The 72089-nt window shown below is 37.7% G+C and overlaps 2 protein-coding genes across 4 annotated transcripts; both read right to left on the reverse strand.

Moving 5' to 3' along the window:
* Positions 1-20972: 20972 nt before the first annotated feature.
* Positions 20973-37368, reverse strand: LOC110940539 (protein argonaute PNH1). Of its 3 annotated transcripts, none has more exons than XM_022182080.2 (23): positions 37172-37368; positions 36313-36376; positions 26338-26674; positions 26018-26226; positions 25429-25575; positions 25216-25349; positions 25025-25134; positions 24696-24941; positions 24499-24615; positions 24299-24406; positions 24129-24200; positions 23522-23644; positions 23275-23434; positions 22974-23095; positions 22739-22876; positions 22505-22647; positions 22335-22397; positions 22185-22248; positions 21973-22108; positions 21824-21897; positions 21631-21725; positions 21510-21541; positions 20973-21294 (listed from the first exon to the last, which is right to left on the reverse strand). In XM_022182080.2, the coding sequence occupies exons 3-23, from the start codon at positions 26659-26661 to the stop codon at positions 21122-21124; spliced, it is 2790 nt and encodes a 929-aa protein (XP_022037772.1). In that variant the 5' UTR covers positions 26662-26674; positions 36313-36376; positions 37172-37368; the 3' UTR covers positions 20973-21121. The 3 variants fall into 3 exon arrangements, with proteins under 3 accessions (XP_022037772.1, XP_022037773.1, XP_022037774.1); XM_022182081.2 differs by lacking the exon at positions 37172-37368 and adding an exon at positions 36613-36762; XM_022182082.2 differs by lacking the exons at positions 36313-36376; positions 37172-37368 and adding an exon at positions 26897-27040.
* A 10107-nt stretch (positions 37369-47475) lies between these two features.
* LOC110943121 (zinc finger BED domain-containing protein RICESLEEPER 1-like) lies at positions 47476-48616 on the reverse strand. Its single transcript, XM_022184877.1, has 3 exons — positions 48460-48616; positions 47598-48382; positions 47476-47511 (listed from the first exon to the last, which is right to left on the reverse strand). Exons 1-3 carry the CDS (start codon positions 48614-48616, stop codon positions 47476-47478), a joined length of 978 nt encoding a protein of 325 aa, XP_022040569.1.
* Positions 48617-72089: the final 23473 nt, after the last annotated feature.

Consider the following 72089-nt stretch of genomic DNA (forward strand, 5'->3'; position numbering starts at 1 on the left):
ATGTACCAAAATGAACTTTTGCTCCTCTCATGATCATTGGGTTTGTAACCAATAGTAGACGTTTAGTGATCATCTCAACAATAACACTTATTCCAATGATCGTTAATAACTTGGGAATCAAATTCACTATTATCAAATAAATATACTAATCTGGATTAATATGCTTGCTATCACATTAGCTAAGCCACAATCACACAAGCTTCAGGTTATGGATTTGATAACCATTTAGACGATGCATCAATTAAAAAAAAAAACTAAATGGTATGTTGGGATATGCATATACTTTAATCGTTTCCAGAATACTTAGGTATACACACCCTCTTTTAGTTTGCAAATATATAATTTCCCTTGAGAGAAAACCTTACATGCTAATTATTATCTTGAAGAATCTTGTAGTTCTTCATTATGTTTCACATCATCATTGACTCGGTGTGGTCTAACCGGTCATGCCAACTAATTAAATAATTATGATCCATAAACTTCTAGTTTATGATCGTATGTGTATTACTTGCTCGTATGTAATACAAAACGTATGATACGAGAGAATATATTATAACTTCAAAGTTAAAAACCAGCACGTTATGCAATCACTCCTTAGTTTGCCACTTTTGGTGGTCTATCTCATTATTAAAATGGTCATCATTACAATTCGTATAATCAATCTCATCATTACAAATGTCTCAATTAGATCCATCATTACATTTACAATGATTAATATATCATCATATTCACTTTTGGGAATGGAGTAGAATCAAAACAAGCTTCATAGCTTTTTATTATTTACTCGGTCACATGAGTATAAAATCATTTCATTTTTTTCATAACTCTTATAATGATATTGCTACTTTAGGATCATATGTCTCAAGTGTGACAAATGAAAAGAATTTAATCGATTTTTCCTTGTAAATAATGTTCTCTTTGCTTACCATCAATTGAGAAGTAGTTGAGTCATATAAGATTTATCAATCTTATATCTTACGACCTTTATAACGATCATTGTATAGTCATCACGTTATTAACGTGGTTGATCTCATTACATAAGCATCATAACAATTTCCTAAATTACCATGATTATGAACTTTACGCCAATTATTATGTGACAACTCGAAATTTAGAACCTTTCGTTGTAACTTGCTTGTACGTTATGTGACTAGTTAAAATGATAACGTGAACCTTTTTATATGATAAGTGCTTTGTTGCGTGTGTATTATATATATATGTGTACGTGTTATATGTGAACCGAGAACCCGACACGAAACAACGGACCCGACTCGAGACCAAGAGGTCTCGAGTGAATAGTGACCGAATAGGCCTTTGGGCCGAGAACCTTGTGGCCGGTTGGGCCATTGGGCCGTGAACCCCCACTCGAAACCCACTAAGGGTGCACACTCTTGGAACTTGACTATATAAACTACCCTTAGTTAGTTTTTGCCATTTGTTGAACAATACAACACACACACTCTCCTACTTTTCTCTCTAAGCCTTAAGCACACAAACCCACCTCCAAGACTCTCGGATCTAATCGGTTAGCACAAGAACTCTCGGGCTTGGAACTTCGGATCGACACACACACACACTTCATTAACCGGTTAGTGCTTTTAATGTTTATGGATTTATGTTAATCATGTTAAATGATAAAATGCATGAGATGATGTTTATTGTTAGTATTTCTTGATGATTATTGATTAGTTTATGTTATGTTTGTGTTTAAATGGATGCATGAATGAGATGAAGTTTTATGTATGTTAACAAGTTATAGTGTTGGAATGTGTTGCTAAAGAACTCATGACATCTTGTGTTAAATAGAGTTAAACTACTAGATCTTGATGATACATGAAATCGGATTTGCATTTCTCATGAAATCGGACATATATAAAAACCGAGTTGTGTGCTATGTTTAGTGTTTTGATGCTTGTTCATAGTTTTGTTTGAATAAAGGATGAATACTTGATGAATATGTGTTTGAACATAGGAAGAACACTTTGAATGATAGTTGAAGATTGAAAACCCTTGTGATTTTGATCCATCTTTGACTAATAACCTGATTAGGAAATATGTTAGTGGAATTCTATTGGTTATTTCCGGATTTGGGCCTGATTATACTGTACCACTAATCTGACTACATCTGCATCAACACGTGAACTTGAAAACGACTGTTACCGACTCGCAATCACCCGTTGCGACTCGCAACCACAGCGTGATGACTCGAGACCATGCTTGCGAGTCCGGTTGCGACTCGAGACCACACTTTGGGCCTAAGTTAGTGGGCCGGACATATGAACTTCTGTGCTACTGTTAACGTGTTATTTGGGCCTGTTATCACAAGCCCAACTGTTTGGGCCTCACACTTGGACTTTGGATTATGTCTGACTGTTAACTGAGAACTGTTACTGATTATACGTGATTTCCATGCGTGTTGAACATTTGTACACTACTTGGTTCGAATCTGATTATACGTGATATCCGTGTTAGGACGTTATTGACTACTTGCGACTTGATTGACTTTCTGTGATTAACTGCCGAGCAAACCGAGGTGAGTTCACACCCTTTACAAAGCATGGGATTCCCTGGGTTGGGAACGGGATTCAGGAACGTGGGTTCCTCGTCTACCTTTGGGTAGGACGTCAGTGGTTCAGGAATGTGATTCCTCGTCCGGATGGACGGATAAACGTACTAGACTAAAACTCTATCACGAAGTCCCTCCTTTTTGTATCGACTAATCGCCGGGCCAATGGCGAGCGGGTCATTAGTTAGATAGCGCTATTTAGGTCTGACAAGCCTCACACCGTGCCGCAGAGGACGGGCGTGAACTAATGGATCTGGGGCACGTCAATGATGATAGACATTGATGTTTTCAGGGCACATAAACATGACTACAGTCAGCAATCGATACGGTAACGAGTCTAGTATACACATGGGGTAGCCCCCACGGCTGGAGAGCCAGATGATGTACATGGGGTAGCCCCCACGGCCGAAATGCCTGATAACTACATGGGGTAGCCCCCACGGCCGGAGTGCCGGAGTAACTGGGAATGAACTGGTCACGTCTTTTTAAACTATGGGGTAACCCCCACGGCAGGATGCCAGATAAAGTAAACTGTTTTCGAAACAACTAAAACGAACGCCCACCCGTGAACTCACTCAACTAGTTGTTGACTCGTTACTACATGCTTTGCAGGACCATAGGTACGCAGTGGGAGCTTGCATGGAGGAGGATCGTTGTGGGACAGGGATTGCTACAAGACTATGTTAAACTTGAAACTTTTGGAACTTATGTTATAACTTTAAACTTATGCTTCCGCTTGCAACTTAAACTTATTTGTTTTGGAACACCAATCGTGATGGTTAAACTTTTATAACTACTTATATGCTTGTTCAGTATGATTGGTGGCTGGATCCTGGTCAGTCACGCCTCCAAGCGGTAGTACTCCGCAGGTGGGATTTTGGGGGTGTGACAGATTGGTATCAGAGCCATTGGTTATAGTGAACTTGGTTTTAATAAAGGAGAAACGTTTTTGTTAAAACCAGACTATAACCGGTTTAGTGCTCAACGGTCCACAACGACACTTCGCTCCTCATGCAAGGCTCGACGTTCTAGGTAATATAATGTATGTATATTGCCTACTTGTTAGTTACGTAGTACATTGCTCATGGTATGCTTGATTAGTATAACTACTGTTGTTTGAACACGTGTGTGCTTACTCTGTCTTACTATCGTACTTTCGCGAACCTCTCTCACACGTATTACTCTTGTTATGAAGAACCATGTCTGGACGCGTTAACATGACACAAGCCCAGTTGACGGCTTTGATCAACGAACGAGTTGCCGCAGCGCTCGCAGCTGCACACGCAGGAGGTATATCCTGCAGTCCGAAATGTTCTAGGATCATTTGGATCCTACTCTCGTGAACCAACCTTTGTGTTAAACTCTGTCTTTTCTTTCACCTACCTTAGGTCAGGCACCGGTGTGCACTTTTAAGACCTTTATGGACTGTCGACCCACAACTTTTAGCGGCACTGAAGGAGCAGTAGGTCTCCTACACTGGTTTGAGAAACTGGAGTCTGTGTTCGAAATGTGTGAATGCCCTGAAGCGCGCAGGGTGAAGTATGCTACTGGTACTCTCGAGGGTTTGGCCCTCACGTGGTGGAATGCTCAAGTGCAGATGTTAGGGTTGGTTGCTGCCAACGCCACCCCATGGGAAAACTTCAAGGAAATGATCAGGGAGGAATACTGCAGTCGTGACGACATTCACAAACTGGAAGATGAGTTCTACAATCTTAAGATGTCGGGATCAGAAATCGAGGCATACACTAAGAGATCGCATGAGCTTGCCTTGTTGTGTCCTACTATGGTGGATCCTCCGTATAAACGAATTGAACTCTATCTCAAGGGCTTGGTGCCAGAGATCCAAAGTCATGTGACTTCAGCGAGGTTGACTACTATCCAGCAGGTTGTACAGTTGGCTCACCGTCTTACTGACCAAGCGGTGGAGCAGAACAAGTTACCGAAGCGTATAGGTGCTGCAACTACTTCTGGTGCTTCTAGTGGAGATAAACGGAAATGGGATGGAACTTCAAGTAGGGGTTCAACTTCGGTGCAAACTCAGTCTCAGCAGAGAAAGACGGACGATCACAAGAGCCCTAGTCAGCAATCGTCCGGTGGTCAAAGTCATGGTGGGTACAAAGGAAATCACCCCAAATGCAATCGTTGCAACCTACACCACAGTGGGCCATGCACCAGGGGCAACTGTCATCGATGCAACAAGCCTGGTCATGTTGCAAAGGATTGCAGAAGCGCATACCCCGTCAATCAGAATCGTCAGCAACCTCAGCAGAACCAGCGACAGCAGCAGGGTAACAACAAAGGATGCTTTCAGTGTGGAGCTGAAGGCCACTTCAAGAAGGATTGTCCCCAACTGAACCAGAACAACAACAACAATCAGGGGAATGGTAACAATGGGAACAACAACAACAACAATGGTGCTAGGGGACGAGTGTTCGTGATTGGTCAAGGAGAAGCAAGGAATGATCCCAACGTGGTGACGGGTAAGTTCCTTCTCGACGACTTTTATGTTACAGTCTTATTTGATTCGGGTGCCGATACTAGCTATGTGTCACTAGAAGTTAGTAAGATGCTTAAGCGTATTCCTACACCCCTGAGCGACAAGCACACCGTAGAGCTAGCTAATGGTAAGAGTTTGGAAGCCTCACACGTAGTCAAGGGTTGCCAGCTTATCCTCGATGACCAGACCTTCTCTATCAATCTTATTCCTATTGTCTTGGGTAGTTTCGACGTTGTCATTGGGATGGATTGGTTATCCCAACACCGAGCAGAGATTCTTTGCAACGAGAAGATCGTTCGTATTCCTGGTTTAGGTGGTGAACCTCTCATGATTCGTGGCGACAAGAGAAGTGCTGTTGAGAACATCATCTCTCTTCTTAAGGCCCAGAAATGCTTACGAAAGGGCCACACTGCGATTTTGGCTTTAGTTACTGATACCACAGAGAAAGAGAAGAAGCTAGAAGATTTTCCGGTTGTACGCGACTATCCTGAGGTATTCCCTGAGGAATTACCTGGTCTTCCGCCCCATCGCCAAGTCGAGTTTCAGATTGATCTAGCTCCTGGAGCCGCGCCTGTAGCCCGTGCACCTTATCGTTTAGCGCCATCAGAGTTGGAAGAACTCTCCACACAACTACAAGAACTCTTGGATAAGGGTTTTATTCGTCCTAGCTCATCGCCTTGGGGAGCTCCAGTGTTATTTGTGAAAAAGAAGGATGGTACCTTCAGGATGTGTATCGACTATCGCGAACTCAACAAAGTAACTGTGAAGAATCGTTATCCTCTACCGCGCATTGACGACTTGTTCGACCAGTTGCAGGGGTCGAGCTACTACTCAAAGATTGATCTGAGATCGGGATATCACCAGTTGAGAGTTCGAGAAGAGGATGTCTCCAAAACGGCCTTTAGGACTCGATATGGGCACTATGAGTTTCTGGTCATGCCGTTTGGGCTGACGAACGCACCGGCAGTTTTTATGGATTTGATGAATCGAGTGTGCAAACCGTATCTGGACAAGTTTGTCATAGTCTTTATCGACGACATCTTGATCTATTCTAAGAGCAAAGAAGAGCACGAACAACATCTACGACTTATTTTGGAACTCCTTCGGAAGGAACAGCTTTACGCGAAATTCTCGAAATGCGACTTCTGGCTTCGTGAAGTCCATTTCCTAGGGCATGTGGTGAACAAGGATGGGATTCACGTTGATCCATCCAAAGTGGAATCTATTAAGAACTGGCCTGCACCCCGTACACCAAAGGAGATTCGCCAATTCTTGGGATTGGCAGGTTACTACAGGAGATTCATTAAGGATTTTTCTAAGATCGCGCAGCCTCTCACCTTGTTAACACAGAAAGGCGTTGTTTATCATTGGGGAAATGCACAAGAATTAGCTTTTCAGCATCTAAAGGATAGACTCTGTAGTGCACCTATCCTTTCACTGCCAGAGGGCACAGAAGATTTTGTGGTTTACTGTGATGCATCAATTCAAGGTCTTGGTTGTGTATTGATGCAACGAGATAAAGTCATAGCTTACGCCTCACGACAACTTAAAGTTCACGAGAAGAACTACACGACACATGATTTAGAGCTGGGAGCTGTTGTTTTCGCACTTAAACTATGGCGGCATTACCTGTACGGAACCAAGTGCGCCATCTACACCGACCACAGAAGTTTAGAACACATATTCAAGCAGAAGGAACTGAATATGCGGCAGCGACGATGGGTCGAACTGCTGAATGATTACGAGTGCTCTATCAGGTATCACCCGGGCAAGGCCAATGTTGTGGCAGACGCCCTCAGTCGAAAGGACACTACGCCTAAGCGCGTAAGAGCTTTACAACTCACGATCCATTCTAGTCTACCTTCGCAAATACGAGCTGCTCAGATAGAGGCACTGAAACCAGAAAACGTTAGAGCAGAAGCTCTACGCGGGTCAAGGCAACGCTTAGAACAGAAGGAAGACGGTGCTTATTATGTAACAGGACGCATTTGGGTCCCACTCTATGGCGACTTACGAGAACTTGTGATGGATGAAGCGCACAAATCTCGCTACTCGGTACACCCTGGTTCGGACAAGATGTACCACGATATTAAAACCACGTATTGGTGGCCTAGCATGAAGGCCCACATAGCAACGTACGTCAGCAAGTGTTTGACTTGTGCGCGAGTCAAGACGGAATATCAGAAACCTTCAGGCCTACTCCAACAACCAGAGATACCACAATGGAAATGGGAGCAAATTTCCATGGATTTCGTTACTGGCTTACCTAGATCACAGCGCGGAAACGATACTATCTGGGTGATCGTGGATCGACTCACAAAATCCGCACACTTTTTGGCAATCAAGGAAACGGATAAGTTCTCCACTCTAGCGGAAATATACCTCAAGGAAGTTGTTTCGAGGCACGGGGTGCCCACTTCTATCATCTCTGATCGAGATGCACGTTTTACTTCGGAACTGTGGCAGGCAATGCACAAGTCTTTTGGCTCACGTTTAGATATGAGCACAGCGTACCACCCGCAGACGGACGGGCAGTCCGAGCGTACTATCCAAACACTAGAAGACATGCTTCGCGCTTGTGTAATCGACTTTGGCAACAGCTGGGAAAAGCATCTGCCACTCGTAGAATTCTCGTACAATAACAGCTACCACACCAGCATTAAAGCTGCTCCGTTTGAGGCATTGTACGGACGTAAATGCCGGTCACCCCTCTGTTGGGCAGAGGTGGGGGATAGTCAAATCACTGGTCCAGAACATGTGGTAGACACTACTGAGCGGATTGCTCAAATACGACAACGCATGGCGGCCGCTCGTGACCGTCAGAAGGCCTACGCCGATAAGGGCAGGAAACCACTTGAGCTCCAGGTTGGGGAGCGGGTATTACTCAAAGTTTCACCCTGGAAGGGTGTGGTTCGTTTTGGTAAACGCGGCAAACTCAACCCACGGTACGTTGGACCTTTTGAAATCCTTGAGAAAATAGGCAAGGTGGCCTACAGACTGAAATTACCAGCAGAACTCGGGGCAGTTCACAACGTTTTCCATGTGTCAAATCTGAAGAAGTGTCTGTCAGATGAGACGCACGTAGTTCCTCTGAAGGAACTCACGATCGACGAACAGTTGAAATTCGTCGAAGAACCTGTCGAAATCACGGACCGGGATGTTAAGGTCCTCAAGAGCTCTAGAATACCTCTTGTACGAGTTCGTTGGAACTCACGTCGCGGCCCAGAGTTTACCTGGGAGCGCGAAGATCGAATGAAACAAAAGTATCCCCAACTGTTTGAGAACAGTACAAACGCTACTGAGGTTGAAGCTACGGAATTTCGGGACGAAATTCCAGATCAACGGGGGGTGGATGTGACACCCCAGGATAACCGGGAAAACCATGCAACTTAACTAGCTTCCTCAGTGAGTGCCATCAAATTTCGGGACGAAATTTCTTTCAACTTGGGGATGATGTGACAACTCGAAATTTAGAACCTTTCGTTGTAACTTGCTTGTACGTTATGTGACTAGTTAAAATGATAACGTGAACCTTTTTATATGATAAGTGCTTTGTTGCGTGTGTATTATATATATATGTGTACGTGTTATATGTGAACCGAGAACCCGACACGAAACAACGGACCCGACTCGAGACCAAGAGGTCTCGAGTGAATAGTGACCGAATAGGCCTTTGGGCCGAGAACCTTGTGGCCGGTTGGGCCATTGGGCCGTGAACCCCCACTCGAAACCCACTAAGGGTGCACACTCTTGGAACTTGACTATATAAACTACCCTTAGTTAGTTTTTGCCATTTGTTGAACAATACAACACACACACTCTCCTACTTTTCTCTCTAAGCCTTAAGCACACAAACCCACCTCCAAGACTCTCGGATCTAATCGGTTAGCACAAGAACTCTCGGGCTTGGAACTTCGGATCGACACACACACACACTTCATTAACCGGTTAGTGCTTTTAATGTTTATGGATTTATGTTAATCATGTTAAATGATAAAATGCATGAGATGATGTTTATTGTTAGTATTTCTTGATGATTATTGATTAGTTTATGTTATGTTTGTGTTTAAATGGATGCATGAATGAGATGAAGTTTTATGTATGTTAACAAGTTATAGTGTTGGAATGTGTTGCTAAAGAACTCATGACATCTTGTGTTAAATAGAGTTAAACTACTAGATCTTGATGATACATGAAATCGGATTTGCATTTCTCATGAAATCGGACATATATAAAAACCGAGTTGTGTGCTATGTTTAGTGTTTTGATGCTTGTTCATAGTTTTGTTTGAATAAAGGATGAATACTTGATGAATATGTGTTTGAACATAGGAAGAACACTTTGAATGATAGTTGAAGATTGAAAACCCTTGTGATTTTGATCCATCTTTGACTAATAACCTGATTAGGAAATATGTTAGTGGAATTCTATTGGTTATTTCCGGATTTGGGCCTGATTATACTGTACCACTAATCTGACTACATCTGCATCAACACGTGAACTTGAAAACGACTGTTACCGACTCGCAATCACCCGTTGCGACTCGCAACCACAGCGTGATGACTCGAGACCATGCTTGCGAGTCCGGTTGCGACTCGAGACCACACTTTGGGCCTAAGTTAGTGGGCCGGACATATGAACTTCTGTGCTACTGTTAACGTGTTATTTGGGCCTGTTATCACAAGCCCAACTGTTTGGGCCTCACACTTGGACTTTGGATTATGTCTGACTGTTAACTGAGAACTGTTACTGATTATACGTGATTTCCATGCGTGTTGAACATTTGTACACTACTTGGTTCGAATCTGATTATACGTGATATCCGTGTTAGGACGTTATTGACTACTTGCGACTTGATTGACTTTCTGTGATTAACTGCCGAGCAAACCGAGGTGAGTTCACACCCTTTACAAAGCATGGGATTCCCTGGGTTGGGAACGGGATTCAGGAACGTGGGTTCCTCGTCTACCTTTGGGTAGGACGTCAGTGGTTCAGGAATGTGATTCCTCGTCCGGATGGACGGATAAACGTACTAGACTAAAACTCTATCACGAAGTCCCTCCTTTTTGTATCGACTAATCGCCGGGCCAATGGCGAGCGGGTCATTAGTTAGATAGCGCTATTTAGGTCTGACAAGCCTCACACCGTGCCGCAGAGGACGGGCGTGAACTAATGGATCTGGGGCACGTCAATGATGATAGACATTGATGTTTTCAGGGCACATAAACATGACTACAGTCAGCAATCGATACGGTAACGAGTCTAGTATACACATGGGGTAGCCCCCACGGCTGGAGAGCCAGATGATGTACATGGGGTAGCCCCCACGGCCGAAATGCCTGATAACTACATGGGGTAGCCCCCACGGCCGGAGTGCCGGAGTAACTGGGAATGAACTGGTCACGTCTTTTTAAACTATGGGGTAACCCCCACGGCAGGATGCCAGATAAAGTAAACTGTTTTCGAAACAACTAAAACGAACGCCCACCCGTGAACTCACTCAACTAGTTGTTGACTCGTTACTACATGCTTTGCAGGACCATAGGTACGCAGTGGGAGCTTGCATGGAGGAGGATCGTTGTGGGACAGGGATTGCTACAAGACTATGTTAAACTTGAAACTTTTGGAACTTATGTTATAACTTTAAACTTATGCTTCCGCTTGCAACTTAAACTTATTTGTTTTGGAACACCAATCGTGATGGTTAAACTTTTATAACTACTTATATGCTTGTTCAGTATGATTGGTGACTGGATCCTGGTCAGTCACGCCTCCAAGCGGTAGTACTCCGCAGGTGGGATTTTGGGGGTGTGACATATTATATCATCACATTCAGTTCAAGGAATGGATTATAACCAAACAACTATCATGGTGACATCATTACAATTTTCTTAGTTGTTATATACATGATCGCGACCTTGCATTGGTCATTATATCATCACATTCACTTCATGAATGGATTAGCATCACACAAATTTCATGTTGGTCGTTTCAAACCTTACATATTCTTTAACAATCTTGCTTCTTCAAGAGCATATTTGAGATTTGACAATGGAACTTGTTTTATTCCACATGTATAACTAATCTTTTCACCACGTAACATCAATTATATGACCGAATCATTAAGATTTATCAGTCCAAAATATTACAAGCATCAATAAATTTACAATAAGCTTTAGTGAGTTTGAAACTTTGAATGTCATATTATAAATGAATCTTGATCACTATTCAATCATGTTTATAACGTGTGATCATATGCACAACTTTAATTTAGCTGCTTCATTGAAGACTGTCTATATACATAAACAATGGCATATTAAATATAATGTACAAAGTCAAATTGTACAATATATAATTGATATAAGATGTCTTCTCATCAAATACAATATAATAAATTACATATAATTAATTTGACTTACTGTCATGATTGAATATTAAAATATATCAAGAACACTATTAAAAAGGTTTATGGTAATATGTAAAGGTGATGATTATACAATGCATCACTTTATATTATGTCACTACGAGAAACGACTTATGACACAACCTTATGATATAACATGCGTTCATCAGTTTTATGATATATGTATTTATTTATGAAATATGAATATTATGTAGTAACTCATCGCGATATAACCAATCACAAATATCCATATACATTGTTTTGTCACTCTAACTTGAAAAATAAACAAATATCTCCATGAATTTATTTTAGGTTATACTTAACATGCGCTCATTTATTACTTGTATATAAGCATGTTGTCTATAATAGTTATGATTTAGATAATAGCACATAATATTCTGTCTTTTCAAGTTTTCCAAATTATACAAAGCATCTTTCATCTCAATTTCCATGCATAAGTTGTGAGGATTTAGAGTATTCATATAATACAATTTCTTTATAAGAAATAAGAATGATAAAGAATTTTCATATAAATATATTCAAATAAGATATACTGATTATATTCATTTAATATATGATACAAAAACGTATTTAGAATTTGAATCGGTGATTTAAATTAAATGCATATATTATTTATCAACTAAGTTAATGTAAAACATGAATAAAGTTTTCATTCATATACAAATGTGTTTATTTTATTTCATTTTTTTATTCACACACTTCATACAACTAATGCAATCACATCCATATTAGCAACTGAGCTAAAGTTCTAACATTTCATGAGATAAAAGGATATACTGATTTTTAGCTAAACAAAATATTTAGAACTTTATAAACAAAAGGATGCAAGTGCTATAATCTACCAAGTAAAAATAAACCTAAACGGCATAAACATAAGAATGCAACTTTATTCGTAAATCACTCAATTTACTTGATATTAACCTATACGATGAGTGCAATGAACATAGTTGAACTGATATTTAAATATCTATCAAAACCAAGAATTTATTTTCCAATAAAACCATAGTATTCCAAATCTTTAGTCTCTAATCAACATGAGGTTTTACCATATATATATATATATATATATATATATATATATACATAAATTAAAGACAATGACTAATAATTCTTAGATGAACCCAAATATATATATATATATATATATATATATATATATATATATATATATATATATTGTTATGAATGAACTTTAACCAAAAAAGTCATTCATTCTAGAAAATAAAACAAAACATAAAAGCTCTTATACTACTAATTATAAATTACCATAAGAAAACAATTTATCACATCACTAAACCATACACATATACATGATTAATATAACAGCTTATATAATATGCGTAAAGATCCCAACCAATCAGTTTTATTTAACATATATGCTTAATCCTAGCCGCCAAAATCACGTTCCATTCCAATATCAATACAAAAATAAAAGCTACCTGATGTTTGCAAATGCGGTTGTTAGCGATACAATAGTGGTTCAAATTGAGAGAAATAGATTGGCGGCTCATTGGACTCGATTTGATTTCTTTAGATCGACCAGCGATTAGTTATGCTTCGAGATTAGTATAACAATGAAGATGGATCATGGTTTTTAGAGAGAGCACTTTCGTGCTGATAACGTGTTATGTAATAACTAGAACCTATTAGCAACGTATAGAAGAGAATGAGAGAATGCGAGAATGGGAGTTGAATTTCTTATTGATGTGTCTCATACAAAATACATGAGCCACTATATATAGGCTATAACATTAATACAAACATAAATGTGACATGGGAGTTAGAAATGTGGCTAGTCACTAATAATGGATGCATTCATAACAAAATATAAGATATTAAATGATTTCTCTATCCGGTTAATTCATATCTCATCCATAAATTACTCTAACGTTTTTTTTTTCATGTGTAAATGGTAAACTACACATGTAAATTCTTTTTTTCTGGGTAAAGGGTTACCGGGTGAATTTTATATAAACCAAAAAATAATACAGGGTGCGCCATGACATTGACACACACTACTAGACCTGGCATACCAAAACTAGGATACAAACCAAACCAAAACCCGAAACAAAACGCAACCCAAAATAAACAACGAGACAAACAAAGCCCTAATCACAGTTAAAACAAAAAGAAAAACACTATTTTCTGCTTTAGCCCGAATCGTTTTCCATGTTCTTCAACGAGATCTGCCATCTATCCAAAATCTTCCTTTGCTTCGGATCTCTACCAATCTAAACCCCATAATCCTAAGCCGCACCGTGCTAATGATAACCTGGGACACGATACTTGCACTCCGGTGGACTTGTGAGAATAATCGGTTGTTCCTTTCATGCCATATAAAGTATGTAGAAGCCGCGACAAGTAGATTGCAAACAATGTGGTTTATGTTTCTTGGACTTGAGTTTTGCTCCATCCACTGCATGATCGAACTCCATGTATCATTTACACTCCCCATATCGACCATCTTCTTTGCAGTGTTCCAAACTTTAGAAGCATAGGAGCATTGAAAGAAAAGATGGTCTCTTGAATCTCGGTCATATCTGCAAAGAGGACAACACATGAGGTTTAAGTTAGCTGTACTTCCTGCTTCCTAAATAGCCATCCGATCTTGCGTCTTCAGCTTGTTCTTAATTACCAACCATAGATGGAATGAATGTCTAGCAATGCACTAGCCGAACCAAACCGTATTGACCCACGCCACCTTATTGTCTCTAATCCGAAGGTTATTCCAAGCCTCCCAAGACCCAAAATAACGGATTTTACCTTCCAGTTCCTTCCAAAGAAGCCGATCATCAGTATCATTAACTAACTAAGGAGTAGCAACATTGATAAGCACCGGATAAAGATCATACCATGCTTGAGGCCACCTCCATTGACCCTTCTCTCCAATAAGCTCGGCAACCGTTGTGTTAAGATTAAACCCAGCATTAGCTATTGTTCTTGGTGTTATAAATGATCGAACAGGGCTGCACGTACACCAATTGTCACTCCAAGCATTTGTTTGGAGCCCACTATTAATGGACTTCCATATGTATGGACGGACCTGAGTTCGAATAGATAGAATCCTCCTCTACCCCCAACTTACGTTACCACGACATTGCACCTCCCAAAAGCTTCTACCTTTTAATTTATAAGAGTGAATCCATTGCACCCACAGGGATTGACGATTATTAATAATGCTCCAAACATGGGATGTCATAAGAGCTTTATTAACATCCATAATACTTCGAATACCCAACCCAGCCTCATCTTTTGGCAAACAAATCTCCTTCCAGGCCACTTTAGATCGGATAGAACCCTGAGATCCACCATTCCATAAAAAATGACGCATTCTTTTTTCCAGATCCTTGATGACACGAGCTGGAAGTATAAAAACAGACGCCCAATATGTGTACATCGCCGCTAGAACCGAATTGAGAAGCTGAAGTCTACCTGCAAACGAAAGGGACTTAGACATCCAGTTATCAACTCGTCTTTCCATATACTCAAAAAGAATTTTGCAATCTCTAAAAGCAAGTCTCGTCGAGATCAACGGGACTCCAAGGTAACGAACTGGTAAGGCACCCTCTTGAAAGGGCACTAAGTTCTGAATCTGATCTTTCGTATTATAAGGAACGCTACTGAAGAAGACTATGCTTTTAGACGAGCTAGGCACCAGGCCCGAAATCTTGGTAAACTTCTCGAGAGCATCCCTTAAAAGCTTGACCGATAAGTTGTTACCATGAACAAACATGAACAAGTCATCGGCAAAGGAGACATTTATGATCTTCTATTTAGAACAATGGGCATGAAACTTAAAGGAGGCGTTCAATACAGCAGCACGTTGAAAAAGAAGAGATAGGACCTCCATGATTAACGTGAACAAATAGGGGGACATTGGATCCCCCTGCCTAAGGCCTCGCTTCCCTGGAAAATATCCATGCAACTCACCATTTATGCTTAAGGAATAAGACACTGTTGTGACACAAGTCATGATCCACTTAACCATTTTTCGATGAAACCCAAACCGATACGAGATAGATTCTAGGAACGACCAGCTGACCGTATCATACGCTTTCTGGATATCGATCTTAAAAGCACATCTTGGAGGACCTCTATTAATATAATAATTGTACATAAGCTCTTGAATGAGAAGAATGTTATCAGAGATCTTTCTACCCGGGACAAACGTCGATTGATTTATGCTAACCAAAACGTCCAAGCTCCCCTTGATCCTTTCTGTGATTATCTTGCTAATACATTTATACAAAACATTACAGCATGAGATCGGTCGGTAATCTAAGACCGAGTTTGGAGTATCCATCTTTGGAACCAAGGCCAGGAGAGTATGGTTGATTTGTTTTAAGATCTTGCCATTATCAAAAAATTCTAAAACAACATTCGTGACTTCATTTCCCACAATATCCCAAGCATGCTTAAAGAAAGCAGACGTGTAACCATCAGGGCCTGGAGCCTTATTCTCACCAATGCTAAACATGGCTTTTTTACCTCTTCTCGGGTCACCTGCCTCACCATATACTCAGCCGTATCATGGTTGAGTACATTAACAAACAAGTCATCATCATCAAGACTTGTAACCAGATCCTCAGTGCCCAAAAAATTAGAATAATGAGCTAGAAGAGCGGCTGGGACACTTATACCCTCAAACTGGTTCCCATGCACATCTTTGACATAGAGAATTTTGTTTCTAGCATTTCTACTTTTCACACAATTATGGAAATAGGAGGTATTAGCATCACCAGCAAATAACCATTCGACCTTATATTTTTGCTTTAAAAAGCACTCCTCGTCATACGCAACAACTTGAAACTCTTGAAGGCACCTGGCTTCAGATTCACGAAGACCAATATCCAACGAGTTAAGGTCAACCAGTTTTTGTATCTGATCTAAATCTTTCCGCAACCTACTCACCCTATCATGAAGATTACCCTGCTGGAAGAGGAGCTTCATAAGGTGCGGCTTCAGGTTTCTGATTTTCTTAACAACAGAGAGTGATTCCTTCTACTCCTTTGGCCCATTCCGTAGCAACATACTGTCTAAACTCCACTTTTGCCGTAATGAAATTAGGAAATTTAAATGGTTTCGTCCTGACACGGTTCGTAGTAGACATCTTCAGAATGCATGGTGTATTACCCAAAACACGAAAGGGTTGAAACATTGCATAAGCATTCGAAAAAAAAAAACTCTAGAAATTTTACATTACCCATAATGCGATCGATTTTCTTAAGAACCCTAACACCCTCTTTAGGTTTCTGGCTCCAGGTATAATGTAATCCATGACTCTTTATATCTAGAAGCTCGGTAACCTGAACACAATCATAGAACTCCCTCATGCCTATAGTGTAATTTGAAGGGCCATATAAACAGTCCTCCATATTTAGTGCAGAGTTGAAATCTCCCATCACCACCCAAGGTTTGTCATGAGCCAGGCTTTTATGTTTACATAAATCTTCCCAAAGAAGTCTTCGATCTTGGTACTTGTTCTTAGCATACACAAAGGAACAAAGAAAAGCCTTTTTATTAGCTTTTAGTTGAACCTGAACGTGAATAACCTGGTCTAATTGAGATAGCACCATGAGATCCACCACATCAACATTCCACCCCAAGATAATTCTAGTACCTCTATCACATAATCCCCCATTCGAAGTCCAGCTCCATTTCTGGAAAACTCCCTTGCACACTTTGACTAGGTTGTTAATATCCACATGAGATTCTAAAATAGCACAAACATTCAAATGATTCTCAGCAACAAGTACCGGAACCTCACTTTGTTTCAGGGGTCGGTTCAAACCCCTTATGTTCCAAGATACTATACTACCCATTTAAAACTGTGTAACCGGGCGTGCTTGCCCCCTCAGATCTTTCAACATTCAGATTACTACTCATGAACTTAGACATCTCAGTTGGATTAGCTTCTTGAACTTCTTCAGTATGATTCATAGAATTATCAATACTTCCTTTAGTGCTTTCCTTGATGTTTTCCAGATTTACCCCCTCCTCTATCTCCTCAGTAGCTAACGCCTCAAATGAGTTCATCACTTTCACCGTGCTTAGCCTACTTTGGAGATGATCATCCCCCTTTGTTCTCGACGTACTTGCACCTGATTTGCTTGTCTTTGTTTTATACATAAACTTAAGCTTTTGCTTCTTTTGAGGGAAAGTATGCTTCGCCATTCTTCGCTTATCCGTTACAAAACCTTCATCATCAACTGTCACATGTTTAGATTTACCATTAGCCACCTTAATACACGTAGCATCATCATGCCCGAATAGACAACATGCAGCACATCGTTGCGGCTTCCACTCGTACTCTACCTTAACCCTTTCAGTGATATATCCCTCCTCATCCATCTTTGGAATAGCTAGCACAATATAATCTTTAAGTTCATTATCCGCATTTACCTCTATCATGGCTCGAGCATAGCTGCTCCTACCCCAATTATTAGCACACATATTCGTCGTGTACGTATCCAACCTCTTCGGAACCCCTATCCTGGACACTAATAACTCAGGCCATCATCAGTGTACACTGCAATCGGCACATTATGAAGTTTTACCTAAACTGGGACTGTTTTAATACCATCCTTTTTAAGGCTCACCGAAGGAGACCAAACATTCAGGAACAATGGGACTTTCCTGATTAACCATGGTCCTCCTTCCAGTACTTTCATCAGACCTTCCTTCGAGTCAAACTTGTAGAAAAAAACCCTTTGAGTTCATCATGAGTCTTGAGAATCCAAATTTCGTCCAAACGTTCTTAGCATAGTATTCCACCACTAGGAACGGTAGTCTGTTTCCCAGGAAGTAACCATATAACACATTATCAAACCTATCCTGAACCTTTTGAACCACTTCCTTAGGAATAACAACATCCGCATCTTCTCTGGTCTCTAAAGGCTCCATAAGTCTGAAGTTTACCTCCCTTTTACTGCTTCTCTAGATTGAACTTTTTCAGTATATGATGCTGAGCAGTCCTTTTGGCTACCCTCAGCATCAAGGTTGGTTCCATGAATCACGTCCAGATCATCTTTGAGTCTTTCGACCAGCACCGGTTTAGTAAATTTTGTTAGCTCATCAATAATGTTGATCATCTTCGGGTCCTGCTGCTGACTTGTTAACACATCACGACGGGGGAGTATTGTTTTCCCATCAATATTAAGTACCCTATTACCAAAACTCTTATTAGGGTTTTGGGATTTGCCCAAGAGATCATGCGACTTAAATGGATCAGTAGTCATAATGCACACATAAGAGAAGCATGCAACGTAAACCAAATCAAACACAAAAACAAAAACCAAGGATGGAAAAACAGCAAAACCCTAACAAAACAAAAACCCTAATCACGATTTCAAAAGATTAGAAACCAGGGTATAATCTAGAATCCTTACCAATAAAGGATTCGACCAACCCTAATACCTAACCAAGATCGATCAAGAAGAGGATTGGAAATCAAAAGGTAGGGTTCTTAATGAGTCGCCAAAATCGCCCAAGATACCAGAGAAAAAGCCATCATAATTGTGGTACAAAAATTATTTTTAATTAGTTTGTACACGAGTTCTTACAGTTCTCAATATATTTTTAATTTATCATATGATCATTTCTCGCCTTAATAAATGTCAATACTTGACCACTTTAAAATATATAACAATTCATTTGTTTCGTTTTAATTTATACAAGCGGTAACATTGTTGTAAGAATGAAGTTCAATTAATAAAACTTATTTGATGATATGGTTTTAAAGATGGAGGTTCACTAGCTCAATGTATATGGCACTTAAGTTTTGAGCTTAAATCTTCATTATCTTATTTAAATAGTTTATATGAGTAGAAGTGGTTCGTCGCGTTTCGCGATGAGATACGCTGATTTTAACGAAATTTAAATGAATATGTACATAAAACAGTAATAAATTAAAAAAACCCAAAAAACACAAAAGAAAAAAAAGAACAGAAAAGAAAACAAACAGTGTTTTAGTTTCTCCAAACCCCAATCGGTTCTAGAAGGTTCAGTTTATTTTTGACCTAACTTGGTTTCTAACCAAAACCGGTTCCAATCCTTTTTAAATAACTTGAACCAGTTTTGAACCCGTACCAATTCGAGAAGAAAAAGTCACGGGTTTTTCATGGTTATAAAAAAAGCATATGAACATATGTTATTATTTATTGCATAACATTATTATTAAAAAAATCATTATCTACTATAATATTTTTCTTATAAGATCTAGTTATATTTCTATTATTTTTGTTTTTAGTATTTATATGAGTGCATTTAGTGTATTTAACTATAAGTTTATTAAATAATATATTACTGTCTTAAACTTAAAAATCAATTACAATAGTGACCTCCTCAAATAAAGTTAAATACCTTGTTGCCCATCTGATATGCATTATATATCTAGTGGATGGTTCAAATGAGAAGAAATTCTTTGTAAGAAGAAAAAAGAAGAAATTTCAACCAATAGGAATGCTTCATTAGACTTCATTTAATATTTGTACTTAATGTAACTATAAGGGTATATTAGTAAACTTACATACATCATTAATTGGTAGTTTCATCTTTAATAACTAACTATATTAAATTTGTAATTTATTTTTAAGATATATATTTTTCACAAAAAATAAAAATAAAAATTCATTTATAGTGTAGGATAAATACAAGGCGTGTAGGATAAATTACGAGTTTTGTAGGATAAATTTCAAAATGTGTAGGATAACTTTTGATGTGTGTAGGAAAAAATATTTAGTGTGGAGGATTATAATCTTAATGACTAATTAATTAGTCAAATATAATAATAAATGAGATGAGGAAAAAACTATTTAATGTTTTACAATTGTACCCTTTTATTTTTTTTCTTCTCAATAAAATTTTCTTCTCAAATGAGCATTCCCCTATATATCTATTATAATATTTTTCTTATGAGATCTAATTATATTTCTATTATTTTCTTTTTTATATTTATATGAGTGTATTTAGCGTATTTAATTAGAAGTTTATTAAATAATGTATTAATGTGTCTTAAACTTAAAAATAAACTACAATAGTGACCTCCTCAAATAAAGTTAAATTACCTTATTGTCGATCTAATATGCATTATATAATAGTATATAGATATAGATATTGATATAGTTATATTAACCTACCAGAATTAAAAGATAATTAAAAGGTTTTCCTAATAAACTTAGAATAAGCCAATGAGCTATATAGCACAATTCACACTATAGGGAAGTGAAAATTTAGTTTTGAAGTAATAGGTCTTAAGTTTGAATTTGATTCTAATTGAGTTTCACCATAGTGGGTCTTTAGGCAGCAAGATTTCCCCGGAATTGGAGATGGCGGACTTGAGCAACCCAGCACAGTAGCGGACATATGTGGTCACCTTTTGCCATCAGGTTACACTAATTGGGTTTTTATTCGTTGGCTATTAAAAAAATTTAGAATAAGACCCTAAAGCAATAAGAATACCATGATACTCAACATGAACAAGAAAATTAAGAGGGAAAAAAACCTATTTGCACTAGAAAATGTATATTTGATCAATATTTTATCCCTGTACAAAACTAGCACAACATATTCATCTACTGCCTACTCTTAACACTATGAAAGTCGGTCTAAAACATGATTATCCTTTTTGATTTGCCTAACAATAGAACATAACATTCTTTACTTTCTCTTTTAGTGCAGGAAGGGGCCGAACGCCCGCACCTTTTACCATGCACATGCTGTGAGCAGATCCATTGTCATGCTGGACTTCAGGTTCCATATAGAAACGAGCTCGGTATGCAGCCAGATGAGCATAGTATGCAGGAGGTACTGCATAACAGATATAAATTTTCTTAGATTCAACGCACCACGCGAATGGTTTAAATTAGAGAAAGAAGAAGACAAACAGGGCCCACAGAACACGCTTTGGTGCAAGCGTGCATACGTTTATCAAGTTTCTTAATAAATGCTACGATGTTTTTCTTACTGTTTTACCAAAACAAGGAACACGAGACAAAATTTGATGGTAAAAGTGAAATCGTTACCTACAGAAACGGATCGAGTGCACCTGGCATAACTGAAACAAGTGTATATTGGTAAGTTATCAAAAAGACATAGGAGTAAATGAGTAACCGAACGTTAGTGTGAAGCCAGTAAGTCTCTTACGTGTAGCAAAGATTATTCGTTAGAGATTGAATTTCATCAGCTGTGAAATTGTTCTCGTCCCAGAGAACATGATAATGAGCAGGCCTGCTAGTTCCCTGTAAAGAAAATAAACACATTTCGTAAGATAACCTCTATATATGTTTCATCGGGCCATCATGTTCAATGAAAGCAAGAAAATGATGTGATTTATTACTTGGATTCCTGCGTGACTACAAAGATAGAAGTCGAACTCGACTGGATGACAAATCTTGGTGTCCACCACAGTACCTACAGTTGACCAAGTCAAACCTTTAAAAACCATCGTTGTAAAGTCAAATCAGTATCTAGAAAAGAGGAAAGTACCAGGTAAAATGTTGCCACTTTTGTCGGTGCTTTTTCGATCGTTATGGTTGCTTGGAAAGAGGCGTGTGTGATGGCGTTTTTGGACGACAATGAACGTCACTGGAGGCTGATAATTAGGTTCCAAAGAAGCACAAGCCTGAAAAGATAAATATAATAAGCACTGGATAACTAACATAGCCATAGAAATTAAGTGAAAAGAATCGTTAAACAACCTTACGAATTGCATCAAGTTCATAGAGTAGGACCTGATAGAACTGCCCATCACTTACACCGTCCCTGCAAATAAAGGAACACCGAATAATGAAGTAATCAAACCGAACGATCTCGATTCTTCAATAACTAAAGATGTTCTGTTCTTTTACCTGTAGAAAATGATCCTCAGTGGTTTTTTCCCGGTCGCCTTCTCAAAAGACAGCAAGAGCTCTCTGCAGTTAACATTTCCAAGTTATTGCATCAACTAATAATCGTACAATATATATTTATAAAATCCACTGAACGTTTTAAAAAAGTTGAATGAAGTTCACATGTGCACCTGATCATGCCTCCGTTAACTTTTCCACGTTGAGGATCTTGCCAAGTCTTGTACAAATCTTGTATAAGTTCTTGCCTATGCGGTTGGGCACTAACGAGCCCCGCATACTTTGTAACTTCTGGCCAGTCTTGAGATGCAACAACCTTTTTATAACAACACATGTAAGTACAAGCTCAAAATTTTTAAAGGTAGATTTATCGGTTTCAACCCATTAACCAAAGTTATCATGGTTACCGCAGCAATCGATGGGTTACTATCTTCCCCGGACTCCGGGTGAGTTACGTCAGCTCCAAATATTATGGTTGGGATATCACTAACCAGAGGGACCTTCCATCTTAAGGCATCTAACAGCACAGTATTCCTTCCGCCCATCTGATGTAGTATAAAAATGCAAAAGTACATGAAAAAATCTGAGTAAGAAAAAAAAAGATTAAAATGCTCATGTGAGTTTCTTCATGAATTGTCTGACCTTGACGTTAATTTTGAGTGATACGTTCGAGAGATATTGTTTACTGATCTTTAGAACATACTTTGTTAGACAGCACTGTGAAATCAACCCAAGATCCGTTTCACATATCCGCTTCAAATCACCTGAAATAGTTATAATTTTTTAAGTTGTTCAAAGATTTATGTTTTTTTTTTTTATCCAAAAAAGCAATTTCATTCCAAACATCAGGGCAAATTACATAAGGATAGCAAGTAGACGAGCAACAAACTGCGCCGCCATCCCTTTTTAAATTAATTTTTCTATGTAAAAGAAAGCTACATACCATACAAACTGCCATTGTTGTCGGGAAGAATGGCAATAAGCAATTCCAACTCTTTTCCTCCGAGTTTGTTTACAGTGGCTGTACACACTTGTTTTAAAACCTTTTTCACGTGATCTGGCCTTGCTGAGTAGACGGGAACCACACTATCGCTTTTAATATCCTGAATTTAAAGCAATATATTGTAAAGCATCGTGATTTTAATCAGCAAATATTAATCTTTAAAAGCTAATGTTTTAATTTAGTGTACCATGCCAGATTCTTGGCACATTTGGACCAACTGATGACAAAAGCTTTGAGCTGCACTATCGGTTACCGTTCTTGAGAAGTTGATACACGCCCAGTAATTAATTACACTTCCATTTATCACTTTCTGAGAAACAGAAAGTAGTACAGCATCATAAGTAAATTGCATTCGGTTGGCTATAGAGGAACTAATATAAGCATTAATGGTTAGGGTTGAGTTCATTTCAGAACTCTAAATAACTACAGGACTTTCAGAACTCCTAATAAACAATCATTTTATATATAAGTTTTTGTATTTAGGATCTTTTTATCATCTATTATATGTATTTCTTTGATTACATACATGTTAAAAATAGTTTACATATGTTTAATTGCCAAAATTATATATATGTGTCATAACTAATTACATATATGTAAAAAAACTAGTTTACATATGTGTAATTATAAAATTACATATAAAAAACGATAAAATTACTCTTAAAATGTATGTAATTGTAAAAATACAGATAATAAATGATAAAATTATCCTAAACATAAAAATATATAAACAAAAAGATTGTTTATTAGGAGTTCTGTAAATATTTATGGTTCTGAAATGATCCTGTTATTACCTTGTCTTTCATGTTCCATTGTCCCATTTGAGGTAAAACTTCTTTCTGTTTTCCACTATCATGGTACTTCAACTGTTGATAACAATATGTCAAGATCAAAGATAAATGTGTAAAGATTTTAAATAATAATATCATCACATGCTAAACTAAGAATAGTAAAACAGATGTACCCAGGGGGCAGGAAGCACTCGAGCATCGATTGATGTAGGTGTTTCATCGATGGTTATACCAAACTCCTTCGCATAGGGATCATCTTTATAGCAATTTTGCTGCATTGTCTGAAAATATTAAAAAAAAAAAAAAAAAAACGATTAGCCACCTAGTCAACTCCCCCCCCCCCCCAAGAAACTTGGTCAACTAATGGTCAAACCTGTAGTATTTCCTTCTCTTGTTCCTTGGGCCTCTGGCATGAAAACTTTAGCAAAGAAGTGATCTGTTTATTGTTCAGTCCCTTTGTGCGCCTTTGTCCCTCGACAATCTTGCAAGCCTGAATAGTTTTTGAAAAGATACAAAAATAAACAACAAGTTCATAAAACAATGAAATCTAGTAAAATATTCAAGAATTACCTCCATGGGCATGTAATTCACTTTTTTCTGATTCCCAACTTGAAGGCAAGGTAAGTGGGGATGTTGTATGGTAAATCCATAGACCTCACGAAAATAGTCAACCACCGATTTCATGTTTCTTTCCTCATCAACTGGAAACATTAGCTCTCTTGTTGGTTGTGATGTCACCCCGGAGATGCGATACTTCCTTCGTACATTCCCTCTGTGTGTAACTTCAACTTTGACACCCCTAAGGGCTTTCTTTATCTGCTCAAAAGTGACAATTAATTTCGGTATATAACTTATTAGTTTTATAACTTTATGTACATTTCACTCTTATTAAAAAGAACCTTTATTCTATCTGCATCAGAAATTTGTTTGGTACACACTTGCTTGCCCAAAATTTGTTCTACAAACTCAACGACCGGAAGTGGTTCTATAAATGTTGTTGCCAACGTATCTGTTTGAAAATACATTCATAATAAGCAAAGGAAAACATACAAGTTCTTTAGACTAAATGAGTTATATGATCATGTTATACCGATGTTTAGTGATAACCCCATCTGGGTCGGTTTTATGCTCTGGTAAAAGCCTCTCCATGATTGTAATCCACATCCTATTGACTTCGGATTGGTAATGTTTGGTGAATAGAAAAATCTCCCAACAGATATGTACCTGTTTATTGCGTTGGACCATGTATACACATAAAAAAATAAAACGAAAAACAAGGATTAATATCGAATAAAACACGTACCTCTGAGCTGTGAGCTCCTTTAAAACTAGATCAACTAATTTAAGTGCTTCTGAAGGAGTGTCAACTTGTTTTCCAGACAGAAGCTCGCGTAGTTGACTCATACTAGCGTGCGCAACAAACTCGATATTCACTGTGAATTCCCTTTGCCTGAAATTATGCAACAAAAGAATAAATTCATATAAATTACATTTTACTGTCTCATCTTTTGACTGTCATATAGCATGTGACTAGTCAAAGACAACTACTTTTGAAACGTATGTATGAAAAAAAAATTATTTAAAATATTCCATTAACTACATGGTTTTTAAATTTTAAGTACATTTTGCAAAAATTATTTAAAAAAAAGGTATCCAAAAATTAAACATGAACAAGGAATAAAATTCTCCTAGCCTGAAATACTGCCATTTAGATCAAACAAATGTCAAAAAATGTCTAACATTTTTTTACTGAATAATCCTCTAGTAAAAACTCTTAATTTAAAAATAAGAATAATTAAAAAGGAGAAATGGATGATGGGCTTCTGCACATTAGACAAAAAAAATATATAAAAAAAAGGAAATTATAATTATAAATAGATATAAACACATACTTTGTGATGCCAATCCATTCTATATCATCTTCAATTGTAACAGTGAATTCTTTTGCTATAAAGGGAAGTCTTCCAGCTGTGTAAAGAGCTCTTCTTCCATCATAAACAGGAAGCTTCATCCCCAAATCTGTGTTTCTATGAACTTTGACCAACTGGCTCATAATTGTCTTGTTTAATTTGGTAGAATTCACTTCTGGAACCATCAAAACCTTCAAAAATCAAAGCAAATTTCCAAATATGACTACCGAAAAATATGATTTTACCGAAAACTAAGTTCAAGATCGGCCAACGATCATAAATTCATAATTATGAATGCTTACACTGTATTGTGTTAATTCCATATCAGCTAAGTCAGCAAGAAAGTGGTTAGCTTTGACCACACATTTGGTACCCAATTGACCAAAACCAGGCCTCCTATGGAACATGAGTCTTTTATCAGACGAAATCTCAACCGTCGAATCGTCAAACACCAACGGCTTCCCTTTCCCTCTTCTCCTTCCCTGCCTCCTGGTCCCAACACTCTTATGATCTGCTGTTTCCTCCACACTCATCTGTTTTCGATCATTTATCGGTTTTCCTCGGGTAATTCTTTTGGAAATCACATGTTTCTGCTCAGGATCTCTGATCTGTTTCAACTGAGGCATGGTTCCTCCTCACCTGAACAAGATTGAATTGTTTGAACAAAGAATTAAACCATAATAATAATAATAAAGGTTTAGGTGGTGACAAAAGGGGAACATAAATACAAAAGAGAGTTCAGAGATAAGCGTTTAGAAGGTGATTGAACAGCGGATTTTACGTGTACTTTAGAGAATTTTAATGGGTGAAAAACAAAAGAAACACAGGCGAAAAAGGAAAGAGAAAATAAGAATGATTTACATATGAAAATCTTTGATGATAAGATGTGTGTATATATGTGTGTGTGTGGATGCTTAGTTCGTCACAGTCGCTGTTATTCTCTGAAATTGTTTGGGCAAACACAGAAAAAGACATGCAAACATGCAGAGATGGCAAACAGGAAAAGGAAAAGCTGAACAAAAACATTTACTTTGAATTAAAAACAAGTAGGTGATCAAGATTTACCCGTATAAGACAAAAACTAGTTGTCAAAAGAAATTAGGAATCTTCAAAGGATGAGGGAAAATGTGATTTGGAAATTTTAATATTACCCTTTTCACCCTTTTACTATGAGGTATATGAATTTTGGGTGGGTATTTTGAAATACTTTCACTTATAATCAACTAAAAATAGTGTATGAGTTCTAAAATTTAGTGGCTAAAGTTTGCTTGAATGTGTAATCACCCTGTTAAGTAGTTAATTGATTTGTTTGAACTAAACCCTAAAAAGCAATTTCTTTGAAAGTTAAAACCACGATAAGTTGTTTAAATTTCAATCTAGGAGAGGCTAGTTTTTATTAAGTCTTATTTACATTCGCTCTCTTAATTTTATCCTTTAAGGATGATTTGTTACAAACTCCTCCACTTAAACGCCTAGCATCATGTCAGACCCACATCCTCAAATTCGGTATCTCGTTCCCCTCACTAAATCCTAGAGGGGCTATGTATTCTTTTGCTCGTCCTATGTCAGCTTGAGCATTAACATATCTATGTGCTCGATTGAGGTAAAATTAAACAGTTTTTTTCAATTTACTTTCTTTTTTTCAACGATTGTGTTTTTAGCATGATTTTTTTGGAAAATGTATGTGGGTGGATGCTTCAAAGACAGTTGAGATAAGTAGTTCTGATCGCGTTAACCGGCGCTGACGGGCTGTTGACCTTGGTGATTTGTGAGTGTTTTTATTAGATGAAACAATTATTAAACTTAATTTATGATATGTATATGTATTCGTATGATAATATGATAACTAGAACTCGATATGTATATATGATAAGTCAAGGTGGATGTTATAAGCGGGTAATTTAAACTGCCAATGACAGTTTCCCGCTTGAATTAACCGCCAAGTTTGACATGTATATAAGTGTAAGGACCGGCATCATTTACCGGTACCAAGACACTCAATTTCCTTTCGTTAATTGTCTGTCCATTCGTTTGTTTATTATCTGTTAATTATGTCAAACAAGTCTGCTGCAAACCAATGTTTGAATCATCTGCAAGATGATGATGTTCAGATCAAACCTGTGTTAACCCCAACATGTGGTATCAGAGCCACGGGGACAACACTTCCCTGTCAACACTGCAATGACAAAGAATCCAGACGACCACTGAAAATGCATCGAACAAAATTATGTTATTATTGTCATCGTCCAGGCCATTTCATATACGACTGCAAATCAAAGGAGAATGATGAAAATACACAACTGATTTCTCAAGCAGTAAATGCAGGAATAAGAAAACAAAGAGTATCAGTGGAAGAAAGAAACGAGATGATTGTGACTGGTTCAGAAGGCGGTACATGGGGAGACATATGGTATGTTAGTCTTTCGTTTACACAACACTATGCCGGTAATCTAAATGTTTTTAAACGTATCAAACATTTAGTGGGGGTTGAAACCAACTCGGGGGAAAATGATTTCTTGTTTATGAGGGGTATAGGGATTGTGGAAGTCAAATCCAATAATGAAAAACTGTTAATTCAGGGTGTCTTATACACACCGGAATTAGACAGGAACGTACTCAGTCTGAATCAGTTAACAATGCAAGGATTTACGGTTAAGAAGGACGGAGATACTTGCAAAATATTTCCTATGTTCTCATCTCCAATTGATAACACAGTAAATGAAATAACGGGGTTAACGAAGGAAGATAAACTAGGCCTAAAGGAAAAACAAAAGGTCATACGGTTAAATGATGTAAATGAAAAATATAAAGAGGAATATCTTAATTCCTATTTCGAAGATTTACATGTTTCCTCCGATGAAACGGATTGGAGTGTGATGATCATAAGGGCTTTGGAATTCAATGATTTCAAAGATTGTGTGAATCTGTTAAATATGTTAGAAGATAGCAAGTTTGTGTTCCATTACAAGTACGAACTCGAAAAGAAATTCGACGAAATGGTGTCTTGGTTTCTTATAAGTTTCCTGGGTATAACAACAAGGCCAATGCCTCCGGTTATGACCGAGAACAGGAAAGTGGATCTGCTAAGTTTATACATGATTATGGAACGGGATGGGGGTTACAACAGCGTAACCGAAGATAATCTCTGGCCGATTATCGCCAAAGACATGGGCTTTGAATACAAGGATGGTGAATACATGCGGACAGTTTATGCCATGTATTTAGACATCCTTGTGTACTATTATAAGTTTAAAGCTGTGCAGACAAAAGCCAACGATTCAGAAAAGATGAAGGATAAGCAAGATGCACCTGAATGCAGTCTCGAAAGGAGCACAAGTGCTGAAGAAGTCAAGAATGTAACTGAAGTGGAATCTTTTGCACTGTATGCAGAAAATAGTTGGGAAGGAGCATGGAATGCACACAAGAAACGAAGAAAGTTTAACTTTGATCATGCAAGAAAAGCGGTTGAAGAAGCAAATGCAAGCGTTCTCAAGGGTGTTTCTAAACGTAATTAAGTTTAGGGGGAAGTATTAGATGAAACAATTATTAAACTTAATTTATGATATGTATATGTATTCGTATGATAATATGATAACTAGAACTCGATATGTATATATGATAAGTCAAGGTGGATGTTATAAGCGGGTAATTTAAACTGCCAATGACAGTTTCCCGCTTGAATTAACCGCCAAGTTTGACATGTATATAAGTGTAAGGACCGGCATCATTTACCGGTACCAAGACACTCAATTTCCTTTCGTTAATTGTCTGTCCATTCGTTTGTTTATTATCTGTTAATTATGTCAAACAAGTCCGCTGCAAACCAATGTTTGAATCATCTGCAAGATGATGATGTTCAGATCAAACCTGTGTTAACCCCAACATGTTTTTTGTCCTTTGATTTCTCTTTAGTTGTCATTGATTATGTAGACTGTAGTTTGTAGGTTTGTTAGGGTTTAAGTGTTTAGATAAGTTAAAATTTACAAAAACTTATACTTTTCTAGTTTTCTTGTTAAACTAGGGACTAAAATCTTTGAAGTTGAAAGTTGATTCCTTGAAGTGAAGATGAAACCACAATCTATAAAACAATCTCTAATTGAGAACTTTTTCAAAAGAAAATTTGAAGAAGTGACGAAAATCGAGTGCCTAATGATACAATCCCGAATGATACATGTCCGAGTGTTGCTAATGATAATATTCAAGAAAATGATGACATTAATGGAAGTCCAAATGATAATATGCAAGAAAATGTTGATATTGGTCCAAGTAATTCTACAACTTCAATACCTACAACACGAGGTATTATCGATTTGAATGATTTTCTTTCGGATCCCTATGATAGGCTACCTATTGCTAGTTATCACCTTAATCAAATAGATGACATAAGATGGACATATCTTGTTAAAGGGGTTTCTCAACCGCATAGTCATAAATTTCCTTTCGAAGACTTTATCAAATAGATGACATAAGAAGGGCATATTGTATGATTGCACGGTAAATTATTTATCTATTTCATTTTTTTTTTTTTGAGAAACCTCTAAATTAATGGGCTAATTGCACGGTAAATTATTTATCTATTAATTTTTTTTTTTTTTTTGAGAAAGCTCTAAATTAATGGGCTAGCTCAGCCACTTCACTTCACTGGTTTGAGGAGAGGTTTGTTGGATTCAATCCCAAACGCACTTCAAAAATTGAAGAAAGCAAAAGAATATATATAAGCCTATGAATTACTCCATCTATTTTGTTTTTGAGTAAAGTACTTAATTACAAAGAGAATTTCTAAACCTTTTGAGGGATCGCTCTTAATGACATAATATACTAAGGAGCTATCAGTGTGTCACGGTAAACCAGTAAATTTTTTTTAGCGTGTCATATAGCGTTCAGTGTTGTTTTCATATGTTAAATGTGTATTTGACACTTAAGTGAAAAATAAATAACACTAAACAACAACAACAACCCAGTAAAATCCCACAAATAGCAAAGCTACTTATAGAATAGGGTCTGGGAAGGGTGGGATGTAGACAGACATGTTGCTTTAATTACTAATTAGCTGAACAAACAATAATTGGCTAAAACTAAAGATGTGGGCACCAACGTTGTGTCCTGTTGCTTTATTCATTATTTGTAATTCCATACTTGTCACATTCGACTGTAGAAACAATATTTCTTTTTGTATAGATGTAACTTGTAAAGTAAAATAAAAAGAAATCGGGATAATTACAAATCACTACTACATGACTCATATCGATATAACACGTGGCCTGCCACTTTTTTTCAAGCCTTCATGAATTTTTTAACAACATTCCTAAATAGATTGTTGACAGATAAAAATAGTAAGTGCATTAACCTATTTAAAAAGAAAACAAACCAAAATTGGTAGTTTTGGTAATTTAACTTGATTTGTCACATGTTCCATCATATTATTTGATTATATGGATTTATTCTTAGTATATACTTTTAAAAGTTATAATACTATTTATTATATTAATTTATAAATTAATACTAAACTATTTGGTGCAATATAAAATGAGAGTTGCTATACTCCACTAAACTTGTAACAACTTGTGGACTAAAACATATATTTTTTATAAATTATAAATACATAATCACATCACAAAAACTAATATATGAAAGTATTAAATTAGTTGAAATAAAAGAAAAGTTACACTTATTAAAGTGTAGCGATAGCAGATCTGGGTATGGGGACCCTTCCTCTCTCCGTCTACTCAACCCAAAGTAGTTATACCCCTTGTTGAAATGCTACAACTCCTGACCTATCCCTCTCTTTTGCAGAGTTTGATTAGCAAAATTCAAAAAAAAAAAATTCAATTTTAATATTATTTTTATTATTATTAATAACTCAATTGTATTACTTTATATTTCATAAACAAAAGTAAAATTAAATGAAATATCGAGTAAACAAAAAATATATTTGTTATAATTATATAAATCACACATAATTTATTAAGAAAAAATTTATACTTTTAGAGACTTCGTTTTGTTTTTAACATTTTTTAATTTGAAAAAAAACTGTTTAATGTATTTATATTATTAAATGCTACACCAAATTTTTTGAATAAATTTTGGAAAAGCATAATGAATATCCGTTATGCATTGACCAACAAAGGACGAAAAAGACATAGCATTGCAAATGCGTTTTGCTACAATAAAAAAGCAAATTGAAGCGCTACAGGTGCTGTTTTGCTCAGAAAGAAAGGCCCCCACTCCCATCACACACAAACCCCACAAAAAAAAAAAAAAAAGCCACAATCAAACAAACTGAAATTGCAATATTTTTTAATAACCAAAATCTATTGCCATTCAAAAAATGAAAAAATAACCAAAATATATTCCTTTTCACTTTTTTTAAGTCCTTAAATTACATTAAATTCGTCTTTAACAGAGCTTAAACCCTTGACCATAAGGATACCAACATCTTATCTCTAATGACTTTATCAATTATACTCAACCCTTCAGCCATTTCTTTTCACTTCTAAGTAACTTAGTTATTAGATAAAATAAGATTATTATAATACCACTAAATATAAACATATTGTTAATGCTATAAAATGTCACCTGGAAAGTTATTACATAAAATAAAATTATAATAACACTAAATAAAAAAATACTATTAATGCTATAAAAGTGACCTAGAAGGTGACAAAGAAATTTACAGAACCTAATAATTATTGTCACCTTTTACCATGAAATCAATAAAAACACCCCTTAAATTATTTTAATATTATTTAATTTTGACAGGAAACACAATATTTAGGCTTTGCCTTAAGATAACCAGGAAAGTAGTTTTTCCAAAATCTAGAAAATGATTTCACTCTATAAATGGTAGTGCATTCAATACTTGTACCTTGTTGCAGGAAAGAGTGGGACAAACACACACCATAAATGGGGTGAGGTAAACTCAAAACCTTCTTTTATCTTCCAAACCAAAAATACATGCATCAATAACTTGTACGCAACAAAAAGATCACAAAATTATTTATATGGTTATCGTGTACATACATGGTACTAAGATATGTTTTTATTTGTGTATTTATTTTAACTTGTGTAACCGACAATAGTATAAAAAACTAAGGAAAAATAAGTGAAAAAAGAATTTTGAGTATCCATGTTTTAAAATCATTTATTACTAAAAAGTTTTTGTTTTGTCATACTTGAATTATATTTGAGTATCAACATTTTATACTCGTGTATGTCTGGTATATTCATTCTAAATGCATCAAAAAAATCAACTACCTACAAATTATGTTTTGTTGAATTTAATTAGTATCTTTTGTTTACATATGCTAAGGCTAAAGGGTATGGGGGTCGTGGTTAGGACATTATTGCCATGTAGGAACATGAATAGAATACTACACCACCCCCTTGCTTGATCCACCATGGTTCCCATGGATTAAACCATGGCAACCATGGTCCTAGTTTCCATTTTTCATGATTTCCTTTCCTTTTTTCTTTAGACAAAAATTAACTAAAATAAATAAGGGGATAGTGTTTGGGTCATGACCACACCCCTAGGGTAGTGGTTTTAAATGGTGGATTAGAGATGGGTGACATGGTGATGATTTGGAGGATCATGATGGTCATATGGGTCATGACCACACCCTATAGCCTAAGAGGACTTGACTAGATGAAAAAAATGTATTACCTTGAACCAAGTGGTGAGGAATGAGGAAACCCCATTATGATATTTAGGTTTATTTTATCTTGTGTATAATTAGAGGGTGCCTATGTGATGTTCTAAAAAATCTGTTGTTTAGATATGTAGAAAATATATCATACAATATGTTTTAACCTTAACGTACATTGCTTATGTGATGGCAAAACCGCACGTTATGTAACCAAAAATTGAAAATCGTATGTGTTAAAGAATCATGAAATCGCATGGGCATATAGAAAAAACAGGAATTGCATGTTCAAAAAATTGCTAAAGTCACATGTACAAGCTTGTTTGAAATCGCATGTTCTATTTTTTTTACTAATCACATGTTGAAGAATTAAATCGCACGTTGAAAATACAATCACATACGCAATGTACGTTAAACCATTTTGTAAGTTAACATGCTTCTGCATTACTAAAAATGATAAGAATTAGATTCGATATCTACTTCTGTAAGTAATAATTAATATATGATAGTACACTGAAAATGATATGCTATTAAAAATTAATCAAAAACTATCGATTTTAATTATTTTTTCTTTGAAAAAAAACTAATAGTGCTTCTCACAAACAATGTAGTTGGAACAAATTGAATCCATGCTAGTGTTATTTATTATTAATATTAATATTTTTTGTGAACGAGTATATTATTTATTATTATTAATATTATTATTATTATTAATTATTAAAAAATTTAAAAACACCATATCCACGCAAAATTAAAAGTCAAATATAGGTCTGCACAAGCATGCTCTTCTTTTCTTTATACCCTATCACCCATTATAACCACCACACCATCATTCATCATCACATGGAAAGATCAAAAAAGCAGGTAACACTCATAACAGACTAAAAAAGTGTAAATTAATAAAAATAAGTTTAAAGATATAGTTATTTATTTAAATCCAATATATATTTTTACCCACAAAACCGGTTCATACTTAAAAACTAACGGGACCCTATAATAGTCTGCTAATTCGATGACTAACAAATTCTACTTTCTCCTAGCATGTGTTAGATAGACTATCGGAAATCAGGAGCTTATAATTAAAAAAAGAGTTAAATGTGATTTTAGTCAATGCGGTTTAGACCGTTTTGCCAGTTTAGTTAAAATGTTTCATTTTTCTCATGTGGGTCCAAAAAGGTTTCACCGTTGCCATTTTAGTCAACTGGGTTAATTTCATCCATTTTTTCTGTTAACGAGAAGGGCAATTCAGTCTTTTATATGACCGAATTGCCCTTCTAGTTAACATAATTACATGAAAAATGACCGAATTACTCTTCTCGTTAACAGAAAAAATGGATGAAGTTAACCCAGTGTATTAAAATGGCAACGGTGAAACCTTTTTGGACCCCCAAAAGAAAAATGAAAATTTTGGACTAAATTGACAAAATGACTCAAACCATAGAGACTAAATGACATTTAACTCTTAAAATTACACGCTTGAGGTTTAAAAATTTGTAATACTTTATTACATGCATATTTATTATTTAAACCAAATAAAATTTATTTTTGAAATACTTTATCAGCATTGAAGTTCTGATATGACAAAAAACATTAAAACCTTCTTTAATGGGACAAAAAAATAATATTTTCTTATCTTGAGAATATAAACAAAACATACATATGTTTACTTCCATGCTCATGATGTATCATGATGCGTGTGATTTAATGCGAGAATTACAAAGAGGCAAGAATATGGAGCGCTTTCAGTCGGGTCGTCGCTAAGAACCAAACATAAAAACAAATTTACTGAAACTTTCGCCTACCGCAATGATGAGATCTACAAATACACTCAAACACCCCCATACCCTTTAACTCTGTACTTATACTCGTAAATATAAATATATAAAACATACCAATCAATGTGAATGATAAATAAAACCGTCTACATATCTATACCTATATCTGAACAAATCAGACGTGAAACTATTAATGTTTATGCTGTTAATTAAAATTTGTTCTGTTAAACAAACTCTAGACTTAGGGCTGTTTGGCAACATCTGAATGGTTAAGTGCTGAATCAGCAAGAGTTCTGAACCATTAATAGTTTGTATAATACTTAACTGTTCATAGACAAATGTCTGACCAATTCAGATTAGAGGTCTTAACCATTCAGAGGCAAATGTTTGAACTATTCAGACATCTGCTTGTGAAAAAAACAGTTTGAATCATTAAATGCTGAACGAGTCTCATTAAAAAGTAAATAAACATCCCCTTAGTTATATAAACACGTGTAGGTAGCTTTTTCACCTCGATAAATTAGACATTAAGTTAGACAGTTATGTAACTACATAACCGCCTGCATATTTCTTTATGTAATTGTGTAACCATATACATAGCGTTGTAACTATGATAACCGTATCTTTTTTTATATACCATGTGACCACAAATAGCGTTTTAACTATGATAAACTAGAGAGTTATCGAACCATATAACGGTATATGTATCGTTTTATTAACTACAATACATTAGTGTGGTGTAACTGTATACGTATATCACGATTTATTAATTAAAACTACAAAGGATAAGAAAAAAAAATATTTATATGATAAATTTGTAAAGAGAAGGGAAATATACGGACAGGGACAAATTAATTACCTTGAGATTGTATCGTCCTTTGCACGCGGTTGATGTAACCAAAAAGATCGGCTCAAGTTTTCCTCTGCACACAACGGCCAACAATTATACGTTGCGTGTAATGTGTATGCATATATATAGGTCTACTGTGTGCGTGCGTGCGTGCGTCTGACAGTCATCATCAGGGTGAAACAGTGCAGAATTAGCAACTGATTATTGAAGATAAATATGTGTGTGTAATTTGAACAATCGATGATTATAATGAACAGAAATTAGTAACTGATTATTTGAATGATCGGTGATTATAATGAAAATCATTACCTGTTTATAGAACACGACGACGAACAATGTGTGTGTGTGTGTGTTTGCAGAAACTTGTAACGAAGCAAAACAGAATGAATGTATGTATATATGCGTGCAATTTTCAGGATGACGGAACGAAGCACTAGAAAAAGCTCTAATGTGGCTGCTTCCATGGCGGAAATCGATACAAAATGTGATTATTTTTATAGAAAATTGAAAGACTCGAGAATATGTTCGCACGAGCATGTGTTGTTTAGCGAGTTTAATTAATCAAAAGGACAAAAAGCACCTTTAATTAAACAAACAAAAAAGTTGATTTTGTTTTTGCTTTAAAGCAGCATGCTGTTGTCTTCCCAAAGCGTACTCCATCACCATCTCAATCGATTATAAATTTATAAAAAAATAAATAAATAATAATTCAGCGGCCAATTTCATGATTATGTAACGTGATTTTGAAGTGTCTATGAGATTTGAGATGTTAGGATCAGGAACATAAAAGCAGAGAGGTTAATAATTTAATGAGGAAGTTGAATAAAGGAAGATAGGTGAAATCATAAAAGTGTGAAAGATTCCTTACTTCGACTTTTTCTCTTTTTTGTTCTGCAACTTGGTTCTGCTTCTTTTGATCTTCGACTTTCTCGTTTAGATGATCATGGAGAGAGAGTGCCTGTGTGTGTGTGTGGGTGGGTGAAAATGGAGAACGATGAGTGTGTTGTGTGTGTGTGTTACAGAGATAAAGTGGAGGCTTTGGAAACGGGGCTGGTGAGTGTGAAGGCACGGCTTTTGACTGCGCTTTATTGAGCAATGGTCGTAGTCCAAATTATGTGTCAAAATTCAAAATCATATCCACCGGTGTTAGTCGGTTCGGGTTTCGGTTTTTTTGGTGCATAATTATTTTTACGTCCAAACCATGGTTGTAAAAGTCCTATCTATCCTTCCAGTATTCCCTAAGTACTCGCTACAAAGTAAGCTATCAAGGCCGGAGTATCGTTCGCCTAGGCCAATTACTTCCCGAGTAATCTCCGCCTAGGACGAGTACTTCCCGAGTACTCTAAAATCCGACTAGTGAGCGTCTAACGACTTTTCCAACCATGGTCGAAACCTAAACCGTTTTAAATAGCATGGCTGGGTTTGGCTTTATATTTAACGAGTTTGAAACCGAATATTGAACTCTCTTGCTCGTGTTTTTTCTGTCAAGAAAATATTAGTAAAGTTTCAGTTTATAGAAGTAAGTGATTTCTCTTGATTAAGGTGACGAGACAACTTGCATACTCGTTTTGAAACATTTCATTTTGGTTTCGTTTCTAGTTTAATTTAATTAGTTTGAAACTGGAAATTAAACATCTCTGGTCTTATCTTATTATTATTTGGAAAAAGATCGTGAAGTTTTAAGTTGTAAAAATAAGTGGTTTCTTGTTACATGATTAAAGTGACGGAACAAGTTGTATAACCTCGTAGTGAAACAATATAGGCTTGCTTTGTTTTTTGAGTTTGATTAGTTTGTAACCAAATATTACATAACTATGAGCTTATCTTGCTATTATTTATAATTTAAAAGAAAGTTCATAAAGATAAGCGGTTCTTTGTTACATGATTAAGGTGACGGGACAAGTTGTATATCCTATCTTATGTGCTATAATTCGGCCATTCATAATGACACTAGTTAGTGATTAGAAGGGGGATACTTTCGTGCACTTTTTGTTTGATTGGCTGGATTTGGATCAACACTTTATAATATATAAATATCTCTTTATCTTTTCTTTTATCTTCTTTTCTTTCTAAAGGATTTAAATCAAGGAGTTATGTTGTTTAAATAATGGGTGTGAGTTGGCTGCAAAATCCATTTTTCCTACAAAGTCATAAAACACCACAATTTCAGCCATAAAACACACTCAAAACCCACAAATAATATAGTGATGATTACTGAAACACCATATTTGTGGGTTTTGTGTTGTGTTTTGTGTTGTGTATGATAAGGCTTTGATTATCGAATGACTAATATTAGTGTGTTTTATGTTGATTATCATGTTATGTTTTATATTCATAGTTGTACGATGGTGTGTTTGAAGTTTTTAAGGACTGTTAGGGTTTGGATATTTTGCTTTAGTGATCTTCACTATGTTATTTATGGGTTTTGACTGTGTTTTATGGCTGAAATTGTGGTGTTTTACGACTTTGTACACTTTGTAGGAAAAATAGACTTTGTAGCCGAACTCCACCCTCAAATAATAACAATGTATTTTGTAATAAAGTAAAACTAGTGAGAGAATCCTCCTTTGAGGGATTATGTTTTAACACTCGTATAACTGTTGGAACAGTTTCTAGTCTATGTTCAATCTATAAATGTTATCTCGTGCAATGTATAATCATCAAGAGATGATACTATTGTTTCCTGTCACTTTTAAATTTTAAGATATAAGGTTACGTCACAATTTAGATTCAACTAGCAATAAAACCCACGTGCGTTACGAACACGCGCACACCGCAAATATAGAATGGATTAGTCTAAATATTATGTTATGCGTTAACCATATGTAATTTTAAGATATAAGGTTACGTCACAATTTAGATTCAACTAGCAATAAAACCCACGTGCGTTACGAACACGCGCACACCGCAAATATAGAATGGATTAGTCTAAATATTATGTTATGCGTTAACCATATGTAAACGCATGTTTCGACGTATCTGATTGTGCTCAGTGTGACCTATATAAACATTGCGATTGGATCAAAACTTAAAGTAAGTTCGAGTTTATACCATACGATCATAACGTATTATATGTGACTCGGCTCATATAAGGCAAATATTAGCGGGTATAAAGGAAAACCGACACATGTAATCAAAAGGGATTAATTAGACCTTTTGAAAAAAAAAGGGGAAAAGTAAAATATGACTCCACTCGGTTCGAAACAAAATTTACAAAACATACATAAAAAATCACGAAAACGAATTGTATTTGACTTGAGTCGTTTTCCAAAATAGTATATGTTGAAACGTAGACAACTCGAATTTATAGCAAAACGCACATAAAAATATGCATGTAAATATTTGATCTGACTCGTTTCTAGAAAACATTTACGTCAAAAATAGAGCAATCGAAACACGTACATAAGAATATGCATGTAACCGTGTCAAGTAGCACCAATGTCACATCACTGCTAGCGACCACCAACATCAGGAAAACTCGTAAAACTAAAATAAATAAAAAGGAAAAAATAATACTGGACGAAAAGCAGACATAAAATCGTTGAACCACGCACGCCCGTTGTTGTGTGTTAATGCGAAGAAATTAGAATGAAACGTAAAAAAGAATAAATAAGTCGACCTACAACACGCATGTTGCGATGAATCCGTCAAACAGGAAAATAGACGCGTTGTGATGCACCTGTCAAACGGAAAAAAATTGACGGAAATACGTTGAGCCTCACACGCACGTTATGATGTGTTAACTGGCATAATTTAGAACGAAATGTATAACGAAAAACTTGCGAAAGATGAAAACTATAGGGGACCAAAGTTGAAAATAAAAAGGTATTAGGGTTAAATTGTAAAAGATGAAAAGATTTAGGTTAAAAGTAAAAAAAAAAACAAAAAGGTTAAAATGCAAAAGATAAAACCTTTGGGTTAAAGGTAAAACCATGGGGTACAACACCATTAAACAACAAATTATTGCTAATTTATAATATGGAAATACGAAGAATCATGGACACCCACTAAACCAGTTTAGCCTTTTAGATCTACACATTTTGTTCATCTTATGTACCATAACTCAATATGTACAACCGTATGTTTATCATTAAGCATTACTTATGTTTATCTTGTCATGATCATGAGCACAACCCTATGTTTATCTTTAAGCATTACTTATGTTTATCTTGTCGATCATGAGCACATTAAAGGGCTATTTGGTAGCCTCTGAATGGTCATTAAAAGGCTACCTTTTAATGGAACCATTAAGAATTTTAGCAACGAGAAGGTAGAAGAATGTGACATGTGATGATTTACCATTCAGAGGTTACCTCTTAACCATTCAGACTTGAGGTTACCTCTTATTCATTCAGAGGTTTTAAACCATTTAGAGGTAGCATCTGAATGGTTATTAAGAGGCTACCAAACAACCCCTAAGAATGCCACCCATGAGCGGTGAATAAAGATACCCGTCACCCACCATTTTCATGGTTTCTATTTTACTCCAAAACCACTAGTGTAAGAATTTATTTTATACTCCGAAAACCACAAGTATAGTATATGTTATATTATTTTTATACCCTCACCTATTACCTCACGAGTCTAGGATGTGCCCGGAAGTGAGTCACAAGAAAGCCACAACATGTATGATCATATGACAGACCGCAATAAAGGATACGAATGTAATCGAAAAGTTATCTGTAAGGCCATATAATTGAGTAGGTTTACGCTTATCTTTATCAAACACATTTATATGATATTGGACCTAGTTGTCTAGTGGGCTTGGGATAAGCCATGTAGGCTAATTAAATGTTTTGGGCTTGTTTAGTTAATAGTGTTCACTTGGGCTTGGCCCAGTTTGTATTTAGGTCACCCTATGTAACTATAAATAGGGTAAGCCTAGGTCATTAGGCGGTTGCTGTTCATATTGTTGTTCTTCTTATCATTGTTGAGTCTTGTGATAGTTGTACTAGACGAGTTTCATACTCGTGTGCAATCTAATCAATTCGTTTGTTCTTATTCTTATCACTTTCATTAGTTTTCTGCACTTTTGATTGTGTTAGTGATATCCATTGATAGTTTTTGGACTTACAAGTGGTATTATAGCCTAAGAAGTCTTTCGAGTGCTCGGTTTCGTTGGATATTATATTGAAGAACAAGGTTGAAGAAAAGGTTGCTAATTCGAAGAACTTGCTATTTCGAAGAACAGTTTGAAGAACAATTTTGAACATCAAGACCAGTTCAAAAAATTCATATTTGATCTGTTTTGGGAAGAATTGACTGTGTTTGCTGATTTTTCGGAGTTTTTTTTTTGTGGAAAGGATCTCTCAAAATTGGTTAACAATTTGTTTTCTTTATTATCGAGATTCATTTTTAATTGATATCTTCAAAATATCAGTGCACGAGATTGATTGTGCGGACTAGTGCGCGGTCAAAATTAAAATGTGTGCTGGATTGTGGACTCACTTTTGGTGTACGGGCTCAATAAATTATATTAGTGTGCGGTCAGATAATTTATTTGTGGCTTGGAGTCTAGTGTGCGACCTGGAGTGTGCGGGATCAGTTAAAATTGTGTATGGGACACAAGTGTGAGGCCTAATTAAGTTAGTGTGCGGCCCAATTAACTCTTAGTGTGCGACCAGACTGTTAATGTGTGACCAGACCTTTTGTGTGCGACCAGTTTATTAGTGTGCGACTAAGGCCCAAAAAGTCAGTGTGCGGCCCAAAGTAAATGGTGTGCGAACCAAAATAACAAGCGTGCGGTCCAAAAGGTAGTGTGCGGCCCAATATAGCAAAGGTGGAACTTTAACCAGCTGGCGTGCTCGGTTTTAAACGTATTTGAGTGCAGAATTTGATCTGCTAACAATCTTGGCAAACCGACTGCACGGTTAGGCTCGTGTGATTTTTAGTACAAAAAACAATTTTCGGTACAATTTGGTAAAAACAGTTTTCATTGGACTCGAAATTCCAAAAAAAAAAATGTTTGATTATATGTCTTTGGACTCGAAATTCCGAGATGAGTCTACCGATACAATTTGGTAAAAACAGTTTTCGATCAATTTTTGAACGTTTTTGACAGTCCGGTTCGGTAAAACAGACATTTCCGGGGGATCACAGTTTAGCATCTTAGAAATGTCTTCTTAGAGTGTTGTGCTTGAGCAGAAACATGAAGGTTTCAGATACTTTTCTGGTGAATCTGTAGAAGCTTTAATTGGCCGATTTACTAAACTGCTCTCTGAAATGAAGATGATAGAGATTGTGGTGTCTACTCGTGTGAGCAACAAGAAGCTTCTGGATGCTCTAAAAAGTATTCCAGTTCAGGCAAAGTGTAGTTGGTTTAGAAATGTTAATCAGATAGTGTTGACAACCAACTGTTATTGTTACAGAATGAAGTCGGATAAGCTGATCTCACTCTTAAAATCATATGATAAGGCTAAAAAGTAGAAGGCTCAAGGCAACACATCTACTGCACTTTGCTCATCCACTCCTGCTGTTCCTGCTGCCCCATTACCTGCTGTAGTTTGCTCATCTACTTCTGCTGATTCGCTGAATTCAGAATCAGGTTGCTATACAGGTACTCAGATTCATAAATTCACTCCTACTCCTACTGAGGTATGTGTAGATTATATTTGTTGTACTAGTGCCTGTAGAGAAAAAATGAGTGGCTATAAAGAACACGCTAACTCATTAATTATGCAACTGCAATTATCCAAATCGGATTTATATCAGATTAAAAAGAAAATCAATGGATACAAGGATATGGTAGAGGCACAAAAGCGTGATAGCCGCCGGTTGCATAATGACTTGAGTCAAGAAAAGTATAGGCATCTCCACTTTAAAGAACTTTCTGAAAAACTAACTGTTGAACTTGATTCTCTAAAATCAACTTTCGAAAATACAGAGTTTAATTTTAAGAAATTTGACGTTTCAAGTGAAAAGATTGAGAAGATGATAAATACGCAGTTACAGTTTAGTAAGAAAGAAGTTAGGAATAAGGGTTTGGGATATGTGTGCATTCCTCCACCATACAATCATTCATATACCTCTATTCCTATGACTGAAGAGGGGATTGCTAACATGCTGACATGGTTTTAGGCGGGCTAGTGATGTCAAGGTTGAGCCAGCAAAACCCACAAAATTTAAAATCTCAAAACCTAAAAAGAATGAAACAAAGACAACTGAACCAACATCTACACCTGTCTTTGTTAAATCAGAAAATGTCTTTAAACAAACAGAGACATTGAGCTTTGAGAAAAAATGCAGAATCGGCTAATGAACTAACTGAGCCAGCTACATCATCTGACTCCAAATGTGAATCACCTGAAGCAGATGATTCTAAGAAATTGGAATCAGTTGAATCTAGTGAATCCAGCTGTGAGTCCTCTGGAGTAGCTGAATCAAGCAGTGAAAACTGACTGAGCCCACAACATCTGAAATTGATACACCAAGGCTAGTCAAAAGTGTAGAAGAATGTGTGAACGATACTGATATTGATGCTTCTACTTCATGTGCAGATGAGGTAAAAGTAGAGGATTGGGTTGAGGGGGATGATATTGTTTGCCAAAAAACTAACGATGATTGTTGGAAAACATCAAAATTTGTCTGTTCATGCTCAGCCATATGTGAAAAAGGTTGTTTTTGAGCCAACTTTGAGAGGCCCGTCAAATAAATATGTGCTTCCAAAACCAACAGTTAACAATTGGTGTGATGTGAGTGCGTTATATTTTTAGATATATTTTAGCTCTTTTTACTTGCAAATTCAAGTTTTAAATTTATAAAACACGATATAATACTATCACTCTACACACACGTTAGGGCAAGTGCATCCATCGCGGACGTAGTATAGTGATGGCAAGATAACGAGGTCGTCCAAGGACACAAGAGCTTTTAGTACCGGCTTATCGTTAACGACTAATCTAACCAAACTTTGATAAAAAGGTTTTTAAAGTTACAAAACTAAAAAGCAAAAATAAAATATAAGGAAAAACAAATAGACAAGAAGGAATTACTTGGTTCCAATTTCTCTTTTATGTATCCTTTAATGATTTCCGCACTTTGGGCATTTTAAAAGATTATCTTTAAGTTATAGTAGTAGGCCCCCTTCCAGGCAGCATTACCCTCAACCTATTGGTCTAAGTCAACAAGGATACTGTCACACCCGCTAAATTAGAGTTGGTGTGATCTGAATGGTATCTTCTTTGCACAGCAAAAGTATTTAAGCTAAGACTTCTAAACAGTGAACGCCTGCTAAGTACTCGAATCCCCATGGGTTCTCCTATTCCAACCGTTCCATAGTTTTGAAAAATGCAATCCTAAGAAAGAAACATGCGAAAAATCAACATAAAGTTGGCGAGTTCATAGTTTGTTGGAAAAAGATTTAAAATAAATCTCTTTGATAACCGGTTTATTTTTGAAAAAGATTTAAAATAAATCTCTTTGATAACCGGTTTAAGTAATGTTGAAAGAATGTAATAAGACCAATTTCTTTGGCATGTCTTTTGAATACCTTGTGTTTGAAAAATTGTATAACCGTCAATGTCCGCGTACGACAAAGACAACATGCCCGCATGAGCCTATACCCCACCCCGTGCTAGAAAGTGCCTTGCCAAACCGTTTACTCAAGACGGCCAATTAGCAGGTGGTTATGGTTCCAATGTGTAGCGATGACTTCACTACACAGTTTTAGGCGACCCTATGACCCTTAGCTAAGTAGTGGAGAATCCAGTCCTTGAGTCTTTGTGCCTCGCACGAGCAAATGTAAGCCTAACCCACGAGAGTCCTTGTGCCTCGCACAAGTGAAAATAGGCCTAGCCCGTTTGTGTCTGTAAACAGGACCATCCAGTCCCCTTATTTGTATGTAGGACAACCTAGTCCTTGAGTCTGTAAGCAGGACCAGCCAGTCCTCTTACTTGTATGCAGGACAAACCCGTCCCATAGTAACTAGGACCCCTCCGTCACTAGTCATGAAACTCATGCACGTTTAAAAAATACGCGAGTGTTTTGTAAAACCGGTATGTTTAGAATAAACCTCTTCTTGGCCATTCATGAGATGGGAAATGGATATTGAAGGGGTATGGTCCCAAAAACCCTGCGCAAGCGCAGAGGACCATACCATAATCACACTCCAAATTCATCTCGAACAGGCCTTGCGCGGCCGCGCAACGTGTCTTAGTAAAGATTTGGGAAAGATCACTCTTCAGTAACCATGCGCCGGAGAAAGGAAAGACAAATGTTCAACTAACACCCTTGCGCGGGCCCGCGCAAGGGTACAATTAAGCTTGAAGATTTAACAGCAAGAGACAAGTCTTGAACACTTCCGCGCAGATGAAATAAAGACTTGAACAAAAGGAATCTTTTCTGTTATAATAGAATGGACACGTGCTGAGAGATTACTGGTTTACAGCTGTAGATCTTCTAGAAGCCATTAAATTACCATCGTGCAAAAACCTCATTCGGTTATAACCAAATGTGACGTGGCAAAATCTTGGACCTTCCTTGATGTCACGATGATGGCAACAATTTACATGCAAATTTAGATTAAACCACTTTCCACGTGGCTTCTCCCCAGCCGTTGATCAAGATCACGATCCGTGTGCATGGATGGGGAGATAACTAACAAACGGAAAAGAGAATTCCGTTATTACCTCCGTTACATTTTTGGCGCCAAACTTCAGTTATAAATATGGGAATTCACGTACAATCATGATCATCTACACTCACTTACTTTCACTCTTACTACTTCCTCTTCTTTGAGATTTCTGTACTTATTCTCACGCTGGAGGGTGGTCACGGAGAGAACCCCCATTCTCCCCGTGGCGAGGCTAACGACATTTCTGTTTTGCAGAGATTTCCGACAAAGTAGTTCCCATCAACAATCGGCGAGAGGATTAACCCTTTTATGCAGAAACCCTATTCCCAGAGCTGATTTATTCCGGTCACTTAGATCTGGTATTTCTTAATTGGCACCCACCAATTTCTACTTTTATTCTCATCTTCTCGTTCGATTTCTTTCTTTCTTCTGTTTTCAATGGCAGAAGGTCCATCAAATCAACCACCAGGTCCTCGATCCAAGAACAAAGGCAATTTTGCTTATGCTTCTCAGGTCAACGGAATCGTGGAAGAAGCATCCGATGATAACGATGTTCAACATGATGCGAATCATGTGAACGATCCTGTTACTCCAGGAGTTCCACCTGAAATTCCGATCAGTTCAATCCTACCACCTGGTGAAACTTCGATCTTTTGGTTTGTTAAATCTCAGGGGGCCTTGAATGCAGTTTATGCACAACTTTGTGCATAAACCGCTCAGACAACATCACAGGCACGTAGACCTGCAGCTCAGGTGCGAACCCCAACCGCACCTAGAGACTTACATTATGATTCACCATCGTACATGTCGGTTGAAGATACAGAAGTTAATTCCAAATCTCGCACTAGATATAAGTCTACTCATTCTGGCACGAGACGTCGGGATCATCGTGAAGAGCAACATTCTCAGAGAAGACAATCTGTTCATACAAGACTGGGCCCGCATTTATCGCAAGAGCGGGACACCCAGACCAATGATGAAAACTATCACGGAAAGCTCAATCACTTGTAGGCCTGTAAATGAACCGAACGAACACGAACATTGGCGTGTTCGTGTTTGTTCATTTAAATTTAACCGAACACAAACACGAACACAAACACATAATCGAACACTTTTTTATGTTCATGTTCGTTCATTAAGAAAATGGAAATGTTCGTGTTCGTTCGTGTTCGTTCATTAAAAAGCTAAACGAACACAAACGAACAAACACAAATGAACAAATACAAAAGAATATGATTGAATAAACATAAACGAACATAACACAAACATAAATGAAAACTAACGAACACAAACGAACAAGTCTAGTGCATCATAAACCCATCATGATTCTACCAAAACGAACAAGTCTAGTACATCAAAAATCCATCATGTTAAATAATGGTTCAAAAATAAATAATTCATCCAAAAATTCTTCATAATTATACCAAAAAAAATCTATAATGATTCATCCAGCCACCATTCATGTTTCATCCAAAAACCCATGATCCATGTTTAAACCTGTAATAAAAGATATATAAAATACGTAAGCTAAAATTAGAGGTTTAAACTTACTGTGTGTAAAAAATCAAAAATTCAAAATGCTTCACCCAAATCATATTTTTTCATTCAAGCTCAATGTATGTAATATCGTCATTTTCCTACAATTAACAACGAAAATATATATTAGTTCTAGACCAATAGTAACAAAAAAATGGTACTATAGTTGAAAGAATAAGCAAATTACCTTGATTTTCTTTTTATGTAGTCCATAGTAATGACGATACCAATCAGCTCCACAAACAAGCATATCAACCATCTCTGTTCCTAAACAAGAACGATGTGGCTCAACAACCCTGCCACCAGCGCTGAAAGCCGATTTAGAAGCAACAGTTGTTATTGGAACATATAGGATATCAGCTGCCATTTTGGACAAAATTCTATACTTAAGTCTATTCTCTTTCCACCATCCCAAAACATCAAAACTTGCACCTGTCTCAGAAATGTACACTCCTTCCTGTAAATAAGTGGCTAACTCTGACTTTACACGTTCAACAGTATCAAGACTTTTAATATGTTGAGCATACATAGCGCTACCTGATTTCAAACCATCACCAAATCGAGAAGTCATGAAGCTTGATGAACTCTTAGAAGAACCAGCTCTGATCTCGCTTCCACTCCCAGTAGTTGCACCACCAGTTCGAACAACATTCGATTCCTTATGTGCCTCAATATACTCATTAAACAAATCCTCTAAAATGTCATTAACAACTTGTACTTCTTCTTTAGCCTCCTCCAGAGAATAAATTGTATTGAAAGATAATTTAATTAGTTCCATTTTATATCTTGGATCCATAACAACACCCAGAGAAATCAACAGATTAGTAGAGCCCCAGTATTTGTCAAATTTTTCTTTCATTTTACATGCCATAGATCGCATGCAATCATTCTCCTCCAGAGCTACAGTATCCAATGCATTCTTTATAACGTATAACTCAATGAGAAATAAATTAGAAGTTGGATACTCAGAACCTACAAGATTAGAAAACAATTACTTATAAATATATTGTATAACAAATAGCGAGAGATAAAGTAGAATACACTAATACCTGAAATTATTTTGGTAGCCTCATTGAAAAGTGACAAGAATAAGCAAACATCTTTACATTTTTTCCAATCATCACCACTTGGTAATTTGGTGTATGTACTTTCTCGATCGGCATAATTCTCAAAAACTTCTTTAAACTCCAAAGTCGTAGACAACATTGCGTATGTTGCATTCCACCGAGTACTGACATCCAAGATTAGATGTTTTTTTTTCAATTGTTATTGTTTAGTAAGCTCACTAAAGAGATGTAATCGCCCCGGAGAAGCACCTACATGTTTCACACTCTAACGAACATTGTGAATTATATCTTGAATTTCTGATAGACCATCTTAAACCAACAAGTTAAGAATATGCGCACAACATCGCACATGAAACAACTTTCCATCAAGAGGAAGTTTTTTTTGTAGATTTAAATTATCCATCAACTTTCTAGCCACCACATCATTAGTTTTAGCATTGTCCACAGTCAAAGTAGCCACCTTCATCTCAATATTCCAATCTTTTAAACACTTGAATAAGCAATCATAGATATGAACTCCAGAATATGGCGGAGGCACATCTACAAAACTCAATATGCATTTGTGAATATCAAAATCCGAGTCTACAAAGTGGCATGTAACTACCATGTAATGGATATTTTGAACGGATGTCCACATGTCAGTTGTGATGCTCACACGATTAACAGTATTCAACATTTTTTGAATTCTTTTCTTTCCAAGTTTGTAACTAGAAACACAATCTTGTCGAACTGATGCACGAGAGATCTTCTCAAATTCCGGATTGGCTTCCTTCATCATCACATTGAACAACTCATACTCAACAAAATTAAATGGCAATTCATGCACCATGATCATATGAGAAATAACCTCCCTCATCCTCGCATTGCTAAACTTCCAGTTTTTCACCACTGATGAAGAACCTGATGTTATTCAAGAAAATAATTTATATCACTAAATAGGAAAAAAAAATCAAATAAAATATTAAGAAGGAACCTGATGCTTTTCCAGAAGAAATATTTAACTTCATTTGTCCTTTACTTGCGGCTTTTACTTTCGGACAATACTTTTTTATATGTCTATTTAATGGTGTGGTGGTTCCATCCTTAAACTTGTCAAATTTCTCACTACGGTGTATACATTGATAGACTTCATTTTGATCAGCATTAGTTATTGTGCGAAAATGAACCCAAGCAGTTGATGTCTTCTTTCTTTTCTTTTTAGTGTAATGGGCATTGTCTTCATCATTATTTACTTCTTCATCATTATTTTCTTCATCAATGAGATTTTCTTCTTCATCATTAACTACAATAACATCATCGCTATTAGGCGCCTTTTTTGGAGTTGAAGTATCTGCGCTTGCTTGAAATTCTGTATCATTTGAACGGGGTAGAGACATTTCACTATTGATAACCTAACAGGAAAAACGCTTAAGGGTCAATATACTTAATAAACTAGAACTAGTAACAACATGAAATAGGTAGAACTATCTTAAGTGCTTTTTTTGTTTTTATTCTTTTTCCTTATAAGTTCTAAATGGATCAGAGCTTCGAGACTATCTTAAGTGCTTTTTGTTTTTATTCTTTGCTTATTACAAGCCCACATAATTCCTGTATACTCCATGGTTGAAATCATAGCAGCACACTTCACCTCTAATTTCATTAATGGTGAAATTCACCATCTTAGGTTACATCTAACAAAAACCTTACTAATCTTGGTTTATTAAATAAGAATGGCAGCGATCTAGATTTAAATGGATTACAAAATCCTGAAAGTATTGATTTATAATATTCTTTCTTTAGAAAAGTTGCAAGAGCCCTGGATTTTTATTTCGCTTTGGGCCACCAAAATAGTTGAGCCGACCCTGTATAAAAATATTATACATACACCAGTAGCGGATCCAAGAATTTTTTTTACCGGATTCCTTTTAGTATATTTTCACTAATTCTCACTATTTTTCTTTAAATCATACAAAATTTCCACTGGTTTTTTAATTTTTTTCCAAACCGAGGGGGTTCTTGGGAACCCCCAAAACACCCCTGGATCCGCCACTGACAAACACATGCTTATATAATGTGTCCTGTAATTCAGATTTACGTACAACATAATAATAAAATTTATCAAGTTTAACTCAGCTATTAAGTATTTAAGTTGCTATTTGAGTGTGTCTAAGAATGACATATGAACTAAACCATTTTTAATTCAAATCTAGTAGAAGAACGAGTATATTAGGGAGTAGAGTAGAACATCAATAAAAGTAAACAATCAAGTACTCAGCATATTCATGAATGTATACGTGGATTTGTTGTAATGTGTATTTTAGGGCCAAAGTAGAACATCAATAAAAATAAAAAACTACATATACCTGTTAATAATTGTCACACCCCCAAAATCCACCTGCGGAGTATCACCGCTTGGGAGCGTGACTGACCAGGATCAAGCCACCAATCATATAGAACAATATATGTAGTAAAAGTAATTGCCATTAAACCAAACCAAATCCATATGAAAGGTGTTCCAAAACATAGGTAAGTTATCACTGTTTAGCGGAAGCGTATAAAATAAAACCCATCATAATAAAGTTTCAAGTGTCATAAGTGTTTAGCAAGACAATCCCGATCCAAGCCCACAGCGACCAGCTCCTCCCTGTGCAAGCTCCATGTACCTAACGACCTGCAAGGCATGTAACAGAGGATCAACAACTAGTTGAGCGAGTTCACAGAAAGTAAATGCGTAATAGTATGTTCGTTTGTAACATGTGGCTCTACTGGGCCGATAATACGTTCTATTGGTGGGGGCTTCCCATGTTGTATAATCACTAGATTATTCGTAACCATAAGTGTTCTTCACAACCGAGAACAGTAGTACGTACAAGCTTTACGTAGGTATTTCATACGTATCCTTCACAACCGAGGATAGTGGTGAGTATGAATATCACGTAGGCTTTACGTGAGTGCCTGACCCAACCGAGGCAGTAGTGAATGATGGTATACGTAGATTTACGTATGTGTCCTGCACAACCGAGGACAGTAAGTAGCATATGCATATGTGAGTTTTACGCATGTGTCCTGCACAACCGAGGACAGTAAGTAGTATAAGCATACGTGGGTTTACGTATGTGTCCTACACAACCGAGGACGCTGGTATGGTAGTCTAGTGATAGTGTCAGTACGAATCTATTCAACCTTATTCCTTCAATCCCATTCCCAAGCCCTTGGGAATCCCATGCCTTAGTAAGAGTGTGAACTCACCTTGGTTTGCTCGGTATGTTATTGCTTCTAAGGTTTAGTAAATGTCTAAGTCCGTTACACACGACCTAGGATACGTTGCACATGATACGATGTAAGTGTTTGCATCCAATTAGGGTTTGCAAGTCATTGATATTCAAGCAACTGTGTTGTGTGTGTTTATTGTGTACATGATGATATCACATAGAATTGTTCACGCATGCAAGATCATACAGTTGCATTCAGTATCATACGATCATATATAGAATCATATGCCACATAAACAGTTAATCGTTTTCACGTAATTCATGTGTCACGTCTTGAATTTCACAGTTTAGTCTAACGGGAATATTAACCTAATGGCCACCGTTAACATACTTAACGTATTAACATCGTTAATGAGCTTAACAATTTAACAGAGTTTGACTTCAATATCCCCATTCATTCCTTAACAGATCAACATGCTTTTATCATACAACATAGCTTCAATTTAAATCACACACAAGTAGGACAGGGCCATGCTCATCTTAAAACTCAGACAAGTGTGTGTGTGTGTGTGGGGGGGGGGCTTCCCCTGTTTATAAGTCGGATAGGAAGTGTGGGGGGTTAAAACTCGGATAACATAGGTAAGGGTTCAAAACTCGGACTAGGGGGTATGGGGGTTAAAGTTCGAACCAAGGGGGATTAGGTTACAAAACTCGGACCATGGCCTTCACAAAAGTCGGACATGAGAATACTCTCAAAACTTGGACAATAGGTGCCTTAAACAAAGCTCGGACCCCTTGATTTTATGTGAAACTCGGACCCCTTGTAATCATCAAAGATCGGACACATGCATATGTTAATAAAGCTCGGACATTAGGGTTACATGCAATAAAATTCGGATAGCCTTACACCCAACAAACTCGGACCATTGCCTAACCCTTGGCTTATATGGTTAAACTTCGGACTCCTACACTCATAACTAAAAGCCGGACCTTGTGTTTTGGAGCCAAAAACTCGGACCACAAGTGTCATGAAACTCGAGATCAAGCATTTCATGAAGGAGTTCGGACAAGCATCATCATATATATATAAAAGTCGGACACTTATCATTTACATATAATTCGGACATGAACACTATAACAAAACTCAGACAAGCAATAGTCATACAACAGATTATTCCAGTTCAACGTGATTGTATCAGTTACGTTTTATGTTCTCGTGCAATCGTGAAACCCTAAATCATACTTCTTAATGTAGAATCAATTAAATCTTCAATAGTTGGACAAAACAATCATCTAAATCAAGAATCTTAATCATCTAGCAATGTTTACACAATCAATAACATTCTTTCACAGTAAAACAGAATCAATTAACAAAGAATAGCATATGATGAACTAGGGTTTTCATGAAACACACAATCAGGAATAAAAACAACAATCAATCATTAACAATTTACCTTGGATGATTCTAGAGAGAATGTGGAAACAAAAGTGATGAATGTCTTGCCAATGATTTGGTGATGATTGCCAAAGAATGTGAACTACGTGCTTTGGTTTCTTGTGAAAATGATTAGTGTACAAGGGATTAGGGTTAAGAATCTCTAGGATTTCACTAATTACCCTCTACCTCCCTAAGTATTATATTTTACACATGCACACCATCTCATAACAATTTCATAGTTTCACCACCAAGTTCATATATTAACCAAGTCTTTCACAAATAACAAACAACCATGCACAAACACACAATACAATTCATTTCATCAAAACGTATATAATTCCATGGCAACTAGTTGTGCAAATAATCAACTAAATAATAAATGAACGTGCAATAAATGCTAAATAGGAAATCTTGGAAATTCGAGTTGTCACATTATCCCCAACTTGAAAGAAATTTCGTCCCGAAATTTAGCATGCGGTTACTGAGGAAGCTAGGTAAGTTGTATCGTTTACTGGTTTTCCTGGGGTGTTACATCATCCCCCCGTCGATTTGGAATTTCGTCCCGAAATTCCGCAGTAGTAGCTTCAGCCTCAGTAGTAGTTGCATTGGTTTCGAATAACTGGGGGGTACTTTTCTGTCATCTGGTCTTCGCGTTCCCAGGTGTACTCTGGGCCATGTTTGGAGTTCCAACGAACTCGGACAAGAGGGATTCTCTTGTGTTTGAGGACCTTAACATCCCGGTCCGTGATTTCTACAGGTTCCTCGACGAACTGCAACCGCTCGTCGATAGTGAGTTCCTTAAAAGGAACTATGAGGGTCTCATCTGACAGGCACTTCTTCAGATTTGACACGTGAAATACGTTGTGAACTGCACCGAGTTCAGCTGGTAGGTTTAGTCTGTAGGCCACTTTGCCTATTTTCTCAATGATCTCAAACGGTCCGACATACCGCGGATTTAGTTTGCCCCGTTTGCCAAAACTAACCACACCCTTCCAGGGTGAGACTTTTAATAAAACCCGGTCCCCGACCTGAAATTCTAACGGTTTCCTACGCTTATCCGCGTAGGCTTTCTGACGGTCGCGTGCTGCCGCCATGCGTTGTCGTATTTGTGCAATCTTTTCTATGGCGTCCACTACAATCTCCGGACCCGTGATCTGACTATCCCCCACCTCTGCCCAACAGAGAGGTGACCGACATTTACGCCCGTACAATGCCTCGAATAGAGCGGCTTGTATGCTGGTGTGGTAACTGTTATTATACGAAAACTCCACTAACGGGAGATGCTTTTCCCAGCCGTTGCCGAAATCAATAACACATGCCCGAAGCATGTCTTCAAGAGTTTGAATCGTGCGCTCAGACTGCCCATCCGTCTGAGGGTGATAAGCTGTGCTCATGTCTAACCGTGAGCCGAAAGATTTGTGCATCGCTTGCCATAGCTCTGACGTGAATCTGCATCCCGATCCGAAATGATGGAGGTGGGCACCCCGTGCCTCGAAACAACTTCTTTAAGATAAACGTCTGCGAGAGTGGAGAACTTATCCGTTTCCTTAATAGCCAGGAAGTGTGCAGACTTGGTGAGTCGATCCACGATCACCCATATGGTATCATTCCCACGCTGAGATCTAGGTAGGCCTGTAACAAAGTCCATGGAAATTTCTTCCCATTTCCACTGTGGTATCCTGGGTTGTTGAAGTAGGCCCGCTGGTTTCTGGTACTCCACTTTGACCTTTGCACATGTCAAACACTTGCCGACGTAAGTAGCGATGTGGGCTTTCATGCTAGGCCACCAATATGTTGTTTTGAGATCGTGGTACATCTTATCCGACCCTGGATGTGTTGAGTAGCGAGACTTGTGTGCTTCATCCATCACAAGCTCTCGTAAACCGCCATAAAGTGGGACCCAAATACGTCCTGTTACATAGTAGGCGCCATCTTCCTTTGGTTCTAATCGTTGCCTTGAGCCACATAAAGCTTCAGCTTTGACGTTTTCGGGCTTTAATGCTTCCATCTGAGCAGTTCGTATTTGTGCAGGAAGACTAGACTGAATAGTGAGCTGCAAAGCTCGTACGCGTCTAGGTAGAGTGTCCTTTCGACTGAGAGCGTCAGCCACAACATTGGCTTTGCCTGGATGATACTTAATAGCGCATTCGTAATCGTTTAAAAGTTCAACCCGTCTTCGCTGACGCATATTCAATTCTTTCTGCTTGAAGATATGCTCGAGACTCCTGTGATCGGTGTAACTAGTGCACTTGGTACCGTACAGGTAGTGTCGCCATATCTTAAGCGCGAAAACAACAGCTCCCAGCTCTAAATCGTGCGTCGTGTAATTCCGTTCATGAACTTTGAGTTGACGAGAAGTGTAGGCAATAACTTTATCCCGCTGCATCAATACACCACCAAGCCCCTGTATCGATGCGTCACAATAAACCACGAAGTCATCCGTGCCTTCTGACAATGAGAGAATAGGTGCGCTGCAAAGCCTATCCTTTAGGTACTGGAAAGCGGTTTCCTGGGAATTTCCCCAACGATAGGTAACACCTTTCTGTGTCAGCATTGTAAGCGGCTGTGCGATCTTGGAGAAATCTTTGATGAATCGTCTGTAATACCCCGCCAAACCCAAGAATTGGCGTATTTCCGTTGGTGTACGCGGTGCAGGCCAGTTCCTGATCGAATCTACTTTGGATGGATCGACATGAATCCCATCCCTGTTCACCACATGGCCTAAGAAGTGGACTTCACGAAGCCAGAAGTCGCATTTTGAAAACTTGGCGTACAGTTGTTCCTTTCGAAGAAGTTCCAAGATAAGACGTAAGTGCTGCTCGTGTTCCTCCTGACTCTTGGAGTAGATCAGAATGTCGTCGATGAAGACAATTACAAACTTGTCAAGATAGGGTTTGCACACCCTGTTCATAAGATCCATGAAGACTGCAGGCGCGTTCGTAAGCCCAAATGGCATGACTAGGAACTCGTAATGGCCGTAGCGAGTTCTGAATGCTGTCTTGGAGACGTCCTCATCCCGGTCTCTCAGTTGATGATAACCGGACCTTAGATCAATCTTGGAGTAGTAACTCGACCCTGCAACTGGTCGAATAAGTCGTCAATACGTGGAGGAGGATAACGGTTCTTCACTGTGACCTTGTTCAGTTCGCGGTAATCGATGCACATACTAAAAGTGCCATCCTTCTTTTTCACAAAAAGTACAGGAGCTCCCCAAGGCGAAGAGCTTGGACGAATAAAGCCCTTATCCAAGAGCTCTTGTAGTTGCTTTGAAAGTTCTTCCAGTTCAGTTGGAGCTAAACAATACAGTGCGCGAGCTATAGGTGCTATCCAGAACTATAGGAATGAGGTCGATAGGAAGCGTCTGACCAGCGAGGATAAGATTACAACCCTGAACTATGTGTGGCCTCTAGACTTTTACCATTAGCTAATACTACGACAGGTTTGGTGTTCAAGGTAGTTGGTGCACATTTTAACATCTGACTAACTTTCAAGGACATATAATTGGTATCCACACCTGAATCAAACAAGACAGTAACATAAAAGTCGTCGAGAAGAAACTTACCCATTATTACGATAAGATCGTTCCTTGCGTCACCTTGACCAATCATGTACACGCTGCCCCGACGTCATTATTTCCATTGCTTCCCCCAACGCTATCCCCGTTGTCGTCCCTTTTTCCATGGTCGTGGTTCTGAGTCTGGTCCTGGTTTAATTGAGGGCAATCGCATTTAAAATGACCTTCAGCCCCACACTGGAAACATCCCCGGTTTCCACGCTGTGGCTGCTGCTGTGTGTTCTGTGGAGCTGGTAGTTGCAGTTGCTGGTTCTGTGAAGATTGAGGCGGTCGTTGTTGTTCTTGAGTTACAGGACGTGAGTTTCGACAATCCTTAGCTTCATGACCAATCTTGAGACACCGCTGGCAACGACCCTTGTTGCACTGGCCACCGTGGTGTCTGTTACAATTGTTGCACCAAGGGTGAATTCCTCGATATCTTTTCTGCCCATGACTACTAAAAAACTACTGTCTGGGGCTCTGGTAGTCATCTATCTCTTGCTGCTGCGTCAGAGGCTGGACCAAAATTAATCCCTTGCTCAGGTTTTCATCCCACTTGCGTTTGTTATCACTAGAAGCACATGTAGTATCAGCTTTAACACGTTTTGGTAGTTTGTTTTGTTCTACTGCCTGGTCTGTGAGACGATGAGCAAGACGAGTGACTTGCTGGATAGTACCAAGGTTAACTGCGGTCAAATGACTCTGAATTTCGGGCACCAGACCCTTGAGATACAGTTCGATGCGTTTGGTGGGAGGGTCTACCATAGTAGGACAAAATGTGGCTAATTCATTCGATCTCTTCGTATAAGCTTCAATTTCAGACCCCACCATCTGTAGGTTGAGGAACTCTACCTCTAGTTTATGGATGTCTTCTCGACTGCAAAACTCTTCCTTAATTAGGTCCTTGAACTCGTTCCAGGGAGTGGCATTAGCAGCCGCCAGTCCTAACATTTGAACCTGTGCTTCCCACCAAGTTAATGCAGCACCTTCGAGTGTTCCAGTAGCAAACTTTACTCTACGTGACTCAGGGCAATCATGCACCTCGAAGTCAGTTTCGAGCCTCTCAAACCAATGGAGGAGGCCTTCAACTCCCTCAGTTCCACTGAAGGTACTAGGTTGGCAATCCTTGAGATTTTTGATGGTGTAAACAGGTGGCTGAGCGTGTTGACCTCCTGCTTGTATGGCTGCAAGTGCCGCATCAATTCGTTCGTTAATGAGAGCCGTCAACTGGGCTTGTGTCATGTTGATATATCCGGCCATGATCTTCATAGCAAATGCAACGTAAGTGAGAATGGTTCGCGAGTAGTGCGATGACAGAAGAGTGTAAGCACATAAGTGTTCTCAAGCAATAACATATAGTGAGCAATGTGATCTAAGCATACCACGAGCAAAGTTCTATGTAATTCTAGCATGTAGGCAATAAACAATAACCTTATTACCTAGGATGTTGAGTCTTGCACGTGGAGCTAAGCGTCGTTGTGGATCGTTGAGAGCACTGTTCTGGTTATAGTCTGGTTTTAATAAAAACGTTTTCCCATTTTAAAACCAAGTTCTCTATAACCAATGGCTCTGATACCAATCTGTCACACCCCCAAAATCCACCTGTGGAGTATCACCGCTTGGGAGCGTGACTGACCAGGATCAAGCCACCAATCATATAGAACAATATATGTAGTAAAAGTAATTGCCATTAAACCAAACCAAATCCATATGAAAGGTGTTCCAAAACATAGGTAAGTTATCACTGTTTAGCGGAAGCGTATAAAATAAAACCCATCATAATAAAGTATCAAGTGTCATAAGTGTTTAGCAAGACAATCCCGATCCAAGCCCACAACGACCAGCTCCTCCCTGTGCAAGCTCCATGTACCTAACGACCTGCAAGGCATGTAACAGAGGATCAACAACTAGTTGAGCGAGTTCACAGAAAGTAAATGCGTAATAGTATGTTCGTTTGTAACATGTGGCTCTACTGGGCCGATAATACGTTCTATTGGTGGGGGCTTCCCATGTTGTATAACCACTAGATTATTCATAACCATAAGTGTTCTTCACAACCGAGAACAGTAGTACGTACAAGCTTTACGTAGGTATTTCATATGTATCCTTCACAACCGAGGATAGTGGTGAGTATGAATGTCACGTAGGCTTTACGTGAGTGCCTGACCCAACCGAGGCAGTAGTGAATGATGGTATACGTAGATTTTACGTATGTGTCCTGCACAACCGAGGACAGTAAGTAGCATATGCATATGTGAGTTTTACGCATGTGTCCTGCACAACCGAGGACAGTAAGTAGTATAAGCATACGTGGGTTTACGTATGTGTCCTGCACAACCGAGGACGCTGGTATGGTAGTCTAGTGATAGTGTCAGTACGAATCTATTCAACCTTATTCCTTCAATCCCATTCCCAAGCCCTTGGGAATCCCATGCCTTAGTAAGAGTGTGAACTCACCTTGGTTTGCTCGGTATGTTATTGCTTCTAAGGTTTAGTAAATGTCTAAGTCCGTTACACACGACCTAGGATATGTTGCACATGATACGATGTAAGTGTTTGCATCCAATTAGGGTTTGCAAGTCATTGATATTCAAGCAACTGTGTTGTGTGTGTTTGTGTACATGATGATATCACATAGAATTGTTCACGCATGCAAGATCATACAGTTGCATTCAGTATCATACGATCATATATAGAATCATACGTCACATAAACAGTTAATCGTTTTCACGTAATTCATTTGTCGCGTCTTGAATTTCACAGTTTAGTCTAACGGGAATTTTAACCTAATGGCCACCGTTAACATACTTAACGTATTAACATCGTTAATGAGCTTAACAATTTAACAGAGTTTGACTTCAATATCCCCATTCATTCCTTAACAGATCAACATGCTTTTATCATACAACATAGCTTCAATTTAAATCACACACAAGTAGGACAGGGCCATGCTCATCTTAAAACTCAGACAAGTGTGTGTGTGGGGGGGGGGGCTTCCCCTGTTTATAAGTCGGATAGGAAGTGTGGGGGGTTAAAACTCGGATAACATAGGTAAGGCTTCAAAACTCGGACTAGGGGGTATGGGGGTTAAAGTTCGGACCAAGGGGGATTAGGTTACAAAACTCGGACCATGGCCTTCACAAAAGTCGGACATGAGAATACTCTCAAAACTCGGACAATAGGTGCCTTAAACAAAGCTCGGACCCCTTGATTTTATGTGAAACTCGGACCCCTTGTAATCATCAAAGATCGGACACATGCATATGTTAATAAAGCTTGGACATTAGGGTTACATGCAATAAAATTCGGATAGCCTTACACCCAACAAACTCGGACCATTGCCTAACCCTTGGCTTATATGGTTAAACTTCGGACTCCTATACTCATAACTAAAAGCCGGACCTTGTGTTTTCGAGCCAAAAACTCGGACCACAAGTGTCATGAAACTCGGGATCAAGCATTTCATGAAGGAGTTCGGACAAGCATCATCATATATATATAAAAGTCGGACACTTATCATTTACATATAATTCGGACATGAACACTATAACAAAACTCAGACAAGCAATAGTCATACAACAGATTATTCCAGTTCAACGTGATTGTATCAGTTACGTTTTATGTTCTCGTGCAATCGTGAAACCCTAAATCATACTTCTTAATGTAGAATCAATTAAATCTTCAATAGTTGGACAAAACAATCATCTAAATCAAGAATCTTAATCATCTAGCAATGTTTACACAATCAATAACATTCTTTCACAGTAAAACAGAATCAATTAACAAAGAATAGCATATGATGAACTAGGGTTTTCATGAAACACACAATCAAGAATAAAAACAACAATCAATCATTAACAATTTACCTTGGATGATTCTAGAGAGAATGTGGAAACAAAAGTGATGAATGTCTTGCCAATGATTTGGTGATGATTGCCAAAGAATGTGAACTGCGTGCTTTGGTTTCTTGTGAAAATGATTAGTGTACAAGGGATTAGGGTTAAGAATCTCTAGGATTTCACTAATTACCCTCTACCTCCCTAAGTATCATATTTTACACATGCACACCATCTCATAACAATTTCATAGTTTCACCACCAAGTTCATATATTTACCAAGTCTTTCACAAATAACAAACAACCATGCACAAACACACAATATGATTCATTTCATCAAAACGTATATAATTCCATGGCAACTAGTTGTGCAAATAATCAACTAAATAATAAAGGAACGTGCAATAAATGCTAAATAGGAAATCTTGGAAATTCGAGTTGTCACAATAATCGCTGAAGAAAAGAAGAGAGAATACTTTGGTGGGGTTATTTCGTGTACGACTGATGATGAAAGATTGAAAGGGAAACGAATAGTTTGCAGACGTTTATAAAACTATAGTCCCTAAAATTTCTAGGTTTTGTTTTACTTAAATGGTAATAGGTGATTGCTTTCTTAAAATTTGGACTATTATATATTTATATTTATATACTTAACTATTTTAAAAAAGTAAAAAAAATATATATATATATATTTGGGTTTTAAATCGAATATATATTTGAAATTTTATTTGATATTTAATAGAACGAACATGAACAAACGAACATAAACGAACATACGCGAACATAAACGAACATAAACGAATATATATGAACGAACATAAACGAACGTTCATGAACATAAATGAATGAACAAAGCATGTGTTCATGTTTGTTCGCTTAGTTAAACGAACAAATATTTTTGTTCATGTTTGTTCGTTTATTAAATGAACGAACATAAACGAACTTCCCGCCGAACATGTTCATGAACTGTTCATGAATGTTTGGTTCATTTACAGGCCTAATCACTTGGTACAAGACGTTCATGAAGACTTTCGTCAGATCACTTGCGGAAATAGCGGTCCAAGCAATAAGCAAACAAAGCAAACGTACATGGTGCAAAAAGGAACACCGCGCAGACGCAACAACAAACGAAGTCATAATCAACATTGCACGAGCAACAAGTGATTTTTCCTGTTTTTCGAGGAGGTCCTCAAGAGGAACGACCGGTCGTCATAACTGGTATTTTTGGTTATTACCGTACTAATTATATGTTTATCAGTCCGGGTAGTTCTATGGATATTATCTATGAGCAGTGTTTCAAGCAATTAGACCCGGAGGACAAGGCGCACTTGAAACTAGTTGATTTCCCACTAACTGGTTTTTGCAATGAAGCCGTTTTTCCCCTTGGTCAGATCTCTTTTCCTATTACACTTTCTGATGGTAAACACTCGCATACGGTGTCGGTCAATTTTATGGTTATGCCACATACGTCCCGTCATGATGTTTTGTTGGGAAGACGTTCACAAAGGGAGTTTAGCATGATTACTTCCATACCGCATGCTGCTTGTGGTTTTCCAACAAAAACAGACGTAGCAATTTTATATTCAAGAAAGGAGGTCATGTCTGTTGATGACGAACCTCTAATGAAGGTCGCAAAGCCATCTTCCAACGAACCGGAGAAATAGGTAATCAACAGCGAATATCCTGAGAAAACTGTTTTGCTAGGACCTGCCGTGTCCCCAGCAATTCGCGCAAGACTTAAACAACTTTTGTTCGAGAATATGGATATTTTTCATTGTCCCCAGCGGACATGACCAGCGTACCAAGAGATGTGGCAGAACATTGTTTGAATGTTCGACCTTCAGTAGAACCAGTAGTACAATGGAAGCGTAGTCTGGGTCCAAAAAAGACTCGCACAATGAATGAATAAGTTGCTGAGTTGCTTCAAGCAGGCACACTACGTGAAGTCCGATATCAAACGTGGGTGGCTAACCCAGTGATGGTTCAAAAGCATAACGGCGGATGGCGTTTGTGTGTTGATTTCAAGGACCTCAATAAGGCTTGTCCGAAAGATTGTTATTCTCTTCCGGAGATTGATAAGAAAGTAGACTCTCTATCTTCTTTCCACTGGAAATGTTTTCTCGATTGTTACAAAGGTTATCACCAAGTGTAAATGAAGGAAGAAGACGAAGACAAGACGACTTTCCACACGGACAAAGGTATTTTTTGTTACACAAAAACGCCTTTTGGTCTCCGCAATGCGGGAGCTACGTATCAACGTCTGATGGATAAAGTCTTCAGAGAGGATATTGGTGTGACAGTTGAAGTCTATATTGATAACCTTGTTATCATGACAACTGATGAGGAATTAATGCTCAAGAATATTCAGTGCACTTTCAATTCCTTGCACAAAGTTAATTTGAAGCTGAATCTAATAAAATGCTCGTTTAGCATGAAGGATGGTAAATTCTTGGGATTCGTCATGACCAAAGATGGTTTCAAAGTTAATCCGGAGAAGGTAGAGGCTATTCGGTGTATGCCGTCACCAGCATCCATCAAAGAGATGCAACGCCTAGCGGGTCGACTGGCTACGCTTAACCGATTTTTAGCGAACCATGTTGCCAAATCTTATCCGTTCATAAGCACATTGCGCAATTCTGCAAGAAGAGCCAGTTTCAATGGACTCCGGAGGCCGAGAAAGCTTTTCAGGAAATGAAAGAATGCCTAATTCAGTTACCTACTTTAACGGCTCCGCTAAAAGAAGATCCATTAATCTTATATCTTACTGCATCTGATTTGGCAGTAGGCGCAATGTTATTTCTGGAAAGAGACGGAGTCCAAACTCCAATTTATTATATCAGCAAAATGTTAACTGGTCCGGAAACCCGCTATTCGATCATGAAAAAACTGGTTCTAGTGTTAGTCTATGCCTCGCGCAGACTACGGAGGTATTTTCTGGCCATATCATAACCGTTCTTACTAATTATCATTTGGGTCAAATTTTATCCAAATCGGATGTTGCTGGCCGGTTGGCAAAATGGGCCATTGAATTGGGTGGACATAATATCCTATATAAGCCGCACCCAACTATCAAAGGCCAAGTTCTGGCAGATTTCATTACTGAAGTTCCGGTTGATAAAATCTAAGAGTGTGAAGCCATAAAGGATCCTGTCCAAATCTTCGACGACAGGGTTTGGATACTGCATACAAATGGTGCTTCCAACGATGACGGCGCAGGGGCTGGCCTTCGCCTAGTCAGCCCTGGTATGGGTTCGGTGTGATATGTTTTTATTAATATTTTACGCATTAGTCAAGTTTTAAATTTATAAAACACGATATTATACTAACACTAAACATACACTTGGGCAAGTGCACCCATCGTGAGCGTAGTATAGTGTTGGTAAGATTCCGAGGTCGTCCAAGGACACAAGAGCTTTTAATACCGGTTTATCCTCAACGTCTAATCAATCTTAATTTTTTAGAAAAGTTTCGAAACATAAAAATGAAAACTAAAAATGCAAAGATAAATAAAATAAAAACAGATAGACAAGATAGAATCACTTGGATCCGACTCGTCTTTAATGTATCCTTTGATGATTTTTGCACTTTCAGACTTTTTAAGAGATTATCTTAGTTATAGTAGTAGGCCCCTCTTTTGAAGGTGATGTTACTCTCAACCCAGTGGTTTGAGTCAGCAGGGATACAATCCCAAAGGGTCGGAATATTGAAAGACAATTAAGTATGTTATTAATGCGAAAAGTGGTAGGCCCCTCTTTTGAAGGTGACGTTACCCTCAGCTAAGTGGTTTGAGTCAGCAAGGATACAATCCCAAGAAGCCGGTTTAAAGTATTAATAGTAGTTTACATATGAGGGGTTCAAGCTATTCGAACCCCCGCCATCCAATACCAGTGGGTATTGAAGGAGGTCCTAGTAAGCTTGAACCAGGTCCTCGCAGGATCTATACACTGAACGAGACAAGAACTTTACCAAACCATTCCCCTAATCCCCGACCAGGTAGTCAACGTGCCTTTATATAGACCCTAAAGAAACGAATGATGCAATCTTTTACTTTATATAGACAATAAAGTAACCTCAAGACAGCACGAAAAAATGATAAAGAAAATTCACCTTCAACATAAGAAACTAGTATTAAAGTCATTAATACAAACCCAAATAAAAAGTGTCGAAAGATTAAAAATCAAAAGTAATACATAAAAGACTTGTCTTCACCAAGTGATGTAAGAGGCTTAACCAAACATGGCCTTTGATTGGCAAGAACCCTTACAATCAATCTTGGATCCCGAGACTACTACACACTCTAAAGATGGATGATGGATGATGGTGGTGGGTGTTGGTGTTGTAGTGGTGGTGGAGTGGTGGCAAAGTGGGAGAGTAGTGGTTTGCCAAGGGATGCCTATGAAAGGAACTAAGCACCCCTATTTATAGTCAGATCAGAGCCCTGACCACAGCTCGGTGCCCGCTGGGCACAGCCTCGTGGTCACTCCTTTCTCTTCCTTCATTAATTGCAACTGTCAGCAGAGGGCCCCACACGACCCCGTGGTCAACTTTTAGCTGTACTATCAAGATTCTGCGTATCTTAGCATTGACCACACCCCGTGTTGAGCTGGGCACGCCCCCGTGGTAGGCGTGGAAGCTTCTACAGGTTTATCTTTTGTGCAGGCTCCTGACCACGCCCCATGCCTAGCTGGGCACGGCCCCGTGGTCAGGCTCTATTGCCTTGTTTTTGCTTTGGGGATGCTGCCGAGGGGTCGGGCATGTCATGTTTATTCCTTCTTTTTGTATTTATGTTGGTTTTGGCTACTTATTTGCTCCTTTTTTTCTTTTAAGCTCGTTTGGTCCTGTAAATTCAAAAGGAAGAAAGAAACACGCTTTTTCCAACATTAGTACTAAAAAGGGTTAGTTTTATGCCTCATTTGATGTAATTTATATGTTACATTTTGCACACATCAAATACCCCCACACTTGAATCTTTGCTTGTCCTCAAGCAAAACTCTTTAATATGTGGCTTACACACCCAAATGGAAGAGGTAGAGGAGAAGTTTTGGGCTTATCTTGAGTGTCAGGAATCCAAGATCTTTATTAAGTTTTATTTTTATTTTATTTACAATCCTATTCGTCATGATTTATTTAGAACACTTGTTAAGAAAAAATATTTATTTGGGTATAACATACCTCTTTAAAATTCCATTTATATACAAGTTCACATACCTCATGGGAGATCACTCAACACTCGGCCGATCGCTCGGGTAGGCTGTCAGACACTTTAACTCGATTTTCGCACTATTCGACACTCTGTTCCTGACCGGGTCAGCAGTTAGAGGACTTATGCTCTGTTCCCCGCACGCAGGCTGATCCAACGCTCCCTTCGATCCAATTAGGCAGTGTTTGGTTCTAAGCACCCACTGTGAGTATACTCGATCCCTTTTTGTTTTAGACACTTTTGGGATGCAACATGTATTCTATATCAAGACACTTGACACTTGAAACTTATTTGAAACATACTCTATCCGCATTAAACATGAAAACATGATACTTGTGATACTTGAGACTCTTATCTATTTGAACGTTTGATTCTTATGTGTAGCTCGCCTTAACAATTATAGCGCTATAGGGGTAACGCACCGCTCTTTGAGTCTTGGGGAGTATTGTTAAGTTTTGATTCTTTTACCTCCTCTTTGATACGTCGAAGTAGGAAAGGCACGTTAATGCGTTGGAGACTTGGGTTATCATATGAACCACGTTAACTAGCATGTTGACACTTGTGATATGTTGTTCATGTTGGATATGAGTTTTATACGTTTAAACTATTATATTATGTATTCAAACTTGTATACTCACCAACATTTTTCTTGATTTATTTTAATACATGTTGCAGGTTGATAGTAGCTGAGAATCAAGAAATCAAGCTAGGATGAACTTAGAAACTCATCTTAGATAATTAGACAATTTTGAACAATATCTGAATCATTATGTTATTTTGATACGTTATGTTGGTTGTGGAATGTGATTGTCATTTTAGACGTATTTATGAAATTTTGATTAATCTTTATCGAAACAAGTAGTGTTATGGATTCTCTTGAGCAATCTGAATCGCTTAGTGTCACGCCCTGATGTTTCCGCCATCGGTTGGGGTGTGACAGATATCATTATGGGGTATTCACCTGTAAAACTGAATCTAGGGAATTTTGATATGAGAGTATATTCTAAGGTGGGACACGCGAATAAGTTAAGTACTTAAAATACTAAATCTCGTATCTCGAATCAGTTGAACTTTGTGTGAAAATTTAAGTGGATCAGTATACTGACAATCTAAGTGAATCGTTTAGAACTTAAAGTGTTTAAAGCTCAACGGTGCTAGTGATTTGTCATAAATTGATATGATCCTCTAACGTGAACTCAAACAAAAATATTGTCTGTAAATATTTCTTTAATGCTTCAGAAAAATACAAAAACCATACTTGCAATGCTATTGTGCCTGTTGCTACTCCAAACCCTCCTGCTCCAGAAAACACCAAGAAGTCGTACACCGGGGTTCATCCCAAGTGTGCCACTTTTAACTATCATCATCCTGTCGGCGCAACTTGTCGACAGTGTACCACATGCAGCCGCTATGGCCATACCGCCCCTTACTGTCGTCAATCCAATCAAGTTCAACAAGCACCACCAGCACAGCCAGCTCAGCAGAACCCCAAACCAGCAAACAACGTGCGAGCATGCTACAAGTGTGGGACACCACTCATCTCCATCCCCAATGTCCCCAGCTGAATCAGGAGCAACATCAAGCCGCTCGAGGATGAGCGTTCAACATCAACGCAAATCAGGCGTGTAATGACAATGATGTCGTTAATGGTACGCTTCTTGTTAATAATCTTTACGCTTCGATACTATTTGATACGGGTGCCAATAGAAGCTTTGTGTCCGTAGAATTTGAATCTTTGTTAAACTGTGCACGCTCTAAACTACCTAAGTCGTTCTCTGTTGAGATTGCCGATGGTAAGTCTATTCTAGTTGATTCTATTCTCCGTGATTGTTCCCTGACTCTTAACGATCACGTTTTTGCTATTTATCTCATACCATGCAATTGGGTAGCTTTGATATCATAGTAGGCATGGATTGGTTGCGTAAGAACCATGCTGAAATCTCCTATCACGAGAAGTACGTTCGTCTACCTCTTCCGTCTAGTGATACTTTGCACATCTATGGAGACCAACCTTCTAGAGGACTGAAGTTGATGTCGTGCACTCAAGCGAATAAATGCTTACGTAAACAGTATTTTGCCTTCTTGGCCCACGTAGTGGAACAAAAGGGCAAGGGAAAAAGCGTAAGTGATGTTCCAGTTGTGTGTGATTTCCCAGATGTCTTTCCTAAAGATCTTCCGGGTCTTCCCCCACCTCGATCAGTTGGTTTTCGTATTGATCTTATACCTGGTTCAACTCCTGTTGCCAAGGCCCCTTACCGACTTGCACCCTCTGAGATGCAAGAATTATCTAGTCAACTGCAAGAACTACACGATAAAGGATTTATACATCCAAGTACCTCACCTTGGGGTGCTCTTGTGCTATTCGTCAAGAAGAAAGATGTCACACCCCGACCACGTAAAACAACAAAACGTGGCGGAAACGTCGGGGAGTGTTGTAACAGAATCATTGTTTCACAACCATGGATTAAACAAATTTCGTTTTATTGAATTAAATGAGTTACAATGTCTTAACAACAAAGAAACATAACATAAATAACTAGTCTTGCATCTTTTAATGTCACTAAGGCCTCGTCCAATCCTATGTGAGCATGCATCAATATCATCATCAAACATCATTAACTATTGTACCTGAAACACATGTGAAAGTATGTCAGCAAAAAAATGCCGGCGAGTACATAGGTTTTATGAAAAATAGGATTCATGACTTAGGTTTAAGAAAATGTTTAACAAAAACTTGTCATGAATCCAGTTTAAGCGTTTGCTTTTATAAAACGTTTGAAAATCGATGATAGATAGGTATAGTTAAAAAGAATGATGTAAGGTTAAATGAATAACCAAGTAAAAATGAGTTTGTATAAAACAAACTGTCTTGTAAAACAATGTCTTGTGAAAAATATGTTATTTGTGTAAAAATGTATAAATCCAAATGAATGATTCAAATAACGCTACACCATGTAATATAATACAAGCACTTATATATAGGAAGTACCAGCGGCGTATCCACCATGCTTGTATCACATTACACACGTCTCGTTACTCAAATCACTTACCCACATAAACCACCAATGTAAATTGCCCATGTCTAAACCGTTGTCAAATGTTAATCAAGTAATGTGTAAACAAAATGTCATGTATGGCAAGTGAAATATGTAACAACCAAACCATAAGTAAGAATGCACAAACAATGTACTAAGTATGCGACAGATGGACATACATAGCATGATACCAAGTATAAGATGTCTTTGTAAAACGATGTACTAAGTATGCACACAATGGGCATACATAGCATGATACCAAGTATAAGATGTCTTTGTAAAACGATGTACTAAGTATGCACACAATGGGCATACATAGCATGAGACCAAGTATAAGATGTCTTTGTAAAACGATGTACTAAGTATGCACACAATAGGCATACATAGCATGTGATGTAAAATGTACTAAGTATGATGAACATACATAGCATGGAATGTCATGTAAAACGATGTACTAAGTATGCACACAATGAGCATACATAGCTAAAACATAATGAAATCATGTACTACTAGCGTACTAATGAACATAGCATGTATATGATATGAAATCATGAAAAGCATGAAAATAACAAGTAGGCACATGTGTTTCACCCCAAAATGTTTGGAAAACAATAAAAGAGGGGACTCTGTACTCACTTGAGGGTGCTTAGAAGTCTTGACTAACAACCAAGCAAAGCTAGAGGGATCACGGAAATCAAACGGCACCTAATATAGGTAACTACATTAATAACCGGACCTAACTCGGAAGATCGGATAGTACGAGGGTTCGTAAACCAAATAAGTGTGGGAACTTATGTAGTATGGTTTAACAAAGCCTACATACTAAAACGAAACCTATCCTAAGTGCTTACGACCCATTACGACCCGTTTAGGTAGCTTACGCTACTTTAACGCGTCGTTCGCGTAAAACGCGTTCGGAAAGCCTAACTAGTCCTATGACAAGCAAGATATGCCTTAACATGTTTAATATGGTTGCCAAAACAGCTTATATGTCAAAAGTTACGTTACATAGGCTTAAAATGAATTTTAGCGCAAAAAGGGCATTTTGGTAATTTACCTAAGGCGATAAGAACTACTTATCATACAACTACTTAAACGACGTGACCATAAGGTATAACCTTGGAAGGTTATTCCCTATACAACTATGGTCACCTAAAGTGTTTGGTCGGATCCCAAAGATCGACCAAATGGGTCGGGTTCGAAAGTATAAGCGATTGATTAGATCGCTTACCTTTACGACCCTAAACAGGCACAAATCTAAAAGCGACGAGCTAAACATGCTAGAACGTGCATAGTAAAGTTAGAAAACAGGTTTGGTATCAAAACAAACGGTTTTGATACCCTAGAGTAGTTTGGTTACAAAATACGCGAGGAAACGCATTTTGGCCGAAACTACGACTCGTCACTTAGCCTAGATAACGTGGTAATCAGTGGGTATAGTCACTAGGGACTATAACCATCGTGATTATGCTCACGTTATGAAGTTCAAACGAACTTCACATTGACCATAAACTGGTTAATGCAGAAAGTCAAACACAGTTTGACTTTATCGCTAAAACGAATGAAAAACGCGAAAGAAAACTTACAGAAGGTCCCCGCAAGATTCGAACCCGATTCACTCTCAGGTAGGAAGCTTATAAACTTCCACTTAGAGAGTGTTGAATCAGATTCAAATGTGAGGGAAAGATGAACAAACATGGGGGGGGGGTATTTATAGGAAACGTAGGACCGTTGGGATCGTTTCTTGTTCCCCAAGCAAAAAATCTGAGCCGTACAACACACACCCACTGAATTACAAACCCATGGGAGCCCCTAGGATTGCTAGAAACCAGTTTCAAGTGGTTTTGAAGTGTTAAACAGCTGTAAACAGCTGTTTGCAACAAAAATGCAGAACTGGGAGTCTGATGCGGCCCGCTTGAGAGTTACCAGAAGTGTAGGCGGGCCGCCTGGCCATGTCAGATCAGCAGCAACTTTAAAAAATGACAGTTTTGGCCCCTGCATGCTTTTAAGTCCATTTTCGACATGTTTAAGGCCCGTTAAGCCAACCTTAAGGCCCTAAAATGATGCCTAAGTATGAGGGACATGAAACATGCTCAAAAATATGCCGGATGTCGGTTCGTTTGGTCGTACGATCGCGATGTTCGCTTAATTACGACGGAATGCGCATAAGCGCGAAAGACGATCCAAATTGCGCGACGAATGGATTTTTCTCATGCCAAACACAAAGGCATAATATAAGGATGCTTACATAAATTTTTGGAAGTCCGGAAGTATTCAGAACGTAAAATATGCGCGAAAATACAAACTTATGCATTTTTTGACGCTTTTAGTCCCTGAATGAGCATAAAGTTTATTTTAGCACACCGAACACCTCAAAGCCTATTTCTAAGCTATGTGAAGGATATTTAGAGTGTGTTTAACTTATGATCATGTTCCGGAATGTCTGTTACAGTATAAATTGACATACTTTCGCAGTTTGTCGAATTTAGTCCCTGTAAGCGAATAAACTTGATTTCGGCATACCAAACCATCCAAAACTTATTTCTAAGTTATGTAAGGGTTATTTAAGGTATGTTAAGCCTATGTCACTATTCCGGAGTGTTTGTTGCATTAAACTGGTTATATTTATGAATCAGATCGCGTATAACCTTCCAGAAAGCGATTTAAAGCCCGAAATCGAACAAGAATTGATACGTGCAAAAGATACACATATTTATACAGATCCCAAGTATGAAATACAATATTTCATTGGCTTGGTATTTGTTTGATGGTGGTGGTGACACAGGTGTCACAGTCTCCCCTACTTTAGGAAATTTCGTCCCGAAATTTATTCGTAGGAGTCTATCTGTGACTTTGTGTCAAAAAGAGCCACCAAAGATATGCAAGGCAATATCCTGTTATTTCCTTAACAGAGACTTTTCAGAAATGGAAATGAAGGAAAAAAATCAGGGATATTCATTTCCCTTCGAGGGAAAATTTTCAGAAACGAAAAATGCACAGAATGAGTCATTTTCCTTAATGAGTATCCTTTAGAAACGAAAATGCACGGAATGAGTCATTTTCCTTAATGGGTATCCTTTAGAAACGAAAATGCACGGAATGAGTCATTTTCCTTAATGGGTATCCTTTAGAAACGAAAATGCACGGAATGAGTCATTTTCCTTAATGGGTATCCTTTAGAAACGAAAATGCACGGAATGAGTCATTTTCCACAATTTCTTCAGAAAGGAAAATGAACGGAATGAGTCATTTTCCACAATTTCTTCAGATACGAAAATGAACGGAATGAGTCATTTTCCACAATTTCTTCAGATACGAAAATGGATGGAATGAGTCATTTTCCACAATTTCTTCAGATA

Source organism: Helianthus annuus, chromosome 5 (genome assembly GCF_002127325.2).
Source record: "Helianthus annuus cultivar XRQ/B chromosome 5, HanXRQr2.0-SUNRISE, whole genome shotgun sequence".
NCBI classification, from domain to species: domain Eukaryota; kingdom Viridiplantae; phylum Streptophyta; class Magnoliopsida; order Asterales; family Asteraceae; genus Helianthus; species Helianthus annuus.

What these genes read in the sequence shown, in the direction of transcription:
- LOC110940539 (XM_022182080.2), bottom strand. Translation starts at nt 26,661, where the DNA reads ATGCCTCAGTTGAAACAGATCAGAGATCCTGAGCAGAAACATGTGATT. An exon ending in AAGGAGCTCACAGCTCAGAG is followed by an intron (nt 25,350 to 25,428) that starts GTACGTGTTTTA and finishes CGCAATAAACAG; the next exon opens with GTACATATCTGTTGGGAGAT. An exon ending in AATGGAACATGAAAGACAAG is followed by an intron (nt 23,645 to 24,128) that starts GTAATAACAGGA and finishes TCTGTTTCTCAG; the next exon opens with AAAGTGATAAATGGAAGTGT.
- LOC110943121 (XM_022184877.1), bottom strand. Translation starts at nt 48,616, where the DNA reads ATGTTGTCTACGACTTTGGAGTTTAAAGAAGTTTTTGAGAATTATGCC. An exon ending in GGCTACCAAAATAATTTCAG is followed by an intron (nt 48,383 to 48,459) that starts GTATTAGTGTAT and finishes CTAATCTTGTAG; the next exon opens with GTTCTGAGTATCCAACTTCT. An exon ending in TACATAAAAAGAAAATCAAG is followed by an intron (nt 47,512 to 47,597) that starts GTAATTTGCTTA and finishes TGTTAATTGTAG; the next exon opens with GAAAATGACGATATTACATA.